The 72,089-nt window shown below is 46.1% G+C and overlaps 1 protein-coding gene across 1 annotated transcript; it reads right to left on the bottom strand.

Moving 5' to 3' along the window:
- Positions 1–17,515: 17,515 nt before the first annotated feature.
- On the bottom strand, positions 17,516–65,007 carry IGSF5 (immunoglobulin superfamily member 5). The gene is made up of 8 exons (XM_047099144.1): positions 64,950–65,007; positions 50,701–51,018; positions 44,833–45,132; positions 33,554–33,694; positions 30,313–30,337; positions 26,468–26,568; positions 24,967–25,040; positions 17,516–17,611 (listed from the first exon to the last, which is right to left on the bottom strand). Exons 1-8 carry the CDS (start codon positions 65,005–65,007, stop codon positions 17,516–17,518), a joined length of 1,113 nt encoding a protein of 370 aa, XP_046955100.1.
- Between the last annotated feature and the right edge of the window lie 7,082 nt (positions 65,008–72,089).

Here is a 72,089-nt window from a genome sequence, read left to right as displayed (position 1 = left end):
AAACTTATTTTCTAGTGACAGAGACAGGCAATTATTACCAAAGGAATGAGTCTGTAATATTGTTTCAAGTACTAGTAAATGCTACCAAGAATAATACAGCAGGTGAAGGAATAGAGGTGGAGGAGTAGGACGGGAGACAATTATAAATATGGCTGACAGACAAGTCCTGCCCATGGTGGGTGCCATGTTAGCATGACCTGATGAAATGAGGGAGCCAATCTGGTGAATATCTGGGGGAAAAGCAAAGATTCAAGAAAAAGGACACTGCAAGGATAAAGCTCTGAGACAGTGATGAGCTTGGTGTATTGTAGAAATTGCAAGAAGACCAGTGAGTTTGGAGCAAAATGAGAAGGAAGGAGCCTAGAAGAATTCAAGATCATAAAGCGTCAGTCATGTAGAGCCTTGTGGACCTGGATTTTTTTTTTTTTAGTGGATTTTTTTCTAAATGTGTTGAGAGGCTTTTAGAGGAGCAGGAGAATGGCATGATCTGATTTATATATGAAAATATCACTTTGGTTGTCTTGTGGAGAAGTGAATAGGAGAATATTGACAATGAGAACTGATGGTGCCTTCAACAGGGTGACAGTAATAGAGGCTGTATTAGTTTCCCATTGCTGCTGTGACAATCACACTTAGTATCACACTTACCTCACACTTACTATTTAATAGCATCTTAGTATCTAATAACATAACGTATGATTTTACGATTCTGCAGGTCAGAAGTCCAGAACAGTTTCACGATGCTAAAATCAAAGTGTTGGCAGGGTGGTGTTCCTCTTTGGAGGCTCCAGGGAAGAAAGTGTTTCCTGTTCCTTTGAGTTGTCAGAACCAGTTTCTTGTGGCTACAGAGCCAAGGTCCCTGTTTTCTTGCAGGCTGTGATATGAGGGCTATCCCAGTTTCCAGAAGATGCCACATTTCTAGGCTAATGGACTCTTTTCTTTATCTTCAAAGCCTGCAGCAGCACTTGACTCCTACTCATGTCACATCTCTCTGACCCACCTTTCTGTCTTCCTCTTCCACTTTTAAGGACCCATGTGACCCGGATAATCTAGGATAACCTCCCCCCTAAGTCTGTGACCAAATCTCATCGGCACAGCCCCTGTTGCCATGTAAAGTGACATCCCTAGGTTCTGGAGATTACAGAATGGACATCTTTGGGGGGGCCACTATTCTGCCAATCACAGAAGCAGTGACAATGACGGAATTCTAGATGTGTCTGAAGGATATTTCCAACAAGACACTGAATGACAGATGTGAAAAAGAAAACCAAAGCCACCTGGCCAGACTATATAGGTGGCATCATTTACTGACCCAGGGAGCAGTGAGGTTGGGGAGAAATCTAGTATTGGTATGTAGATTTGAGGAGTCTATTCAACAACCCAGTGAGATGCCAAGAATTGGATAACAAGTCCAGCCTTCATGGGGAGGTCAAGGGTGAATACAAAATGAGGAACTATCAGCTTACGTATGGTTTTTAAAGCCATAAGACTAAGTGAAATATGAAGCCACCTAGGGATAGATTATAGATTAAGAATCTAAAACTCAGTCCAGGAGCTCCTGGGTGACTCAGTCGGTTAGCCTCCGACTTCGGCTCAGGTCATGATCTCGCAGTTCGTGAGTTCAAGCCCCTAATCAGGCTCTGTGCTGACAGCTCAGAGCCTGGAGCCTGGAGCCTGCTTTGGATTCTGTGTCTCCCTCACTCTCTGCCCCTCCCCCACTTGCGCTCTGTCTCTCTTTCTCTCAAAAATAAATAAGCATTAAAAAAAAATTAAACAAAACTCAGTCCAGAGTGAACCAACATCTAGACATCACAGGAAGAAGAGAATCTTAAAGAACGAACAGAAAAACACAGAGGGAAAAGTTAATGAAAGGAGAAGTTAAGAATGGAGCTTCATGGAAACTGGATGGAGATTTCAAGGAGGAAGTGACCAAATGGCACCGATGGGTCATGGAGAGTGCCGAGTGTCCACTGGGTTTGACGAGATGGCAGTCATTGGTGGCCTTGATCAGCATGATCTTGGTGTAAAGGACAAAAGCTTGTTTGGAATTGGGAAGCAAGAGAGTGGGAACTGTGATTTGGAGAACTCTTAATGAAGACTGTTGCTATAAAGAACAGCAGATGAGGTGAGAAAGACCAGAGAGGGTGAGAAACCAAACAAGGACGATGCTCCGGTGCAGGGAATAGAGTGTGCTGGCTGATGGGAATGATTCAGGAGAGAAGGAAAAGCCAACAGTGCAGGGAGGCCACCTGACATGGCCAAAGGAGACAGGATCCAGGCACAATGGAGCAGCTAGTGCGGAAGAGCTATGTGAGGTTGTGTGACGAATTCAGAATGGGACCAGTTAGCACCACATGCTGCTGCTTGAAAGCAGGTGTGAAATAGCCAGAAATTTTACTGTAGTGAAGGCTGGAGTTTTGCCAAGCAATGTCAAGAGGGGCAAAGGAACTGTGTGTTGGCAATGGAGCGGTTAGTTATATTTAAGGACCAAGAACCTCAACCTGGGGGAAGGGGGGTGGGGGGAGGAGTAATGATAAGAGCAGAAGGAAGGCTCGTACATTGGCGGTCCCAATGCAGACCAAAGCATCATGGGAGAAGAAGGACTGCAGCAAATAAAGATAAGGAAGAAGTGGGAAGTCTAAGAGGAATATGTTTAGAATTTAAATTTTGGAGGTGTGAGAAATGATCAAAGCAGTGGGTGGGGAGTGGAGTAGAGAAAAAGGTGTGCACCATGAGGAAATGAAGGACCCGAGAAGACCGAATGTGGCGGTTTGACATGAGTGTTGTTATCCCAAGAATGCTGGAGCAGCGTTGAAGACAATGTTCTGCGTGCAATAGCTATAGCTGTTTGTATCAGGCTGATGTGAGCTTCCAGAACAAGGACAGATTAATTAGTACTTCTAGTAACCACCCTCCTTCCTCACACCCCAATTCTTGCCCCTGGGGTAATACAGTGAGATACAATTAGAGCTACATCAGATGTCCCCCTACACACACTGTGGTCCACAAATAAAAGCATAAATCTGGGTGGTTGTATAGGATGTCATAGCCCTCCTCCCCTTCTGCAAAAGGAAAATAAAACTTATCTCTTGTCTAAGAAAACCCAGAGTTGGACAGTAGTTGGTGTGGTAAAAACAGATTTTATTCAGACCTATTAAAATAGGGGAAAAGAGACTTCACTATAGACCAGGCTTAAAACTCTGATATGGCAAATGAAAATTATAGCCAAGGAGCAGGTGTGAGACAGTGGATAAAAAATTACTAAGAAGAGGGGCACCTAGGTGGTTCAGTCGGTTAAGTGTCCAACTTCAGCTTAGGTCATGATCTCACGGTTTGTGGGTTCAAGTCCCACAGCAGGCTCTGTGCTGACAGCTCAGAGCTTGGAGCCTGACTCAAATTCTATGCCTCCCTCTCTCTCTGCCCTTTCCCACTTCTCTCTCTGTCTCTCAAAAATAAATAAACATTTAAAAAAATTTTTTTTAATTACTAAGGGGTGCCTGGATGGCTCAGTCGGTTGAGCGGCCGACTTCGACTCAAGTCATGATCTCCCGGTTCATGGGTTCAAACCCTTCGTCGGGCTCTGTGCTGACAGCTCGGAGCCTGGGGCTCGCTTCAGATTCTGTGTCTCCCTCTCTCTCTGCCCCTCCCCTGCTCTCACTCTGTCTCTCTCTCTCAAAAAAATAATAATAATAAACATTAAAAAAACTTTAATAAAATGAAAATTACTAAGAGGAGACACCAGGGGTAAGGGGGACTCTGGCAAAATGGACTTAACAGGACTGTTGTTGAAAGCAGGCCAGGTGATCAGACCCCACATGGGCAGAGAGGGGAGGATGAGGAACTTGACCAGAAACCCAGGGTGGGGGCTGCTGGTTGAACTGACGTGGCAGTGTTCTTGCTAAAACCAGATCTTACAAGGAAGTACACAGCCGGTCTAGGAGAAGGTTCAGGAGCCTGACTAAAGTTTGGTCAAGCAAAGAATCTTTATCACTCTCTCTAGTGTAAATAAATTGTCCTTGGAAAGAATCCTGGCTTCTCACCCTTTGGAATGTAAATAAATTACTCTAAGAGGAAGAGATTAGTGTCTCCAGCTTCATAACCTAGGGAGGGCCCTGGGTCTCATCCCCACCTTGAACTGTAAACATACACTTCCAGGGAGGCGAATCTTTCCGGAAAGTTCTCCGTGTCTACTCACACTTCAACTTCCAAGGCTTATTTTTTTAGCCCAGGCCCCGAGTTTAATAAAATTTTCTCAGAACGTTCTCACTATGCAGAAACATAAATGTGTGTGTGTGTGTGTGTGTGTCTGTGTGTCTGTGTGTATATATATATATATTTTTTTTTTCTCTACAGTTCCCCAGATAAAAATAATGAAGGGGGTATCCAATTTTCAGTGAACAAGAAGCAACCAGAAGATGAGCTGGGGAGTGTAACAGGACAATCTGGTGTGATGGCTGATTGTACGTGTCACTGGACACCCCGATATTTGGTTAAACCTTTTTCCAGGTGTGTGTGAGGGGGTCTCAGGATGAGATTATCATGTGGATCAGCAGGCTGAGTAGAGTGCAGTGGCCTCTCCCACTAGGGTGGGCCATATCCAACCTGTTGAGGATTCAGATAGAATAAAAGGCAGAATAAGAAAGAGTCTTTTCTCTCTGCCTCACTGTTTTTAAAATGCGGCATTAGTGTTCTGCTTTCAGACTCAGATTCAGACAGGAGCTCACACAAATTGGCTGTCCTGGTTCTCACACCCTTGAACTTGGAATAGAACTACACCCCCCAGCTCCCTGTGTCTTCACTTGCCCATGACAGGTCTTGGACTCCTCCATAATCGTGTGAACCAGTTGCTTATAGTAAATATATATACAGTATATCCTATATACATTACAATATGACATAATAATATTTTCTATTATTAGAGGTGGGTTCTGTGTCTCTGGAAAACCCAGACTGATAGATATGGTAACAGCAGTTACCTGACAAGGCCAGAATTTTTGAGGAAAGCAGGAAGAAAATGGTGGGGAGAAGGCCATTCGCGGCAGAAAGGATGCCCAACCCCGTCCTGGCCCTGTGCTCCAGGGGGAATTGGAGAAGAAACAGCCAACACTCAAGAGGACTACAGTGTCCTTAGGGGAGACTACAGTGTCCCCCCCTCCTTGGGGGAGTGTCCTTCCCATTCTGAGAAAGAAGGAAACTTTCTGAGAAGAGCTTGAAGGTCCAGGAGACTTTGCTGGTGACAGACCAGACTGCAGAGGACATGGTGGAACGTTCTGAGGGGTGGCAGACCAAGTCCTCTCAAGAGATATAGAGAACCTTACGGGACACAAGTCAGGATGGGAAAAAGTCACCAAAAACCTGTTCTGGTGGAGACTGAGCCAAAGAGAGATGTACGTACAGACTGATGAGATTATTTCTGATAATCTTTCAGGAGAAAGTAGGTAAACAGCTCTCATTTCATCCTTGGGAAGGAAGGCTGGGGGAGGGGAGGTCTTGCCAGGGCTGCTGTGTCCTGTGCACCCCTCCCCCTTAAATGCTGCAGTGAGACTTGTGCCTGAGACGGACAGCATCCCCTGCAGAAATTGCTGACTGTGCACTCGGCCAGGACTGAGGGCCTCCTACCAGGAGGCCTGTTTCCATGCAAACTCAGCTCAAGTCACCAGCAACCAGCTTCTACCACCAAGAGAATGAGGGATGAGACCCAGCACTTTGGTCACATAATGGAAGATGATTCACGGTCAAAGCTCTCCAAAGAGAATCTGGCCATTCTAAAAGTCTCCCTCAGAAGGGACGCCTGGGTGGCTCAGTCCGTTAAGCGTCCAACTTCAGCTCAGGTCATGATCTCACGGTCAGTGGGTTCGAGCCCTGCATCGGGCTCTGTGCTGATGTCTCAGAGCCTGGAGCTGCTTCAGATTCTGTGTCTCCTTCTCTCTCTGCCCCTCCCCTGCTCACGCTCTGGCTCTCTCTCTCAAAAATAAATAAACATTAGAAAGAAATCTCCCTCGGAATGTCCTCAGTAACCCATCACGCATGGAATATGGAAGACCCAGCCAAGAATACGTCCTTCCTAGTGTTTCCTTCCCCACTCTGGGTTCTACCCTGCTTCTCACGGACACCTGTTCCTCACAGGACCACTGTCTGCTGCTTCAGCTTCTCTTGGGCTATCCTCTGACCCCTGGTAGTGTTTCTTCCTCTTTTGGTGATTTCTCTATCCTTCGCCCCCTTCCTCCCTCGCACAGTAAATCCACCACCTCACTGTTGCCTTCCCCCTCTTCCCTGGACTTACGCACGTCACATACCACGTCTTTATTCATTCCTCCAACATTACTAAGAGCCTGCCTTCCAACAACAACTCTTTCACGTTGCCCAAAATGTGTGCTCTTCTCCAGAAAACGGGCTCGGTGTACCGTTGGCCATAGCTCCATCTCTGAGTCGTCTCTGGGGCCCCAGGCTAGCCATGGATGCTCTCTTATCACTATCTCTTCCTAAACGTAAGCATCCTTGAACTCCATTTCTCCAAAAGAACTCATTACTGCAGGAAAACAGCAGCAAAATCTCGCAGCCACCCTTCCCTACACATGAGCACTAATAGTCACACTCACGACCTTGCCACTTGGTAATCAGGCTAATCACTTGCTTTCTTAAACGTTCATTTAACAGTTCACAGTTGACCTGACATTATTTAGTCTCTCCCCTCAGTGACGTTTTCTATATTTTAAGCTTTTAAGAAGGCACACATCACAGCTTTATATCACACAGTGTCATAGGCGGATAGATGTTAGCATTTTTATCTTGACGATGAAATAGAAAGTCAAGGGTATGTTGGTCCTGTCCTAAAACATGGCCAGCTGTAGCCAGTGCCCTCCACCCCTGCTGGCCATTGGTCTTTGAAGGGTAGAGTTGTGCGTTTTCCAGAAAACAGACCTAAAATTTGCATTTTGCAGGTTGAAATCACACCTGCCTTTGTTTGCCCTGAAAAGACACCTGAGTCTAAAGCACATCACCCTGGTAAATTTTTGAATGTGGTTAGCCCTATGGGTCTTCAGGAGAACTACTTCATCTCGATTACAATGGAAGAAAGGTCTCGTCAATACCCCCCAGGCTTCTTCCTTAATTTGTTTCCTTATAATCATCATGATCTAAGCACAGCTGCAACTCACTCAGCAATTTGCCAAGAAAGCAGGACTTAAATTATTCAAGTCTCGGTGTCTGGAGCTTGAGTCCCCCCCTCTACTCTTTCCTGATCTTCACTTGTTTGGTTATGGAGTCAGACAGGAAAAGGAAAGGGGAGAGGAAGCTGCTGAGGCCAATGCCCCCGGGGACTGGAATCCTGTCCCTCAGACACACTGTCACGGGTGTGGTAAAGAGTGCCCTGTGCACTCAGACTCACCCCACGCTTTGCAGGACCCCATCTCAGGCAGCCCCCTAACCCTCCCCTGTTTGCACTCCAGAGCCTTCTGTGGTGGTTGGAAGGGAGGGAGGGGGGTGTTAATGTCCCCACTCAGTGAGAAGGAGCAGGAATAAGCCTGCTGTCCTTGCAGGAGGACCCCCCCCATCCCCTGAGCCCTCAGTGTCACAGTCGCCAACTTTACTGGCTTTGTGCACATTGGGGATAACGTCCATACCCGCTGTCTTCCTCCTTCCCAGCCTCAGTCTCCCTACTCCCTAACTCCTGCTTCCTGGAATCACCTTCTTCAGAGTTGAACTAGAATTCTGTGCCTGCAAGTCAGGATATTGGGCAAGGAGGTAACTGGATATGAGCCAATTTTAACATTAAGTGACAATTTGGGACCCTCTGAAAATGTCCCTACTCCCTCCGAAAGTCCTGACCTGTACGTTGGCTGCAGTGTAGCCAGTCTTTGAAGAAATGCAAAGTACACAGACTGGAGAAGCAGAGAAGCTGTATCTCTCTTTCAGATGATGTAGCTCACGTGAGAACCCACGGCAGGTCCCCAGGGTACCATCGTGAGCATAGTCAGCCTTAGAACAGCACTTTGATGAAACCAATGACTCGAAAATTCTGTGTGGGCGGCAGTATCATTCTTTGCATCCTAAGGAACCTTGGAAAATCAATAAACGTTGATTGGCTGACTCTAGCTTCCATTGAAGACAGAAAAATAAAGGTTCTGAAGCAAATTTGGCCCTCCATCCACATGCTACTCCCATGGTCCCAGAGAAGCTATACCCCAGGGGGAACCAAGGGTTTGCCTTCGAAGTCAGATCATCCAATGTTGGTCAAGCTCTCTGTGGCTATTCATTTTTAATTTTTACATAACTCCCACTCACAGTATTTGCCGACTCACATGACAGAAAAGTATTTCATTGAAGTTTTCCTCTCTGTTTTCTTTTTTTTTTTTAATTTTTTTTTAGCATTTATTTATTTTTGAGACAGAGAGAGACAGAGCATGAACGGGGGAGGGTCAGAGAGAGAGGGAGACACAGAATCGGAAACAGGCTCCAGGCTCTGAGCTGTCAGCACAGAGCCCGACGCGGGGCTCGAACTCACGGACCGCGAGATCGTGACCTGAGCCGAAGTCAGACGCTTAACCCACTGAGCCACCCAGGCGCCCCTCCTCTCTGTTTTCTAAACCAACACAAATCATGTTAAAGCAACAAGTATTCAAATAACATTCCTTGAGGCTCCCGGGCGGTTCAGTCAGTTAAGCACTCGGCTTCAGCTCAGGTCATGATCTCATGGTTTGTGAGTTTGAGCCCCACCTCGGGCTCTGTGCTGATAGCTCAGAGCCTGGAACCTGCTTCAGATTCTGTGTCTCCCTCTCTCTCTGCCCCTCCCCTGCCCACGCTCTCTCTCTCTGTCTCTCTCTCAAACATTAAAAAAAAAGAAGAAACAAACAACACTCCTTGTGTATTACAACACACAAAAATATACTTTGGGAAAATGTCTATATTAAAATATTCATAGGGCTTAGGGATGAATTTCTATAACTCCAGGGGTCTTTTGGTTTGGGGAATTTGGGGCTTTACTTTTTGTTTTGGTCATTTGGTCATATGTATGTTTCCTGGCACATGAAAAGGTTGATCTAAAAAAGAGAAAGAAATTTTGGAATTAGAGGACTGCTTTGTTATTGATAAGCTTAGAGATACAAAATTCAAGATTTTTAATTATGGGATATCAGTGCTGGAATCTGCCTATATTTGCATAAATTATTTACATGAGAGAGTGCATTTGAATATCTTAATATCTTTGAATATCTGCTTCGGATTCTGTGTCTTCCCCTCTCTCTGCCCCTCCCCTGCTCACATTCTGTCTCTCTCTCAAAAATAAATACAATGGATTTTGGTGATTTATTTTTCCAGGAAGCTGTTGATAAGACAGCAAATGCAGTGGTCAATGGAACTCCATAGGAGGACACGTGAGACAGTCACATCCCTGCCTCCACGCTTAGAATTACCAGGAATGCAAGGGCACCCGGGTGGCTCAGTCAGTTGGGCGTCCGGCTTTGACTCAGGTCATGATCTCACAGCCTGTGAGTTCGAGCCCCCATGTCGGGCTCTGTGCTGACAGCTCGGAGCCTGGAGCCCGCTTCAGATTCTGTGTCTCCTCCTCTCTCTGCCCCTCCCCTGCTCATGCTCTGTCTCTCAGTAATAAATAAACGTTAAAAAAAAATTTTTTTTTAAAGAATTACCAGGAATGCAGCAGCTGTAACTCTCCAGCGACTCATGTGTCTCATGACAGCAACTCAGATACTCCAAACGGTGGCGCTGTTGCCGACGCCATTTTCCAAAATGGCAAATCATCCTCTGTGAAGCTTCCCATAGAATCCACTGCCATCTGCCCTCAATTTCCATGGCAATTGCGTTCATGGAAAACCCGGTACCTTAGATGCACGACAAACATATTTTATGTTTTTATTTATTGTGGGATATTTAGTGGAAAGTAAGCTCATATACACAGATCTATCACCATCTAGCATTTGAAAGGTTTTGCAGGCTTCTCCCAAGGAAACCTACCCTCAGCTGCCTGCCACCTGTCAATCATCAAGAATTTCAAGCACCCACCCACACTCCCACCTTCACCAATGGGATGAGGCTCATGTGAGTCAAGTGACATGCCCAAGGTCACACAGGCAGCAAGCTCTGTTGCCTCTTTCCAGCTCTTTCCCCTGTATCATGTTTCTGGGGGCCTCCAGACCTCCAAAAAGGCAAATCCAACTCTAAATGACCCACGGCCAAAAAAAAAAAATCATGGCGATTACCTTACTGGTGGGTCTTTCTGCAGCAGGTGGGTGCCATGCCCCTTGACTTGTGACACCAGGTGAACCAATGAGTGGAAATTGGCCACTAAGGTGCGTTAGTCCACGGACCTTGACAGCCTAGAGATTCTGAAAGCAATGTAAACAAAGTCAATTTTCATATCCCCTCTCTGCTTTTGGAATACATCATTCATTCTGCAAGTATTTATTGACCACATGGAATGTGCTGGTTGACGGAAGTGGTGCCCAGGCCACGAGGGGAACAGGGCAGACACGGAGCTGCCCACCTCCGCAGAATTTAATGGGAAAGTAGGCGTTCAGTAACTCGTTAATCATACAAACAATTACGTCATTAGGTAGCACAACGAAGTCTAAGGTGATGTGCAAACACAGTCGAGGCATGAACCCAATAGGCGGTAGGTTTGTTAGAGTTCCATCAAGGAAGCAAAATGCCCCACGTGACATAGAGTAAAGGATTCATTATAGGGACTCGACTTCACACCATCATAAGACATGCTGGGGAAGTAAATGCCCAGAGGGGAAGGTGAGAGGATCATGAGAGCCACCAGGCAGGGACTGTGAAGAGAAGCCAACGAGAAGTCCATAGCCAACTCCTGCCTCTGCATCCAGGATAGGCCTGTAGTCATCACCATCAGCAAGAAGAGTTGGGACAGCAGAGACACAAACTTGGACCTGGGAAGAAAAACTAGGACCCTGTCTTTCTCCCAGCTCTCCTAACCCCCATGACACAGGCGCCGTGGGGAAACCAGCTCCCTACCCCTCAGACTGCACACGCCCCATGCTCAGGACCCAGAGGGGCAGAAGGAGGTCATGGGGATGGGGGTGCCCGAGGGGCTGCAGTTCCAGAGAGTCAGCAAATCAGCCTCAGCACGTGTGAGCTTCAAGGGCATCTCAGGCATCATCCTTCTGAATGTGTGGCCACTGGGCCTTCACACCCACCTCCCAGATGTTGGGCACATTTCTCTGTGGCCAGCCCTCACCCAGAAGCATAGTGGGAAGAGTAGCTAGTTGACACAGTGGCTCCACCAAGGAAAATCCAAAGGATCAGCTGCAGTTGGACAAAGTGAAGAGGGAGGAAGTGAATGTTCCAAGCACGTGCAAAGGCCCTGGTGTGGGCAGCACCACAGACCCCTGTGGAATTTCCTGCACTCGGGCATGATTTGGAGAGAGTGGTGCATGGCCAGGGAGAGCTGGGGGTAGAGCCAGTCAGGCCTCATAGGCCATGGTGGGGTTTTAGATTTTATCCCAAGAGTGGTGGAGATCCAGGAGAAGTTGTGACCCAGAACAGAGAGTAGACAGAGAACCAGCTTGGGAATCAGAAAGACCTAGGGTCAGAGTCGCTGTGAACCGTATTATGTGACCTCACTTTGCTTGTCGGTACAATGGAGACAAAAGAACACAGCCAGATTAAGTAAGGGTTGAGCGAACCAACCCATGAAAGTGCCTATGCGCGCGAGACCACGCTTTCTGCAAAGGGCGACGTTATAGTTACTTCAGGCTACACGGGCCACACGGCTCCGTCCCCCTCAACTCTGCTTCTGTTGCCTACAAGTAGCCATAGACCATACGTAAACTTTGGCTGCATTCCAATAAAACTGTTCTTGTAGACACTGAAATTTATATTCCCTATAATTTGCACATTCAGTGAAATATTCTTCTTTTGATTTTTTTCAACCACTTAAAAATGGAAAAACCATTCTTAGTTTGTGGGCCACATAAATAAAAGCAGCAGACTGAACTCAACTCATGGGCTACAGTCTGCTGACTCCTGTGGCTGGCACAAAACAAATGTTTCTCCCCCTTCCTTGCTCCTTACACACACACACACACACACACACACACACACACACACACACACATGCACTTACATGCCACACACAAATACAGCACACACACATGCACAGGCAAGCACACACATGCACATACACACACACACACACACGCACACATGCACACCACACAACTGGGAAGAGGCAGAAGGTATGGGCACATTCTTGTGTCACCTCCTACTGCCAAGGTCCGAGCCTTCTGGCTAACTATATTTCACTTGATCTCATCCCATTTGCACTTTCTAAGGAAAAAATCTAGATCGACTATAATGCTTAAAATTAGTTTCTGATTTAGACAGTAATTTGCTATTATTTGAACTACCTCAGAGGTTATTAGCCATGAAATTGAAGCACGAGATTAGCAACTGTTCTCAAATTCAGTTACCCTATAAAATATCATGCATTCTTAAGGTTTCTGAGCAGAAATATATCAATACATTGTGCACTGTGTTTCCCCCATACTTTACTGGGATCATTCATTTTCTGCTTTGTCAACCCACTGTGATTACATGCTGGTCATGAACCTCTCTGTCTGAAGCCACTAGGCTGAATGGTAATCCTCACGAAACTTCCTGCGGGTGTGTGCGCTCCAAATCCCACTGTATGCTTAGAAAGAACACGTCTCATGCAACAAAGGAGGGGAGACAAATGTGGGGTTGCTTTCTGTTCAGGACCCCGCCCACTGCCTCCAAGACTGCATTTCATCCAGGTCCAGGGAGAGGAGGAAGGCCTGCTTGGGAAATGTTGGAAAGTGAGACTCACCCGAAGCCACAGCCCGAGGCGTGATTTACAGGCTGAACTAGGTAAGAATTAAATATTTACCATCTCCCCCGGTGCAGCGGGGACAGGGCTGCCTGCACGCACTCAGATGGGAACAGCTTCAGTCCGACAGCTGGGCCGTGTCAGGTGAGGACGGGGCAAGTGTGTGTGTGTGTGTGTGTGTGTGTGTGTGTGTGTGAGAGAGAGAGAGAGAGAGAGAGAGAGAGCATCTCTACAGAGATAAGTGCCACAAGGGACTTCAGGGACCACCATCCCATCTCTTTGTTCTACTGAGGTGTCACCGAAGCCATGACCTACTCAAGTTCAGTGCAGCGAAATTCCTTTTCCCCAAATGGTGTCCTCTTTCGGTATAAAGGGATGCATCCTTAAGAATGGAAAAAGTGGAATGCTACCAGGCCAAACGTCTTTCCCCGTGACTTTGCAAACATTCTCCATTCCTTGATTTCTGTTTCCTAAATGTTGCCAGATCCTCCTGGCTGGGTATCTTCTGCCTGCCTGCCCTCCATATCCATTTTCTGCCTTTCTGCATCCTGGACGGATGACATGGGTGGGCCCCACGGACCTCTGGCTCTGGTCGGGCTTGGTCAAGGGGAGGCATGAGCAAGAGAGTGAGGGAGTCTTGTCACCTCACTTCCCACTGCCAGGCTTCCAGGGCTTGGCAGCGACTGTTGGGAGCTCTCTCCATTCAAGTCTAACCCTTTGGACGATAACAGGTGCTCAGGCCCTCGGGTCCTGGCCCAGGCCAGCTAGACGCCCTGTCCGTCCCATTCTCCCCCACTCCCCCTGCCCTTCCTTACTGTCTCGCCTCTCCTCTACCTCCCTCATCTCTGCTCCGAGTTCCCAGGTGCTCCCCAGGGAGGACTATGCACCCTCTTTACGCAGGATGGAGTACTCTTCCCCAACAGTATCATAAGCACTGACGTGGCAGGGATAGGTTGTTGACACAGAATCTCCTATATGATTGGCAGCATCCATTCACCCTTTTGGTGATCAAACTCCCAGGATCTGGCAAGGCAACTTGAACATCTCTCACAGTTTCCAAGGTCAGGGTCACACAGAGCAAAGGAAGTGCTTCTATTCAAGTCTCTAATTACCTTTGATGTGTTGACATTACCACTTATACCCTACTCTTAAGGAAACTGTGTAAGGTCCTCGAGTTCAGGGGGCTGGCTTGGAATCTGACAGAGGAACCATGGTCAAAGACCCCTGGAAGGATGGACAGGTGTGGTTTCCCCAGCCAGGATTTTATGGCACACGCCTTTGAGAGGTATTTGTTTAAGTAAACCTGCAGCCTCATGGCCATTCATTAGCAGTAGCCGTGTCTGTCTTTCTGAGGAACACCCTTGGCCGTGACATTTAGCCATGATTGACCCCTCTCACCGCATCCCCCTGGGCATGCTTCAGCTCTCTGCGTTGCAGAAGTAAGAGATGAATTTACCACATCAGCAAAATACCATTTTCAGTTGAGAGCCGCCTTGGGGTTTACAGGTTCCTAAATAGAAACTAGCAAGCACACAGACATCACACTGACAGAAAACACCAATTGAGTGTTTGTGTAAAAGAGCCCATCCTGGACACATCAAGGTCATTTCCAAATAGCTAGCTCTAGGTCAGAACTATCCTATAGGATTTTCTGCAGCAGTGAAAAACTTCCACCTGCACTGTCCCATACAGTAGCCACTAGCCACGTGTGGCTATTGAACACTTGACATGTGGCTGGTGGGACTTAGAGAATGGATCTTCTATTTTATTTAATTCCAAATAACCTAAATGTGCATAGCCACTTGTGCTATGGTATTGGGCAGGACAGCTATAGACAGTTCTGTTCAAATAACTTATTCACCTCCTGTGCAATAAAAACTGGCTGGGGGTCCCTTTGAGGAACCTTACTTCTGGAATAAGCTACAGTAAGGAAATAGCTCATTAGTGACACAGAGAAAACTTCCCGAGGGACTGATAAATATTTTGAGGCAACAGGCACCAACGAAGTTGAAGCAGTTTCCATGAAAATCACTTGGCATTGCTCTCCAGAGTTCAGAACTTAAAGTTCAATTATATTTCCCATGCAACTCCCACTGATTCCTAAAACAACCACCAAAATGGAATTCTTATAGCAGGCAGATGGCAAATATTCATTACACTTCAATATATTGTCTTTCTCAATATTGCCCTGTTTGATCTCAATATTTACTCAATGCCTACAAGAACGCTAGCGCCTGTAAAGGTTACAAAAGGCATAAATGACATGACATTTGCCTTGTCTCAGGATCTGGGTTCTGTGAAGGTTTCGGGAGAGCAAACCATGAAGTAAAGAATACAGAGTTCACTCACTGAACAGCTCTGTCCAAAAGGTCTTCTGAAACTCTTGTCTTTCCCCTTGACTTGTACCCACTCAAGGATGATGATGGACGACAGAAACACACTGGCAGAGAGTTAAGAAGTTATAATGAATAAGAGTCTCATTTTGAAGCAGGTGAATTAGCAACTTTTTTCATAAAAAGTTATCTTGGGAAAGTGATCTAGCAATCGTCATGGGTTTTTGAAATTTTGCATTTTAGCTGTACTTCGAAGAGAAAGAGGCGGCCAATTCCCTCACTTTAGGGACACAGTGCTAGAAGAGATGGCATTTTCTTCAGGATCCTCTAGGCAGTGGTGATACTCAAAATATTGGACAACCAGTAAGGCATGAACAGCAGCCAATCAGAGCAGATACTGTATGAGTGCCAGTGAATCGGACATCTGCACCAGCAGATAGCTCTGGAATTAGTTGTTGATTCACATGAAAGCCTTCAGGGTAGAGGCTGAGTGTGATTTCAGATCACAAAAATATTTTATAAGTCATGGTGGTATATAGGTTTGTCCACCACTGATTGGATTAGCAGGCAGCAGTGTTAAGTGATAAGAAACGTCATCACAATAAATGTACATTGTTTACTTAGTAACTCCAAGGAATCACTAAAATCTTAACCCATTTTAAAAGTCAAATTCCACTTTAGCAAGTCCATGATTGGGCATGTCGTTAATTACTGAGCAGTTGCTAATTACTAACCATCACAGAAATTTGTACCAACTGGTGCAGGACTCAGCCACCTGTCCTGTCTCCAGGGTAAATATGAAGAGATGGGTAGGCAGTGAAATGTACTGACAATATCTACACGAAAAAGCAATATTTGGAAAAGACAAATTTTTTCTTAATAACAACATTCATATTAACTGCTTTTTTTCAAGTAGGCTTCATGCCCAGTGCAGAGCCCAACATGGGGCTTGAACTCACGACCCTGAGATCCAGACCTGAGTTGAGATCAAGAGTCGGACACTTAACCGACTGAGCCACCTGGGAGCCCCTCGTATTAACTTTTATGGGGCAAATGTACAGTAGTCAAAGACTAACATGAAAATGTGATTTTTTTAATTTTTTAATGTTTATTTTTTTTTTAATTTTTTTTTCAACGTTTTTATTTATTTTTGGGACAGAGAGAGACGGAGCATGAATTGGGGAGGGGCAGAGAGAGAGGGAGACACAGAATCGGAAACAGGCTCCAGGCTCTGAGCCATCAGCCCAGAGCCTGACGCGGGGCTTGAACTCACGGACCGCGAGATCGTGACCTGGCTGAAGTCGGACGCTTAACCGACTGCGCCACCCAGGCGCCCCAATGTTTATTTATTTTTGAGAGAGACGGAGACAGTGCGAGTGGGTTAGGGGCAGAGAGAGAGGGAGACACAGAATCCAAAGCAGGCTCCAGGCTCTGAGCTGTCAGCACAGAGCCCAACACGGGGCTCAAACTCACAAGCTGTGAGATCATGACCTGAGCCAAAGTCGAATGCTCAACCGACTGAGCCACCCAGGCGCCCTTTGATTTTTTTTTTTCCAGACATCTCATGTTGCTTTTTAGAAATGTTTGATTCCTAAACATCATGATTCCTTAAACTACCACCTGAATAGTAAGGAATTAAGAGAGGCAATACATGTTTTTTGGTGTTTTCTCTTTTATTTATTAAAGAATACATTACCCATTTCCAGTGTTTTCATGGCATTTGTGGTATGTAAGTTACATCCCCCACAAAGCAAAATCCACATCTAACTCATTGGAGAGGAAGCCTGATAAGGAGCAGACAAAAGTGAATGTCTTCATGGAAATATCCACAATGTGTACGTCGGCTTTGAACTTAATCTTTTCTTAACCTATGAGTTCTGATTTCCCAGGCAATCTTAGATTTCTGATTGATCCTAATATGTATGCTCTTTTTTTCACAAACAATGTACAATAATGTCCCACATATTAAACATACATAAATATTGTCTTCATATGATTACAATAACAAAAATATTTTAAAAGTCATGGTATGATATAGGCTTATCTGCCACTTATTAGAGAGCAAGAAGGAGTGTCCGGTGACGAGTAAATCACCACGATGGACTCGTAGCTTTTACTCAGCAACTTGGTGGAATTCACTAAGATCGTGAAACGTTTTGAAAACCAAATCCTATGCTGGAAGGTGGGGAAACGGACCCCTTCTTTCACGATAAAGTGTCCATTCCGATTACTCCAGCATCACTGCTTCCCGGTAACACTGGCGAAGCGGGAGCCCAGCCTTGGGACAGAGAGGAAGGACAACGCGGGCGTGATGCATGTTATCAGCCATGTGCAGAATGGAACCCGAGGGACGTCTTCGCTAGACCAAAGTTACATTCCTCACGGTCCTAGGACTGGCCACGTGAAAGGAAACCTGCGGGCGACCTGCTGGACCCCGCCACCGGCGGTCAGGTCCCTGGTGACAAGAGAAGAGGGTGGATTTAATCAGTGGAGATGGACGGAAAAGGCACACTTGAGAAGAAACCTCCACTCATCAGATAAGAAGAAACGAGGACCCAGAGAGGAAGCAAAAATGTTAACGCACATCCTTCCTTTATGTCAGTATTTCCACGCACGCCCGAAGTTTCCGAGCTCAGGGCCACATGAGCAACGCAGGTCAAAGAATCCAATATTCGTTTGTATGGAGGCAAAGTACCACAAAGATGTGCTGTTCTGGTTTGTTTTCTTTTCTTTTTTTTCAATCTTCCTACAGAAATTCTAACTTCCATATGAAAATATAAAATATTGCTAACCTTCGGGGGGGTACCCAGGTGGCTCAGTCTGTTGAGCATCCAACTCTTGATTTCAGCTCAGGTCACGATCCCAGGGTTGCAGGATCGAGCCCCACATCAGGCTCCACACAGAGCATGGAGCCTGCTTGGGATTCTCTCTCTCTCTGCCCCTCCTCCTTTCATGCTCTCTCTCAAAATAAAGACATTTAGATAGATAGATAGATAGATAGATAGATAGATAGATAGATTTCTAACCTTCTTTAATAACACACATTCTTTCTACAGGAGAGGGGCACAGATCGTTCGTCTGTCTCCTCGGGCAGCCAGGCTGCTGCCTCCTGCGAGAAATGCCATCTTTGCTGTTCTGTTCTCATTCGGAAGTGTGATCCCCGGCAAACCACACACTCTTCCAGAGGGACCAGTGCCTGCCTGACTATACTGCCCTACTAAAAAACACACAATATGTTTTCCTGCCAGTCCTGAGAGTGCCATCTCAGGTTCCAGGGTACCGCGGCCGCACTGCACATCCTAAATAATGCAACCGGGCACCATGCATTATTGACATTGCAACGGAATGTCAGTAAGTCTGCAGGATAGAATCACTCAGGCTCGTGGTCTGAACTTGGTGACTCCTGGTCATGCAGGGAAAACAGGAGGCTGACGGAGCCACCTCAGCAACGTGCTCTAGGAAGTGGGTTTCTGCAGTAAATATGCCCGACATTTTTGCAGTTGTTATTTGCCTTTTGTTTTCACGACTGGGCTGCACTAACGCCTGGCTGTTTTCTAAATTTATCAAGAGTTTGTTTCTGTTGATCTCAGGAGGGTGGTGATTCGCGGGGAAGAGTCGATCCACATTTCAAGTTGTTCAAGCGTTCACCCTTCAACAAACTGACAGACTCCGGAGAGAAAGGGACAGAGTTGCCCAAAATAAACAGAAAAATTGACTGACAGTGAGTGGAGGCCCGGAAAGAGGAGAGGAAAAGGAGGCCTCTTGGTTTTAACTATTGATCAAGATGCAAAACATTTGCAAACCCCATGACATCATATTAAAAAAAAATGGTGTTTGCCCTTCCCACTGGCTGTAATTGTCAGTAAGAATTTCTCATTTTACTTTTATTTATTTTTAATTTTTTAAATATTTATTTATTTTTCTGTGAGAGAGAGACACAGATCATGAGCCAGGGAGGGGCAGAGAGAGAGAAGGAGACACAGAATCCCAACAAAGCAGGCTCTGGGCTCCGAGCTGTCAGCACAGAGCCCGACGTGCGGCTCAAACCCACAAGCTGCGAGATCATGACATGAGCCGATGTTGGAAGCCCAGTGGACTGAGCCACCCAGGCGCCCCTCTAGTTTTATTTATTAGTTTCGTCCTAATGTGCTTCATGGGCAGTTATACCTAAGTTTATTGTACTTCACCAACATCAACTCCTTTCTAGAATATAAAGTCAGTATTATGTATCCTAACCGTAAATCCAGCCTGGATAGGAATCATCAGGGGAAAGAAGTGTCACGTTTTGGTGTCTGTAACTTCTGAAAATCACTCTCTTGTTTTCCTTTCTGACCTTTCCTACAATTTAATACATGCTCTTGGGGTCTCTGCAGCCTAAAATCCTGTTTTTTCTTTCATCCAGAGTGAATGCAGTATGCCTTCGGACCCACTTAAAACATAAGAGGTTTAAAAAAGCTTTCCCTTGAGGCGCCTGGGTGGCACAGTCGGTTAAGCGTCCGACTTCAGCCAGGTCACGATCTCGCGGTCCGGGAGTTCGAGCCCCGCGTCGGGCTCTGGGCTGATGGCTCAGAGCCTGGAGCCTGTTTCCGATTCTGTGTCTCCCTCTCTCTCTGCCCCTCGCCCGTTCATGCTCTGTCTCTCTCTGTCCCAAAAATAAATAAACGTTGAAAAAAAAAATTAAAAAAAAAAAAAAAAAAGCTTTCCCCTGGGGTGCCTGGGTGGCTCAGTCGGTTAAGCGTCCCACTCAGGTCATGATCTCATGGTTTGTGAGATCAAGCCCCACATCGGGGTCTGTGCCGACAGCAAGCAGCCTGCCTGGGATTCTTTCTCTCCATCTCTCTCTGCCCCTCCCCTGCTCACATGCTCACTTGCTCATGCTCTCTCTCTCAAAATGAATAAACATTAAGAAATAAGTTTACCCCAACTACAGTGCAGCCTAGATTGCAAAGTATCTCGGTATCCAGACCCTTCCGTCTAACGCTCCTCGCAGCACTGCCTAGCCACCTACTTGGTGGCACACTCGTGGAGTAGAAGTCATTCCCAGTGCACAGGTGTAAGAAAAACCCCAGCACTCAGCAGTGACTTGCCCTTAGAAACAGGCTGTACATGTCTTCCGTTTTCATGTGGGGCCACTAAAATACTGTCGTCAAAGCAGATCGCCTGGAGAACATGGTAAAAACACCCATTCTTTGGCCCCATCTCCCAGAGGTTCTGATCCAGAAAGGCTGGAAGAAGCTCAGGACTTTGCATTTTAACAAATACCCGAAGAGCTTCCGGTATAACGCTCCACTGAGAGCCACTGCTGAGCCAGCAAGGTACCAAGACACAGGAACTTACAGGTGCTGGCTGTGCCTCCAGGCTCAGCAAGCATTCCTTGGGATCCTGGATCCTGGAAACACATCCTCCCTTTCTGCCAGTTGCTGGTAGGAACAAGGACTGCCCCCATCTCTCAGCCTCTGGTGAAGAGTCCCGTGTTCAGGGCAGACCTTAGCAGGGCAGTGGGCTGACAGGTGGGGATGAGGCAGAGAGGGAGCCCCAGAAGAGCCAGCAGGTACCTTTTCCTGTGATTACAGCCCAGGGTCACCAATGGACCTGACTCATGCCAGCCTGTCCCTGAGCAGAGCCCTCACCCCTCCGAAGCTTTCTCGGGGCTGTCAGCACCGAAAGCATCTGGACACGATGAGAGATCCTAAAAAAGAGGTTCCCCATGACGTCTCAGGTTGATCTTCCCCAAGGCAGTGTGGGCCTCCTGTGTTTTGGACCTCAATCAGAAGGTATCGATGGGGCAAGAGTTATGGGGGCTGGTGCAGCCGCAAACGCCCCTCGTAAGTACTAAAACTCCAATTTCCTGCTCTAGTAACTGTTGGGCATAGAATGTAATTAAAATCATGCCTGTGCTGCACGACAAAGACGTGGCACGTGGAGGTTCACCACAACCTGGAGATCAGACACAGACGTGGACTCTGGGTGGAGCCGGAAGTTACGGTCTTGAAGGCGAGGAGAAGAGTGGCCCAAAGACGCTGCCTGCTCCTTGGGACACTTCTCTGGTCCCTGAGCCAGTGTGGGCACATGCAGGGCTCGGGGGCTGGACCCTCCTCTACTTATAGGAGATCCACATGACTCCAACAAGAGCACAGGCGCCCTCCACCCTCGGGAAAGGTCCGGGGTAACTGCTACCCGGTGTACGTAACCTGGGTGTCGTGAATGCCCTGGGACGCTAGCAAATAATCATCACAAAGTAGGCAAGTTGGTCACTGGAAATGTTCCACTGTCTCTCCCAGCAGCCCCTCATTTCCAGCTTGTTATAAGGTAGACAATTGCCTTTAGACTTCACCACCTAGACAACCGCCCTGTCTTGTCCAAAACTCAGACGCACTGAGGCTGCATCCCAAGTCCACTGAGCCAGGAGGTCCACAGGTGAGACCAAGAGTCTGGGCATCCCAAAGGCCACATCAATGATTCCTGAGTGCAGCCCCTGGCCCTTCAGGCTCCCTCCTCCTCAGATTGTGTTTGAACAGGATAATCTTGAAGGAAACCAAAGTGCCCAAGAGCAAAGTGGCAATCTGACATGGACTTATTTACTTTTCTTCAATGAACCCCAAACACAGTATTTTTATGGTGCGTCCTCCTTTATACCTGTCTAACAAATGTCTTGGGGTGATCAGGTTGTGATTATCTGCAAAGGGAGCGCATCTACACGCACACACACTCCTTGTATCACCTTGCTCGTGACAGCATACGGCTAAGCACTGAAGTCATTCTCCACATCAGTGCATAGCTTTTAATGAGCGCCCAGTAACGCTGTGCTAGACTGTGCATAGGCCTGGGCCACCAGTTAAGATCTGAAAATGCTGAGTTAACATAACACCAGCAGGTTGAGCAGACGAGAGAGCCAGCACGAAGAAGAGAACAAGGGCACGTACTCAACGGTTGCTGAGCTGCTGGCAAAACCAAGATCACCCCACTGTGAGACCTATTAATACAAAACAGGAGCCTCGGCTGGTGTTGTGCACACCATGCCTCCATGGATAGGATATGCATCTGCCCCAACGAGCTCCATGCAGAGGAACACCGGGAAGAGATTTTGGGCAGGCTGACTCCCAGCTGGACATGTCTCAGCTGAAGCTACGGGCTTTTGAGGAGCCGAGGCTGGTGCAGATTTTCTGCACAATCACGTAGTCTGTAGCCCACAATCCTAAACTCCAGCAAGCCAGCTTTACGGGCAGGAGTCCCACCGGAGCCCATGAGCATGGAAACACCCAACAGTGGCGCAGGTGGCTCTGTCACAGGCTGGAGTCACACTGAGGTCTCTGGAGAAGAGGCCGGGATGAAAGACAAATGAAAGAGCTCTGAGTAGCTCTCAGATGCCTCTTGGGCCTTTAGGGGTCACTACAGAACGTAGAGAGCCTATGAGAAAAGAAAGTGCAGATTGCACTGTCGTCTTTCAGTGAGGCCTAATGAGCTCTGACGAAGGTCTTCCTCGGGCTGCACAGCATGAACACGGACGCACGGACCTCGCAGGGCTACAGGCCTGGCCTGGGGAAGTTCTAAAAGGAACCTCTGTGCTGCAAGTCACCTTGACCTGTTTCTAGAAGCAGCGGTGTGGCCTCTTGGCAGCTCTCGAGTGGCCAGTTGACCACGTGCAGGAATATGTCCTCTTTGGGTCGAGGGCCCCTAGGCTCGGCCACTTGCTCCACCGTCTGCCTTCTTTCCTCCCTTCCCAAAGTGCTCATGGAAAGTGTACCCCACGGTACATCTTGCATCCGGGTTCTCCAAATGGACAACCTGCAGACAGTGCCTGGGCCTGCACCTGCAGAGGCACCCTCTGGTTACTGATCAAAGGGGGACTCTTCAAAACAGGGTTTGCCCTGAAGTTCCCCAACTCTAAACAGAAGAATCCAGCTATTTAAATAGCCTCTCGCCAGCTTCTAGTCCAGGCAAGAACAGCTCATCCTCCTTGTGTTCTGTTGGTTTCTTAAGGACCCTGATGCTCTGGGCCAAGATGCACCTTCCCCTAGAAAACTGACAGACACTTCAAGAAACACAGGTGTGTGTGACAGTCCCCCAGGGCCCAGCACCTCCAGGCCACTGTTCTTTTCCCACCAATAGATTATTTAGCTGATGACACGTTTAAGTAGCAGAAACTTCTCAAGTTTCTCTCCCCGCGTATTTTCAAAACACTTCAAACTCAAGAAGGATCCACTCTAAGCTCTGAAACGTCATTCTCCATTCCTGTATCCAAATGCATCTAGAGTTCTCCCTTGTCCTCATTTCTACTTCAGGGGGGGATCATCTACGTGACTTCTTCTGACTCCCCTCCCCACTTATCCCAATGCCCCCCACCCAACGCCAGACGTAAGCACTTTGGCTTGTCCAGTGGAAAGACACTGACAGTAAAAGGTAACCACAGAAATAAGGGCTGGAGTAAACGTGTTCTTGGACGACCATGCTTGGTTCTGAGTGAAGAGAACCCCTCCATCAGCCCATGGCCCCCACTCAGGTCCAGTCTTAGAGGGTTGATAGGCTCCTTCACAGCCTGGTGATTACTCTCTTGGGTCAGCCCTCCCCCCCCCGCCTTAGTCAAGAGATGGCCCCTGGAAAGGAAATCTGTTATGTCTCCACAAGCCACCGCACCCAGGGCCAGATTAAATGTATCAGAAGATCTATGTGCCAAAGAGAGCAGATTAGATGGGAAGAAATTTACCTCTCCATTTTCCCGACACTCACCCTAGGGAAATAGCCTGAACTTGTACCAGGAACTCAACTATTTGTCACGTAGGCCCATGTTCTTTCGTGCCACAGACACCCCCCCCCCATATGCCTTCCCACCTGGCTACCGCTCTTTTGAGACCATTTAGGTCTCTTAATACATGCATGAGCATCAATCAAACCTCACCTCCCCCCACCCACCCCCAAAGGCCCAAGAGGCACACATCACTGACAAGATGTATGGACTGAGCTGAATCTCAGCTGCGGAGAGGAATATCATGGCCTGGGGCTGCCCGGAAGCTCAAGTCAATATCTACACGTACAAAGAATGACGGGTCTAGGAAGGCACTCCCAGCAGCAGCGCCTCAGGCTGATAGAGACTCGCGGTCAGAATGCGGCCATGACCTCGGACCCTGAGTGCTTTCGGACCCTGAGTGTTTTCGGGATCCCAATCTGCCAGTGGGCCTTTTCCAAAAGCCAAAGGGGAGAACATTCATCCATATCGGGGACACCACTGCAGAGTCACATCGAAGTGTTTCTCATTTCAAGGTGCCTTTGTACAGGTCAATAAATGACCAGAAAATACATATTTTGCCTAATATGACTATGCCTATGCAAAGAATTGTATTTTCTGTGCAGGCACTCTAACTCATCTGTGACAACCACCACCGACTCTGTGTCAGAAAAGTAACATACTGTGTCATCACGGTTCCTGGGTGACTATGTTCTTTATGTGCGCTTTGAAGGATGGAGACCATCAGAGTTTGCCTAACAACCAACAATACCTACCACCTGTGCTCCCCCACTGGAGCTCCAGACCTGTACATACACCTGCACCCTCATGTAAGAGATACCCCAAGATCTATAAGCCCCCACCTACACTTCTGATCTTCCCCCCCAATACCCACTACGAAGGCCAAGAGATACTACATGTCCTGGCCCATTCCCTCCGTGTTGACAGGTTGACCAGTGAGCAAAGGCCATGTTCTTCCATCATGAGCATAAAACAGGCATGATTTTATAATCACCTACCACCAGGCAAGGGTTGTTAAAGGGGGGGAAAAAAAAGAGTCTCAAAATGGGTAAAATGGTCTGAATCACCTGATAAGGTTGCCTACTGCTGTGTTGTTCCTGAACACTGGATTCAGAGGACACTGGAGCAAAAGAAGCAAGTTCTGAAACAGAAGAAGGATTTTAGAGTGATAAATGACAAAACCCAAATAACACGTTCTCACAATTCTGATTTAGAAGGAAACGCATTTGTTTTTATATAGTAACCCTGGCATAAAGTAATCTTTAACCATAAACAGATTGTTTTTAGAGTTAACCCTGAGGTTACATACTTTGCAACTCCTACCTTTCTAATGAAATAAAAATATGGCAAACTCACAATCAAGCTCTTCCTTGACTCATTAGTCTCATCCTGAGACAAGGTGAATCCATAGCTGTAATGCTGACCAAGGTAAATAAACACAGGGCAAAAGAGGGGAAAAAAAGATAGGTTTGGTTTGGGCTATGATTTTGGTCAAGCTACACGATTAATTGCTCAAAACACTAAGAAATAAATATTCTCCTACAGGAAATTTTTAGGCTGTGACCCGATTATGAAAGGAAACAGTCAAGGGGTACATGGGAGGCTCAGTCGGTTAAGTGACCAACTCTTGATTTCAGCTCAGGTCATGATCTCACGGTTCATGAGATCGAGCCCCAAGTCAGGCTCCGTGCTGACAGTGTGGGACTCTCTCTCTCCCTGTCTCTCTGTCTGCACCTCGTGCGCACTCTCTCTCAAAATAAATAAATAAACTTAAAAAAAAAAAAAGGAACCAGTCGTGCTTCATGGAATTTTTAAAAGTCTTAAGTGAGCCATTTTGAATAGATATGTGAGGTGGCCATGGCAAAGTGGGAGAGATGGGACATGAGCACAGCCCCAATCTTAGTGAAAACAATTTTGGGGGGAGCCTGTCAGTAAGAACTGATTAATGAAACATCTTTCCATGGAATTTGATTTTCCAGGCAACTTAGAAGGGCCAGGTCTCCCCCTCCAACCCATTTGTACTCCCTTCCCCTCTCATCTGCCTTCTGGAAGATCCCTGCTGCTAACCAGTGCCCAAGCCTTCCAAGATGCCCTCACTAGGACTGTGTCCTATAAAGGTAAGACATTCAGGTGCCACAAAGACTTTTCAAAGCTAGGTTTTGTTTTCAACATTCTCCCACTCCCTCTAAAGCTCAATAGGAATGGATTTCTTGCTGAGTCTCACCTTTATTTGAAGTTTTGGGGAAGTGACCCTCAATGTCTTAAAATGCCTCCTCACATACTTTACTAAAGGTAGAAGGCTATATCCAAAGAGAACATAAAAACAGAAAGTTTATTTTAAAGTCCTTAAACTGTCATCCCACTTTGCTTTAACCTTTGGACAAATAGGTAGACTGTTGACCTACTAGAATATTGCCAGTTCTGAAATTTCTCCTTCTTCTGAAAATTACTCAAAGAACAATGCCCAGGAATGGCTAAGTCCTCTGGCTTCCGCAGCTGGTGCTGGGCTGGCCAGCCCCTCCTCCACACGCCCCTTCGGGTATTCCCACGGCCCCACCGACCACTCACGTGCCGTCCGTGGCTCATCTGAACGGTAGCCCAGGTTTTCACTGCCACTTTCTAGGTTTGTCTCAAAAGTTTCTTTGTTTGTCTTCACACTTGCAGATTTCCTGGAATCAGGCCATTTTTAAAAGCCGAATGTTAATCAGTAGTGGATGTTTGGTTCACGCTGCTCCACCTAGGGCATCCTCGCCCACTGAACTTACCACCGCAAAGGAAAGACACTCATCGCCACCAGCACAGCTATGCAAGTGGTCTGCCTGCCCACACTCCCACTGAGGTGGGGAGAGACGGAACCTTATCACGAGAGCCCTGTGGGCACCATTCCCCAGTCAATACAGTCCACCCCCAGAAACCAGTGACCCAACAAAGCAGAGTTGGCCAACGACAACCCACTGAGCCACCCCCAGGCGCCCCTTTATAAAGTTGTATCAGGACAGAGCCCCACCTGTCCACTTCCATGTTATTTATGGCTGCCTGCATGTTACAACAACAGAACTGAGTGTGACAGACAGTGTGGCCCACAACACCAAAAATATTTACTATCTGGCCCTTTAAAGAAAAGGTATGCCAATCTCCAAAATAAAGTAAAAATTGGTGCAGCTTCCCAGGGGAGGAAAGCTTGGCAATGGGTATCCAAAGACTTAAAAATATTCATGCTCGACCATTAAGAATGTATTATAGGGAAATGGCCAAAGATATGGGCAAAGATTTACTTAAAAGAATGTTCATTCATGAACGCTTTATAACAGCAAAAGCTGCCAACAGTCCACGTGCCCCACCCTAGGGGACTGTAAAATAAATGACAATCCATCTCTAAAATGAAATTCCATGCCACCTATAAAAGTTATTACAGATGAGAACTCTCACGCACCGCATGTAAAAGTATAAACAGGTGCACCTACTTCAGAAAACTGGATGATGACAGAATCGTCTACCCTGCCTACCCTGCAGCCCAGCGTTCACCAGTAGACACACACCCAACTGAATACAAAACAGGAATGAGGACTTATGAACATGTCACCAAAGATACATGCTAAATTGCTTAGTGCCACAGTATTTATAATGACCCCAACCTGAAAACTATCCAAATGCCCATTTAAAGGGAAAAGGAGAAGATAAATGGCATATATACCCAGTGTGTGGTACCGTAACATAATCAACCATCCACATCTTCTCTGAACAACACGGACCAATCTCACAGGGTGAAAACCAAAATCAATGAGTGCACATGACATGATTCCATTTACACAAAGTTCATATGAATCTGATCTCTGGGGATGTGGGGATGGAGGTCAGAAGACGTGACATTTGAGGAAGAGGCAGCAATGTGGGGGGGCAGGGAGGTTGGGGCGCTAGGGGTGTTCTAGTTCTGCATGGCCCCACTCAAGGCCCATATGCCTTATGAAAGGTAATCAAGCGATGCACCCGCGAGTTGTGAACTTTTCTGTACTCACACTTCAGTAAGATATATTTATTAAGCAAATGAAGCAAAAATGTGGCCAGCAAGTATTTGTCAACGGAAATAATCTTCAGAAGAGTTTCAAGAGAGAAGAGCAACTTATGAAGTAAGGTTTATTATGGTCCAAATTTTACAAAATGCATGTGTGTGTGTATCGACGTGAACGCATCGATGCGTGCATATACATCGAAGTGAGCATATACATACTCAGGTGACAATACCTACTTCTGAACAATAGAATTAGGGGTGATTTCAAAATCATTTCTTAAAATGATATGTTTGGGGGCACCTGGGTGGCTCGGTCGGTTGAGCGGCTGACTTCAGCTCAGGTCATGATCTCGCAATCCGTGAGCTTGAGCCCCACGTCGGGCTCTGTGCTGACCGCTCAGAGCCTGAAGCCTATTTTGGATTCTGTGTCTCCCTGTCTCTGACCCTCCCGTGTTCATGCTCTGTCTCTCTCTGTCTCAAAAATAAACGTTAAAAAAAAATCTTTTTTAATAAATAAATAAATAAACAAACAAACAAAACGATACGTTTGGGGCACTTGGGCTGAGCGTCGCTCAAGTCGGTTGGGCGTCCAACTTCAGCTCAGGTCATGATCTCTCGGTTCGTGAGTTCGAGCCCCACATCGGGCTTGCTGCCGTCAAGCCTGTTAGCGCACAGCCCATTCCAGAACCTCTGTATCCCTCTCTCTGCCCCTCTCCCACTTGCGCTCTCCCAAAAATAAATAAATATATTTTTTTAAACTGTATTTTTAATTTTTTCTATAATAAACATGCATTGATTCTAGAGGAAGAAGTATGTTATTTTACTGCAGAAGACGTCTGAAAGCAGCTGGAGCCAGCACAGCTGGCACAGTGCAGGGAAAGCAGCTAGGATATGGGGGTCCCAGTGAGTCTCCCCGTCTTTGCTCCCCAGACCTAATGCACTCAGATCTAAGTGCGAGAGCTGCACAGGGGCAAGGTCCAGGCTCTGAGCAGGATGGCCTCGCTCACATCCTGACCGTCCACTCTCCAGATGGGAGACCCAGGGCACACTACCTAACCTCTCTGTACCCCTCAGTTTCCTCCTCTACAAAATGAAGAAACGGCCCATAAAATCATCATGAGCATCCGGCGAGAAAACGGGCTCCACTGCGTGTAGAACAGCACCTGGCACGTGTGTTCGGCACTTGGCATAAACCAGCTGTTGTCATCACTATTGCCATATTGTTGCTGCTGCTGTCAGTAGTTCTTATTCTCTACCCGTGCCCCCAAATCGCTGCTGACCAGTGTCCTATGTTTTGAAATCAGCTAATATCCCAGAGAACACAAGTGAAAGATGTTATGAAGTCAATAACGGTCCACGGAAGAATCCAGGCTGCCATCAGGCTGAGAAATACCAGAATAATTATTAGAGTGAGTCTGCCTTCCTCTCCTCTTGCCCTAAGTCAGCCCCCAAAGGAGGTGTCATTTCAGATTGCTGCTTTGTGGTGTCCTGAGAGAGACCGCAGCTGCCTCTCCCAATACCGCGTTATCACCGGGGAGTGACCGGGGTCAAAGGGAAAACAGCTCATGTCTGTTACACAATGATTACACACATCTTCATTCACCGCGTGTAGCCTAAAGGTATTTTTAAACCACAGCCTATCAAAAACGAAAATTATCTAATAAAATAGTGAAAATTAGACACAGTTTGGCTATAACACCTCCACCAAAATCACTGCTGTCTAAAAATCCCTCCCCTTAGCGCATTTATACTTGTATAAATATTGCAGACATTTAAACTAGTTATTGTATTACTGTAGGTCCTTGACACGGCTACCTTCAAAGTGCTTGCGGCTACTTCTGGACGGCCATGGGATCGTCAGGAATTTTTCTATCCCCTCCCCTATCAGTGGTACAAGCAGTAAATGCTACCTAATTTGTCTGTCTGGTCAGTTTCATGTGCCTGAAGCCATCCAGCTGGCCCCACTGTTCTCCACCGCCCCAGAAACTGCAGCAGGATTTCTGCATGGTTCTTTAATATCCTTGAAATGTTCCTTGAGTCCCTTGCATTGACTAAAAACAGGAGGGCCAACAGTCACGGTGCAGGCGCCTAGTGTCCTCTTGTGGAAAGAGTTGTAAATGCCAGACACCAGGTAGAAAATCTCCTTTTTCCTAAGTGAGCCAGGGCAAGTCAAACTTAGGCAGTAACCAGCCCCTATTTTATTCTATGATTAATTTTGCCATATGAGTTTGTGTTCGGCGTATGTGTTTTTCAGAGTCGTCCACTTTCAGTACTTAATTTTGAGTAACATAATCCTGAAACACCACAGTTGTGTGTGTGTTAGTGGTGGTAGAGTTGGTGTTGTTTGGTTGTTTTTCATTTGCTTGTCTTTGTTTTCAGGAAAGTGATGTGATTTCAAACTTACCTTATTTCACTTTGATAACTAGATTCTGGGGGGAAAAAAAGGAACAAAATCACATATCACAAAATCACAAAATAAAATATCATGAGTTTTTATAGACACCCCCCCCCGCCGATTAAATACATTGCTGAGTATCTGTGACCCATTATGTATTATTAAGTTCCCCCGCACCGAATTACCAAATGACTTTCAAGCATAAAGGAAGTAGAATTCACTATTAACTATCATAAACATAAATAATTCCTAGGTACCTGTAGTATAGTAGGTACCTAATAAGTATTTAGTGAATATTGAATTTGACTAGCAAGACTACAAAGACTCCGTTCACCAGGGAGAGGCATTCTGCATTCCCAGTCCCTAGTGTCATTCATTCAGTACTTACTGTGTGCCAGCACTTATCTCATTTAATCATTACAACCCAAGAGATAGGTATTAGTGTCATCATATTATTAACAAACTAGACACTATCATGTTGTATTATCATACTTTAACAAATAAGGAATTACATTGCTTAAGCACTGTATTTACTTAATTCTAGAATTCATTTTCAATCAACATGTACCAATGGTATCGATTCATAGAGGTGGATCCCCTTCCCCGCCAACCCTGAGCTGTCATTAAATTGCTGATGTTTTTAATCAAAGGATTCTTGGACTGGAGGGGACATAGAACTTGAAAGTAGAGAGAAACAGAGTCACGCTCCAGTCTCCAATCATCTGTCTCAAAAGCCAGTGTTCTTTGCAACTCTGCTGTCCTGTCTAGGCCTTCTATTCATCAAGCTTTACAGGGGCACCCGGGTAGCTCAGTCGGTTACACGTCCAACTTCGGCTCAGGTCATGATCTCAAGGTTTGTAAGTTCAGGCCCTGCATCAGGCTCTGTGCTAACAACTCAAAGCGTAAAGCCTGATTTGGATTCTGTGTCTCCCTCTCTCTTTCTACCCCTTCCCCACTCACACTCTTGTCTCTCTCTCCCAAAAATAAACATTTATAAAAAAATGTAAAAAAAAAAGCTTTACTGAGATCTAAAATATATTCATTTTCCTTATTTTTAGAGAATATTCCCACTTACTTACTTAATATTCCCAGTCGTAATATTATCTGCCAATTCACACCCCAAATTGGACTTCAGAAGCAATCTTATTTGAATTGAAAGAGAGACACAGAATGTCACTATTGTTTCCTTAAGGAATGGGCTGCAGGAGATGGGCTCTTGGCTTCTTTGCTCTATTAGCAGAAACAATCCCAAGGCCTTCAGGCCACACTTAGTGGGGTCCTCAGCTCTCTTCAGTCGGTCCCCAGTTAACCAGTCAGACCATTGAGAATTCTCCAGGCATCAGCAAAGCAAAGTGCCAGAAAATACTTCTGAAAACAACTTGATGTTGCCATTTTTAAGGATGGAAATATTGTCATGGGGGAAACCCAGGCCTTCACTGCATCCTTTCCATTTATGTCAAGGTGAAATGTAGTGTCCATTGTGAGTCCCACCCAATGGGGGTGGGCTTTGTAAGGTCGCCACAGGCCCTGCTCACAACACTTACCTGGACCTGTTAAGACGCAGGGGAATAAACACAGCTCACTCTTACATGAGCTTTTCATCTCAAAGTAAAGGATAAAATCTAAAGTGGAGGGGCAGCTGGGTGGCTCAGTCGGTTTAGTGTCCAACTTCAGCCCAGGTCATGATCTCACGGTTTGCGGGTTCAAGCCCCACATTGTGCTGTCAGCACACTGTCTCTCTCAAAAAATAAAACACAGTAAAAAAAATTTTTTTAATCTAGAATGGAAACAGTTTCATGTAGCAATTTATTTTGTCCTCATGACCGATCTATAGGATGGCACTTATCCCCATCTTGTAAATGAGAATGCTAAAAATCAGACAGTCCCCCCGGTGCACATCTTACCTGGGCCACCAACCATCACAACCTTCCTACTAGGCTATTATGGAACAGGCAAAAAACAGCTTAGGAGAAGCAGGAATCCAAATAAATAGAATGCTCCTTCAACGACACCACAGTAGCTAATGTGGAAAATAGTATTCTGAAGGCACTGCACAATCCTAGTCACGTCTAAATTAAAATTTAAGTTATCCAATCGTTTTCATCTAAAATCCAGTGTATTTTACTTGAGTAATCCATCTGTGGCATATAGGGTAACTCCCAAGTTAAAGCAAATTGCCATCAAATCTGGGCCAACAGAGGCTTACTACTTTTCATGTTCTGTTTCCTAGGGAATAAAGTTGTATCACAGAATTAATTCCCAATCCTGAACCAAATCCATGCAGGGGCTGAGGCTAGGCAATTAGCTTAGATATGGCTTAACTATGCACTTTGCATAGACTATCTAAGAGAGATAGTCCATGTAAGATAATTAACACAGTGCCTGGGTCACCCACAAAAAAGGGCTCATCAAATGGCAATTATTACTAATGACATTTTAAATGCAATTAAACTGACACATAGCCTAATATCAGAAGTCTGATTGTAAGAAAAATAATTTAAGTGTAGAGAATATTCAAATAGGTGTAGGTGAGGTTTTCCGAGACAAAGAAAGGTAAGGCTGTACACACACATTCAGCACTTGGAAAGTCCCAAGCCTTCTACATGACAAAGATCCTTTGGTTTCTGAAGTCACGAATGGCTGAACCTCACGACAAGCCCCCCCCCAATGTTGGTGAGCCCACCCCATTGTGAAGCCTGACCCCCAAATGAGGCCACTGCTTTCATATATCTTGGAGTCCTCGAAAGACTTCATTCAGAAGAAATGTGTGATTATTAAGTTTATTTGTACTATTTTTATTGGCAGACCTTCTTTTTCTTCCCACCACTATATCAACATTCACCTCCAAATGCAATTTGGAATTACACAAAATAGGAAATAATCTTTTCATGTGCTCAGATAGGTAGATACTATTCTAGATAAAAGCACAGCATCTAAGTGGCAGATTACAATGTCCTTCTATCCTCGCAAATAAGCACAGAACTCAAATAGTCAGCGTCTTTGCTGAGAAAGGTACTGTCTCTTCACCCTCTCAAAAGTGTGCAGATCTCAGTCTTTCTGGGAGTGGTTACAGCAAGCCCCAAAGGAATGTATTCCTTCTTCATAAAATCCTTTCCTTCTCTGAAGCCCGCTTCCAAATAAAGGGCACTCCAAAGGCCAATGCATCTTACAAAAGAGCTAATGACCGACAAGTGTTTGTACCAAACGTTCAAATATATACACAAATCTATATAAACAAAAAAAAAATTACCTTTTATCTCTCTCCCGGAGACACAACAGCAGCAGATTATTATAATCAGAACAATGATCAGGATCAAAAGCAATGAAAATGATACTGCAAGCAGAATTATGGCCCAGGTAGGCAATGATGTACCTGCTTTATCAATACTGCCTATAAAGTTGAGAGGAGAAAAAAAAATTTATTTAGTGATGCTTGCTACCGTCTAGGGTTCGTAATCACTATTTCTGCCGCCCTGTAAGTTAGATTCTGTTTTCCGATAATATTATAACCATTTAGCCACTACAGCTGGGTGTCATAGGTCAACTTCTCTTCAGTGTGCTCAGATATTCAATACTCTACAGGATCTTCCATTACAATACTTACTGCTGCCAATGAGCACCTGCTGAGTAACACGGTCCCAGTATTTGTCAGTTAGCGCCTCTATTGTTCTTAGAGGTAGAGTAGGCAACACAGGAAGACCGCTCCCAAGTGGGAGGAGTGATTACCTCACCCCAACATCCTTTATTTCGCCAAGGAATACTTACTAGGCAGCTACTACCAGACAAGACTGCAAGACCAGCATTTGGTTCTCCCTTCCACATTCCCACCCATCAAGGGTCCAGAGCCCAGAGAAAACGAGGCCAAACTGAAGAAGAGTCACGTCTAAGGGATTGTACTGCAAGGGCCTTCAGCCCCAGCCCACCCACACCCCGCCCACAGACTTCATTCCTCATCTGCTCATTGCTGTTTTCCATGGCTCTTTGGGAGGCACCGCCCTTAATGTCTGCTTTGCCCTCTTGTTGCATCCAGTAGTCACGGATTTGGGAAAGGGAACAGACAGGCAAGGTAGTGCCTGCAGAGAGTGAAAGGGAAGAGGTGAGAAGGGAAGAGAGAAGAAAAAGCCACTTTGATGTAGTACAGCGCTGTCTTAGCCAGAACTGTCCAACATGCTTCACACAGTTCTCTAAATTCAAATTAAATTAACCAGAATTATATACAATTAAATACTCAGCACCTCAGTCACACTAGCCACATTTCAAGTGCTCAGTTTCCACAGGTGCAGAACATGGTCCTCACCACAGGAAGTCCCATTGGACAGCACCGTGCAGCCGTGGGTTAGAAGAACCATACCCACGTTCCGAAGAGAGCCCTTATCCGGCCGGCATTGCACTTGCCCCCCGAACCACATTGAGGTCAACCCGCATTTAAGTTGATCCGTTCCAATGCGAATTGCTCTTCAGTAAAGTCTGTCACTCAACCCTGAGTGCTTGGTTGGATTCTGATTGTAAATGAATGCTATTGTATTGAATGCAAGTCATTAGAAAAATATTAAAACGATAGACTTCCTATGAAGGAAGAGAGGGTTTGTTTTTAAATGAAGAGACTAAGAGCACCTGGGTGGCTCAGTTGGTTGAGTGTCCAACTTCAGCTCAGGTCATGGTCTCATGGTCCATGAATTTGAGCCCCTTGTCAGGCTCTGTGCTGACAGCTCAGAGCCTGGAGCCTGATTCCGATTCTGTGTCTCCCTCTGTCTCTGCCCCTCTGCCACTCATGTTCTGCCTCTCTCAAAAACTAAATAAACATTTAAAAAAATTAAATCAACAGATTTCTAGCACTTTGGAACCAGAGGTTATAGTGGGAAAACAGTTCTTGGGTGTTCTTAGAGTTTTCCATGAAAATTGACCTTGAAATCATAATTTGCTAATCCTGTGTCAAAGTTAAATGCTCAGACAACCTTACAGGAATGGTTAGAGATGATCACTAATGCCCTAGTTTCTACAATCATCAACCACCTGGATTCTGACTCATGGACAAGAAAGGATTCCACTGCAAAATAACAAATGGACTGATCTCGAAGCACATGCTAAAATTCAGAGAACTCTGTACTTTGAAGAATTACATAATATAAAAAGGTACTTGTTTTCTGCTCTCTGTGCAAAGCCTCTCCGCATTACCTGTGATGGTTTTTTAAATTTCCTTTTTTTTATACATCTCCCATTCATTGCCACCATAAATGTTTGTGAAATTGGCAGCTTTCACCTTCAGTTCTTCTTACACATTTGCTACTATCTAAACTAAACTTAGTCTCCTCAAGGTCGAGGACTATGTCTTATTTTTCTTATACCCCAAGCACCTGGTACATATTGGGCACATTGGATGGATGGATGGATGGATGGATGGAAAGAAGGAAGGAAGGGAGGGAGAGAGGGAGAGAGGGAGGGAGGGAGGGAGGGAGGGAGGGAGGAAGGAAGGGTGGAAGGAAGGAAGGAAGGAAGGAAGGAAGGAAGGAAGGAAGGGTGGAAGGAAGGGTGGAAGGAAGGAAGGAAGGAAGGAAGGGTGGAAGGAAGGGTGGAAGGAAGGGTGGAAGGAAGGGTGGAAGGAAGGAAGGAAGGAAGGAAGGAAGGAAGGAAGGAAGGGTGGAAGGAAGGGTGGAAGGAAGGGTGGAAGGAAGGGTGGAAGGAAGGAAGGGTGGAAGGGTGGAAGGAAGGGTGGAAGGAAGGGTGGAAGGAAGGAAGGAAGGGTGGAAGGAAGGGTGGAAGGAAGGGTGGAAGGAAGGGTGGAAGGAAGGGTGAAGGAAGGGTGAAAGGAAGGGTGGAAGGAAGGAAGGAAGGAAGGAAGGAAGGAAGGAAGGAAGGGTGGAAGGAAGGGTGGAAGGAAGGGTGGAAGGAAGGGTGGAAGGAAGGGTGGAAGGGTGGAAGGGTGGAAGGAAGGGTGGAAGGAAGGGTGGAAGGAAGGAAGGGTGGAAGGAAGGGTGGAAGGAAGGGTGGAAGGAAGGGTGGAAGGAAGGGTGGAAGGAAGGAAGGAAGGAAGGAAGGAAGGAAGGAAGGAAGGGTGGAAGGAAGGGTGGAAGGAAGGGTGGAAGGAAGGGTGGAAGGAAGGAAGGAAGGAAGGAAGGAAGGAAGGAAGGAAGGGTGGAAGGAAGGAAGGGTGGAAGGAAGGGTGGAAGGAAGGGTGGAAGGAAGGGTGGAAGGAAGGAAGGAAGGAAGGGTGGAAGGAAGGGTGGAAGGAAGGGTGGAAGGAAGGAAGGAAGGAAGGAAGGAAGGAAGGGTGGAAGGAAGGAAGGGTGGAAGGAAGGAAGGAAGGAAGGGTGGAAGGAAGGGTGGAAGGAAGGGTGGAAGGAAGGAAGGAAGGAAGGAAGGAAGGAAGGAAGGAAGGGTGGAAGGAAGGAAGGAAGGAAGGAAGGAAGGAAGGAAGGAAGGAAGGGTGGAAGGAAGGGTGGAAGGAAGGGTGGAAGGAAGGAAGGGTGGAAGGAAGGAAGGGTGGAAGGAAGGGTGGAAGGAAGGGTGGAAGGAAGGGTGGAAGGAAGGGTGGAAGGAAGGAAGGAAGGAAGGAAGGAAGGAAGGAAGGAAGGAAGGAAGGGTGGAAGGGTGGAAGGAAGGGTGGAAGGAAGGGTGGAAGGAAGGGTGGAAGATGTATCTCCACATGACCCATCATTTTTCTGAGATGAATTGAGACAGATAGGGATAGAAAAGAATTCCCCAGAAAAGGCAGAGTTGGTAGGGGCAGAATTCTACCCTTCTCATACCACCCCTCCTCAGCCCCAGAATTGGAGCTTTAAAACAATCCAGGGTCTTCCCATCCAGAGAGTAATACAGATTGTCCACCTGCTGCACCGAGAGCAAAATCCCAAGCATCACCTGGAATGCTCGTTGCACATCAAATGCAGAGGCTGCCTCCAGTGGTGCCAAGTCAGGGGGTCTGCAATGGCACCCAGGTGATTCTGATACAGGTGGTTGGTGACCCACACTTTGAAAATACCAAAATGCAAACACTTCCCAAGCAACCTGCCACACAACAGCTTATGGATGTGATAAAAATAAAAATAATAACAGTAATAAGTCCAAATCCACATTTATGATCATCGCAATCTGGAGTTTAAACTCAGAGCACCATAAGGAAACTTTGCAACTGACAACGAGCTTTGGGCTTCATGTCAGTGCATCCAGCGAAATCTCATGGCCGCTGTTTACTTGTGTTCTACCGGCCACTGGCTCACTCGTCCACAGTTCCTGCTCCCTTCCCCCCCAGGCTGGTCAGAGACTCGGGATGCATGTCAAAGTGCTGAGAACACTGTAGGGTACAACACACACGTTCGAGATTGCTGACGTCATTCTAAATCAGTGTGATGAACTGTTTACGAATTGAAGTTTGCAAATACTAGCTTTCTTAAGGGAGCCAGCTGGGGTTAAACATTAAGATCTGGCTCAATATTCAAGAGATGGCGGGGGGGGGGGGCACCTGGGTGGCTCAGTCAGTCAAGCGCCCAACTCTTGATCTCAACTCAGGTCTTGATCTCAGGGTCGTTAGTTCAAGCCCCACGTTCAAGCTCCATGTCTGGCCCGGAGCCTATTTGAAACATTCAAGAGATAGGCTTGAAATTCACACTGGTGAAGTCAACACACATTTGCTGACTTGCCCCAAACATTCCCTATCAGGGCATTTTCCTCCCCTACTGGAGAAAATGACCAGTCTGCCAAGCTTCTGTCAACCAAGTCTTGACCGTGACAACCTTTCCTCTGATCTAGCACAGAAATAGCTGCCTATCCCTCAGGAAGGACTTATTTAAAGGAAGGGAAGGGCTACCCTGCTGGGTACTGTGATCTCACTCTCTTATCTCTTAATTTAACCACCGCACTCAGCAAAGTGTTGCCTGCACTCACCTAAAAGCCCCAAACTCTCACCAAAACAGCGACTGGTAACAGGAGGCACACGGCTCGTTCTTTTGCTTCTTATATGCTGTGACCACCCTCCACTGGGGGTCAAATCTCCCCTGGGGTTTCACACCGAGGGAAGACTTTCGCTCTCCCTCTAGTCCAGTGGGGCCCCCCAGACAGTATGGTGTATGCGCCACAAGGGGGGGGGGGGTAATTTGGTACTGGAGCTACACAGAAGAACTTTTCCTATTTGAATAACAATTTTTAATTTATCATATATGACATACATATGAATGCACACAGGCATATATATCATAGACGTCTTAGTGTGATGCTTTTTAAATGGTACATTTACAGTGGATTGGAAGAAAAGTAAATAATGGTCATCTACTGATGGAAAGCATGAGAGCGGGCAGAAAGCACAGAATCTTGGTATGACCTTGTCCATAATCCTCCATTGTACAGATAAGACACGTGGAACAAAGACACTCAGTGAACGCTGGACAACAGAAAACCAGAACAGGCTCGGTTCTGTTTCTCAGAACAGGAGAAAACCCGGTGCTGTGACTCTTGTCTATTTGTGTTGTGTGTCCAATTTGGAAGAATCCTTCTGGGAAGCTGCAGCCCAGGTCTTAGGGGAAATGGGGAGTCCAGGTAGGTGCTGGACCCTGACGTATGTCCAAGCAAAGGATGTGGATGTAATCGGTTCAAGGTGAATGACAGAGTTGCTGGAAAGGATGCACATGTGCACCTCGTGACCAAGGAAGACAATGTCCAAGTTGAGCACTGCTTGCCTTCGGCCCTACGTTCCCTCACACAACTGTGTACGTCACGGCCACAATCCTGAATTTCCTGTGCACCTTTACTCTCAGCTTCAAGGCTGTCCTTTACCCATCTGCGCAGAAAAGGAAGACAGTTCTTCCCAGATGCTCTCACAGAAATGCGCTGGGTTTTAAAAGGGCCTATAGAATTTCTCGAAACCAATTGGATCGATACAAAATGTCACCAGCGGCATGTGAAAAGGTGCTCCTCTGCTGACTGGAAGGGACACAGGAGATCTCTGAATCAATGAGACAAGTGATAAAAGCCGCCCCCCTCTCCTGCCCTTGGGCTCTGCAGCAGGGACTGTCCCGAGCACTTTAGACGTTTTAACCTGCTTACTTCTGACACCAATAACAATTGTGTGAGGTAGATATTATTATCATCTCTGTTTTACAGATGAGAAAATTGAGGCACAGAGAGGTTAAGTAACTCGCCTGAAGTCACACAGCAGGCAAGCTGGGAATCTGAGCCCAGGCTCTCTGGTGTCCACGTCTGTGTGGATAACAGCACTAATGAAGCTGGCTCAGGAGGCAAGGCCTTCAAGATTTCCCTGTGCAGGAGCCCCCAGTTCTGACTGCCCAGTGAACTGGGGCTTTCTCAAAAATGTCCATTTCCAGGCCCCGCACAAACCAATTACGTCAGAACCTTTGGGATGGGCCCTGAGCGTTCACCATGTGCGTCAAAGCTCCTGGAGGCTAACAGGCAGCCGGGAAAGAGAACTTCTGCTCTATGCTTCTGCTTCTCATTTAACAGGCAAGAAGACTAAGCTCCGAAGTCAGTGACTTGCTCAGAATCACATAGCGGGAGCCAGAGCTGTGACCCAGGACTGCCACTCCCGGGCCGTCGAAATCACCACTCCCCACAAAACTAAGATTATAACCAGGAATCACTGCACTCTACCGGGTGCTCCCCTGTCCCAACAATGTTGCTTTGTTGGAACGCTTCACTGGCCTGCACACCAAGCAAGAAAACAGAGGAAAGCAGGCAGCTGGGCGCACAGGGGGCTGAGAGCGCTTATCTGAAGGGGGGTTGTGCGAGGCGCTCTCACTTTCGGCCATCCGAGTGTCTGCAATGCGGTGTTGCTTCTGGAATCAAGAAAATCGATCTTTAAAAAAAAAAAAAATTAGCAGTACCCTTTTCAGGATGCTTCATCTTTCAGGAGTCAGTGAGTGTTTTATTTGGCTTGAACTGATTACAGGCTTCCTAAACGGCCATTGTCATCCTTGCCACGACTTACAGGGACTATTCCAGAAGTGAAGACTTCTTGCACTTTTAGGAGGAAATGGGTGGCAGGACTGATGCTTATCGATTCCTGAAGAAGCCTGCACAGCCCAGGCTTGCTGCTTCTGGGCTCTCCGGACCGCTGGCTGTGTTTCTGGAAGCCTCCCACGCACCAGCAGCCCGCGCTGTAATGAGGTCTTCAGCTACTAAAACTTGCATAAAATATACAACACGCAGCCAGCCGCCAGCTGCTCTGGATCTTGATGAATAATTTAGAAACAAATTACCCTTTTCCAAATGAGTCCCATAAAGTAAGACTCATTGCCAGGCGCCCACTGGGCTTCCCTTTGAGGCTGCGGGGACCCCAGCTGCCGTAACTAAGGCCTAACTCCCCCAGTCCCAGTTTACGAGGCCCCCAGCTGAATTAAACCTGATCAACGGAAATTAAGTGCTCCTTACCCTTCCCTACAAAAGAAAAGCTTTGCAGGCAAGCGAATCTCTAAAATCCATTTCTCCGGGGCATGATCCATCAGACCAGAGCTCTGTTGCAGTGTTACCTTGTTAAGATGTGCAGTTTCAACAGTCGATTTCATTGCATTTGGGGCTAATGGAACTTTCTTTTTTTTTTTAATCCTCCCTTTCAAAGCCTGGACTGTACTTTATCATATTTAAATAGCTTCAAAGCAAGCTGGACTGGCTCCTTGGAGAAATGGCTGATTCCAGGTAGAAGAGGTGAAATGCATAGGGACTTCAGAACATCATCTTACTAGGCTGACTGCTCAAAAACTAAGGGCCATGTCAAAAAGGACACTGGACCAGCTGGAAGGGATTCCCACTAGCCAAATATGGAGCAACCTGAACATCAAAATGAATAATGACAGGAGCAGATAATAGTGTATTGGATAAAAAGGAGTCCATACTAAAACTGTTTAAAAAAAAAAGAAAGAAAAGGAAAAGGAAAAAAAGGCAAAAGAAGTCTCTTCTTTACAGAAGACCACCAACTAACAAATATAGAAAAATTATGGAGCCAGAAAATCATTCTTTTACAACCACCATAGAAGCAACAGATTTAGGCAATGACTTATTGATGAACACAAAAGCTATGAGGTGAAAGACTGCCAGGAAATGAGACATTCATACAGTATACACTGATTATGTATTAATTATAAAGGAGAAAGGTATCATTACAACAGAGAAACCATTAACCAAATGACCAAATTCATTACCAATGATAGAGAAAATCGGCATCATGTGCCTACATGACAATACCCATGGCTTGCCAAGAATATTTAGCCCCAAATCAAAATAGGTTTATATCAGGAAAGACAGAAAAGGTGAGGGAGCCATTCAAGAGTAAGGGAAGGAAACAATACACCTGACAGCCAAAGGCAATGCATGGTCTTTGACTGGATACTGGTTTGGAGAAGAAAATCACTATAAAGGATACTTGGGGAAATGTGAATATGGGCTGTATATTATATAATAGTATTGTGTCAGCATTATATTTCGTGATGGCTGACGACATCATGTGTGGTTAAGTAGAATGCCTTTGTTCTCATGATACACATGCCAAGGTATTTAGGTATTTATTTAACAGAAGCTCTCAAATGGCTCAGCAAAAGAAAAAGCTGAGAGAGGGGCAAACAGGACAAAATGTTAACATTTGTTGTATCTAGGCAAAGGCACACAGGTATTCATTGTACTGGTCTTGCAATTTTTCTAAAGGTTTTAGTCGTTCAAAATAATAAACTGGAGACAGAAAAGCAAGCTGGGTTTGAATTCTCGTTTTATCTTCTTACGTCGTCTTAGCAGAGAATAAGCCAAACTCCCTTGAATTTAATAAGCTAAAATAAATTAATCTTGACTTAAAACCAAAGAAACGCAGATTTCGGTGTCCTTTGCCCTCAAAAGCATTGATAGGCACCAGATCCAGGTCAGAGATCTGCCAGCCCTGGATCTCCTTTCCCACTGGCAACAACCAGCTGGCACTGATAGAGCTGTTCCGTGCGGATGGAGCATGATGTCTGGTTCCCAATGGGCCCCTCCACTCCATCTTCTACCTGACACATGTATTCACTTATGCTTTCGTTTCTGTTGTCTGCCTGGTCTCTGGGAGCATCTGAATCAGAGACAAGAGGCAAAGTTTTAGCAATGGTGGGACAAGCTTGTGCTCGTTGCACCAAGGACTAATCCCCACAGTGCAAAGCACAGAACTGTTGGTACGGACCACAGGTTAGTCTCTGACTGGCTTTTTATAGGTTCACGGAGACATCGTCTGTGATGATGGGTTGACTTGTGTCCCCCTAAAATTCATGTGTTAAAGTACTAACCCCCAGTATTCCCAGAAAGTAACCTTATTTGAAAACAGAGTATTGCAGATGCAATTTAGTTAAGATGAGGTTATACTCGATAGGATGGGTCCCATAATCCAATATGAGTGGTGTCCTTATAAAAAAGGGAAATTTAGGGGCACCCAGGTGGCTCAGTTGGTTGAGCACCCAGCTTTTGGTTTTGGCTCAGGTCATGATGTCATAGTTCATGGGTTCAAGCTCTGCATCAGAATCTGTGCTGACGGTGTGGAGCCTGCTAGGAATTCTCTCTCTCTCTCTTTCTCCCCCCGCCCCCGCCCCTCCCCCACCTCTCTCTCTCCCTGTCTCACTCTCTTTCTCAAAATAAATAAATTTTTAAAAGATTTTAAAGGGGAAATTTGGACACAGACCAGCACACAGAGAGAGTATCCTGTGAAGATGACAACAGAAGTCAGGCTGCTACTTCTACAAGCCAAGAAACACCAAAGACCACCAGCAAATACCAGAAGCTAAGAGAGAGGCCCAGAGATCATTCCCTTATGGTTCCTGGAGAGAACCAGGCCTACCAACACCTTGATCTCAGACACTCAGCCTCCAGAGCTGTGACATAACATATTTCTCTGGTATAAGCCACCCACTTTGTGGAACACTGTTATGGAAGCCAGAGGACACTCCCCCATCCCCCCACGTGGCTGCCCACATGCCCACACAAGTGAAACGCAGAGCTGACAGGTGAGCAGATTCTGGAGACAGACCAGCAGGGCCATCTCTGCCATTTACTAGTTCTGCGGACACGGGCAAATTCCAAACCATACTATTTCCCTGTCACCTCGCCTCTGCAACAGAAGTAATAACAGGGTCCACTCATAGACCTGCTGTGCATGTTAATTCAGTTAACATCTGAGAAGCACTTAAAACAGAGCCTTTACTTGGCAAATGCTGTGTTTCTTCTTCCTCCTCTTCCTCCTCTTGCTCCTTCTCTTCCTCCACTTGCTCCTCCTCTTCTCCTTCTCCTTCTTCCTCTTCTTCATCATCAATCTTTCTCTGGCTATAACTTTGTTCTGAACTTTGGAAGATCTCAAGTAAAGGTGTTTTTGTAGTGGGAAACTCTTTGGACCAAGAGAGAACCCCTACCTGGCTTCTAGGTCCTGCTCTGCCCCAGCCAGAGCACAGCACCTCTCTAGGCCTCCCTTTCAGTCCTCTTTTGCAAAATGAAAGACTGAGAGTTGATCTCCAGTCCTGGCCCCACGTTTTCTTCTTGTTCCAGGCTGACAGAGTTCAAGCAGGCTCTGCAGCCCTGTAGGCTGTGTGGTTAGAGTTTTTGGCATGCCAAGGACCCTACAGTAGGTTCTCTTGGGAATCTAAACTCTAAATTTATGTCATTTAGTTGAGTTTTTAGCTATATTTTTTAAAATATAAGACGTGGTACCTTCAAATACACTGTGGATTTGTTGGGAGAAAGAAAGAAAGAAAGAAAGAAAGAAAGAAAGAAAGAAAGAAAGAAAGAAAGAAAGAAAGAAAGAAAGAAAGAAAGAAAGAAAGAAAACAAAGAAAAGAGAGAGAGAGAGAGAAAGAAAGAAAGAAAGAAAGAAAGAGAAAGAAAGAAAGAAAGAAAGAAAGAAAGAAAGAAAGAAAGAAAGAAAGAAAGAAAGAAAGAAACCATATGCTACTGAGATTGGAAGGAATCCAAGAGGGCCTGCACACCCTCCTCAAATATTAGAAGAGCTTGCCCCATACTGGCCAAGAGAATGGGATCAAACTGGAACAACAGATAAAAGCTACAGAGAAACACTGACTTCAAGTGTTTATCCCTGAACCTGATGTGTTTTATGATAATTGTCAAGGTTCTTAATGGTTTCCATAAGGAAGTCAAAAATAAAAACACTTGGGGTGCCTGGGTGGCTCAGTTGGTTAAGCCTCTGACTTCGGCTCAGGTCATGATCTCACAGTTCGTGGGTTCAAGCCCCACGTCGGGCGCTGTGCTGACAGCTCAGAGCCTGGAGCCTGTTTCGGATTCTGTGTCTCCCTCTCTCTCTGCCCCTCCCCTACTCACGCTCTGTCTCTCTCTCTCTCTTTCAAAAATAAACATTAAAAAAAAAAGAGACACTTGAAGATAAAATTTAAAAGCAAGTGGAATTGCAGCATCATTAAGCTGACACTAATTTGTCTCCATCACCATCCCTACCTAAAATCAAGGTCACCATACAATTCTCCTAGGCATTATTGACTGAGAGCACCCCATATGAAATATAAGCATGCAACAATATTTTTATTTTATATAAAGCAAAAGGTCTTCACTTACCCAGAGGAGGCTGAACCACAGTAAGATTCACAGTTACAGACTTGTGGGCATGCAGCCCTTTCATGGTGGCCACACAAGTCAAAGTCCCGTTGCCCTGTGGTGTGAGAGTCAGGACGCTCACTGCACTTTGGGGATTGTTGGGCTCCGGAACGGAATGATAGCTCGAGTGGCTCACGGGAACGCCGATATCCCAGGAAATACCTGGGGGCGGGATCCAGCCCCATGCGTGGCAAGTCACATTACAAGGTTCATCCTCCGCGACTACAAGGTTGCCTCCGGGAATGAGCAACGCCCCCATAACTAAAGAAGAAAAGAGAAATGTTCCAACGGGGTGACCACACCTCTGTTGGTTCCAGGTTGTCTTTAATTTTCCCCTTGGATCGCATTTCACGAGAGCCATCTTCCCGAGGCCAAACTGGCTGTGTCTGTATCGAGAACCTTAACTCAGGTTTGACCTGTGTCTTTATTTAGACCTGCCAGGTTCATGGAAGAAGGGGAGGTTGCTCACCAGAGAACATATAATTCCAGAGGAAATGAACAAAAATCAGGATCCAGGAGAATATGAATTCTATGGGAAAGAGAGGGCAAGTGTGCCTGCCAGAGTAGGTTACTCAGTCACTCAAGTGAAGTTGCAAAGCTGTCCTGGGCTCTCCTGGGAGCAAAAGCAAAAAGGGAAAAACCTTTATACATTCTTTGCATTGTCAGGAGAACGTATCTCGGTCGGGGTCATGGGAAGCAAGTTGCTCCTGGCCTTTGGTCGGTCAGATTCATTTCATTTTATTTTGGGGGTCATACATTTCTAAACAGAACTTCCTATAGTATTTCCTTAAAATGTTTTTCCAGTTGCAAATGAATTCAAAATCAAATCTAATATAATTATAACAATAATTGCCCAAAATTATGTACCAGAATATAATAGATAAATTAAAAACCTTACGGTTTTTATCAATGGCCTACCTGCATATGTCAATGTTCACACTATAAACAACCTATATGAAAATAGGACTTGTGGGGCGCCTGGGTGGCGCAGTCGGTTGGGTGTCTGACTTCAGCCAGGTCACGATCTCGCGGTCCGTGAGTTCGAGCCCCGCGTCAGGCTCTGGGCTGACGGCTCGGAGCCTGGAGCCTGTTTCCGATTCTGTGTCTCCCTCTCTCTCTGCCCCTCCCCCATTCATGCTCTGTCTCTCTCTGTCCCAAAAATAAATAAACGTTGAAAAAAAAAATTAAAAAAAAAAAAGAAAGAAAATAGGACTTGTGTGTGCTAATATTAATAAAATAACCTGAGGATTGGCTCCAGTAAAGACACAGCCTTAGTGAAACATCCAAGCGTCCAAATTAAAATATCCTCCCTGTTGTATAATATAATGGGAAGAACACTGGACTAAGAATCAAAAACTCAGTCTTGGGGCACCTGAGTGGCTCAGTCAGTTAAGCAGCCAACTTTGGTTCAGGTCATGATCTCAAGGTCCATGAGTTTGAGCCCTGCATCAGGCTCTGTGCTGACAGCTCGGAGCTGGGAGCCTGCTTCAGATTCTGTGTGTGTCTCTCTCTGCCCCCCCCCCACTTGCACTCTCCCTCTCTCTCAAAATAAAATAAATAAACATTAAAAAAAAAACCAAAACCCTCAGTTCTCAAATTGCCCTCACTTGGGCAATCACTCTCTGTTTTTAAAGGTCAGATGAAACAATCTGACTAGATCAGTGGTTTTCAAATGTTTTTGTTTCAGTACTCTTAAAAATCACTGAGGACTCCAAAGACATTTTGTTTATGTTCTATCAATATTTACCATACTTGAGCAGCACCCGGGTGGTTCAGTCAATTAAGAATCTGACTCTTGATTTTGGCTCAGGTCATGCTCTCATGGTTCCTGAGTTCAAGGCCCACATCAGGTCTGTGCTGACAGCATGGAGCCTGCTTGGGATTCTTTCTTTCTTTCTCTCTCTCTCTCTCTCTCTCTCTCTCCCCCTCTCTCTGCCCCTCCCCTGCTTGTACACTCACTCTTTCCCTCTCTCAAAATAAATAAATAAACTTTAAAAAATATTTACCATACTTGAAATTAGAATATTTATTTTTAAAGATATTTAAAATAACAATGACAAATCACTACATGTCACCGTGGATTACCATATTATGATGAAAAACACCTGTGTTTTTAACCCAATATAAATTATTGAGAAGAATATCATTGTTTTAGATTTCTGCAAATCTCTTTAACGTCTAGCTGGATTCTCATATCTGGTTCTGCATTCAAGCTGTTGCAATATATTCAATAAATGGCTTTACTGGAGTATATTTTTAAAACTGACTTCACATGGAGGTACCTGGATGGCTCAGTTGGTTAAGCCTCCGACTTCAGCTCAGGTCATGATCTCACGGTCCGTGAGTTCGAGCCCCGCGTTGGGCTCTGTGCTGACGGCTCAGAGCCTGGAGCTGCTTTGGATTCTGTGCCTCCCTCTCTCTCTGCCCCCACCCCTGCTCACTCTCTGCCTCTCAAAAGTGAATAAACGTTTTAAAAAAAATTTTTTTAACAAATAAATAAATCTGACCTCCCATGGATATATAGGTGAAACAGTGAGAAGGTTTTTCTTTTTTTTTTTTTTTTTTTAATTTTTTTTTCAACGTTTATTTATTTTTGGGACAGAGAGAGAGCATGAACGGGGGAGGGGCAGAGAGAGAGGGAGACACAAGGTTTTTCAAATAATCACATATGTTCCTTGATATTGTACCAACACTTGGCAAGCAGTGATTTCTTACAGGGTAGTTGCACTGTGGAAACTGAAACTATATAAAGGAACTCTCATTCTCTTTGACATACAAACCCATTGCTCTATCTGGCGCTTTAACTGACCTTTCACTTTTGCATGACTTTGTATCATTATACATCAGTTATTGGGAAAGACATCCTGTGGGCACAAGTGAAACGAGCGTAGGCAAGGCAATTCACATGTTAGTATTATAATGGAAGCAGTCGTGACCTTAAGGACCCTGAAAGTTCTAGGGGATGCCCAACAGTTCCCAAACTAGATGGGACTGGGTCAGCTTTGAAAGCTCTTCTTACTCTAAAATGTTAAATTTCCAACCATTCCTTTCCTCGATAGTCTCTCGGAGTAAAGCCTGTTTGCTAATGCAGGGATTACTGTAAATGCAACAATGCGAGGGAAATGGATTTGTTCCTTACATGTAAAGGGTTTTGTACTTATTCCTTCTTCTCCACTCACTGTTTCATTTGGTGGAGAGGTTTAAGATGACAGAAACTGGAAGGAGCGGTATTGCCTCAATTAATAAGGGACGATCTTGAACTCAAGTCTACTGGCCCTCGAAATACAAGGGGTCTAGAATTTGGTGTGTGATTTAATGGGCAGACTTGGCAATGGATGGACAAATGCAACAACCGGAAGCATTTCCTTTTTCTACACATATTTGTGATTCAACTTTTCCCACTGGCTTTCACAAAGCTTATCGCATAGTGCAATGAACACTCTATACAAAGGTGATGACTGTAGCATTCACACAGATCTAAGATGACTCTAGAGGGAGCTATGTAAGCTCTCTTTTTCTTGCTGATACATGATCTGGAAAAAATAAATCTTCAGCTAAACCATTTTAAAAATAACATGGATGTTTCCTCTTTCTTCAAGATTCTTTTCCCTTGAAAGAGATCTTGTTGCTCAGAGAACATTTGTTCCTCTGGGAACAAAGAGCCATTCAGACCACTGGAACCCAGGTAATACGACCAAATTCGGTGCCCGGTCTATGGGTTCCTTCCACATGACCTTGGGAAAGAATTTATCATCCCAAATGCTTAATCTTCCATGTGTATCAAAACTAAAAGCTACGGTAATTGCCAACCGACAAAAATGCATGTTTAGGCACAGACAACTTTATAGATGTGGAGCTTTGAGCAAAGCTGCTATAAAAACACATGGATCTATGAATTTGATGTGCCATGAACATATCAATTAAGTCATGCCTTTGGCCCTGTGTCCTTGAGCCAGGTGTCCCCCTCCTCTTTCATTTCCCCCCTTGGCCTAGCATCCCCAAACCTTCGAAGCACAGAAGGGCACCTCAACACGGAGTCATCTGTACAGGCTTTGCTCTTTCTCCATCTCCCCTCCCAATTCAAACCTGAACTTGTCTCCCTCACAGCACCTGGCAGCATCTCCAGGCCACTCATGTTATCCCTGCATGTGCATGGTCTACTCTTCCCGGGAGGTCCTTGAGGACAGGACTCTGTCTTCTTCTATCCATCTTTGAGTGCACTTCCAGATGCCCAACACAATGGTGTGCTCCTATCGGGGATGCGATTGGCTATACGGAGATGGCCATGACCCAAGTGCTGTTGTAAAGACTTTATTGGACCTACGCAGTTGATCCCACAACAACCCTCTGATGAGGAAACTAGGGCACAGAGTCATTAAATAATGGCCAAGGTCACACAGTTAGCAAGTGGTACAGCTGGAATCTGAACCTAGCATTCAGGCTCCCAAGCCTGCATTATGAACCACTAGCCCACGCTGGCTCCCAGCTCCATGTGCGATAAATTGAATCAAACAGGACTTTGGGGTCTTCAAGCCATCGTCAGTCACTGCTTCGTCTGACCCCCACAGTACACCTGTGAGGTGGGGTGGGGGAGCCTTATCCTTCTTTTAAAGATGAAGAAGTCGGGCCACCTCAGGAGTCACTAAGTTGGTAACTGATGACAGCGAACCCAGAACTCGTGTCTTTGATTCCATTTTTCCTGTGTTCTTTCCCTTATGCCACAAATCATTATGGTAAGAATCTGGTCATGCAAACTAAGCCAATAATCCAGGTAGTCTCATAAAAATCACTATTTTGAAAATATCATTAAGCCGTATAAAATTAAAGACACATAAAAGTAAAGGGACAACATTTTGGCTAAGTAAAAAAAAAAAAAAAAAAAAGCAAGTAGAAATAGGTAGACCTGCATTCCTACCAAATGTTATCAAACTGGATTTGATGCAACATTAACACAGATCAAATGTTTGGAAATTTCTCCTAGACAAGCCAATAAATAGACATAAGAAAAAATTTCAAAATACGACGTGGTTTTCTTAAGAAACGCTGCCACAGAAATCAGGAGCTCAACTAGCTCCAATGCATCTACAAATACCATATAATTGCATTTTAAGAATTGCAAAGTGATTAAACTTTGATAAAGATGTTCTGAATTCTTGTAAAGCATCCTTTTATTTTTCTTTTCACTACATACCATGATTTAGAGCACCTCAAAATTACCTCTGAAAATGAAAAATAAACTATCCCTTGTGATAAATTTCGCTTACTCTTTTCCCTAAAATGTTTGGTATAGTTAGTGAACACCCACCTTTGACTACAAGAACCGCTGGGGGCAGGAAAGAGTAAAGGATTGGGAGAACTCAACTGGAAAGAGGAAAAGGGTAAAAAAATCATGATTCAAAGTGCATACGTGACATAAGGCGAGGAAAGAGCAGCACGTATATAAAACACCAGAGAAACGGCAGTGATGGGCAACTATTCCTAAATCAAAGAGCAGTGGCCACAACCGGCCTGGGAGAATCCGGGGTATATGTCCACAAAAGCTCTCGGTGGGATAGCGATGGGAAAGTGATAAGACCTGTCTTTAAGAGTCTTAGTGAAAGAAAAGAGAAAGGAAAGAAGAGATGAGGTAGGGGAAACAGGAAGAAGGGCAGGAAGAGATTCGGTGAAGAACTGGGGTAAGAAACAACAAACAGCAAAACAACAGGCATTCATACTTCCAGGCCTAACACGCTGAGGGCAGACCCTGGATGCATGCAGGGTCCTCCTGTGCCCCTGGCATCCAACCCAGCCGCCTCCACCTGCTCCGCTCAGAGCCACCTGTGCACCCACCTTGCACTGAAAGGAAAGCGGATGCATCACGGTCACTGTTCTGGAGGCTGCACTTGATGTGCCCCGCGTCACGGAGCTGCACATCATGGATTATCATCTCAGAGATGGAGTTGCCGCCCTCTTCGTAGCTCGCAGAGGTAAAGCGGTCGTTGGTGATGATGGGCTCCGAGGGCGTGATGCTCAGAACCACCGTGCCATTCAGAGCCCACATGATGAGCCTCCAGCCCTGTGAGACCGTGCAGTTGAAGCGAGCCTCCGAGCCCTCCAGCACCGTTGCGTTCTTGGGACCCTCTATGATTTGATAGCTGGATCCAGAGGCTGGAAGGCAACCGGTGTTTCAAGGCGGTAAGTGAAGAAATCTGTGGAAGCCTGAGGCAGGGGTTAACCCTTCCGTATTCACCAGCCGTGGCCTCTGGATGGCCAGTGGCTCAGACCCCGTGTCTTCCTGGTCCCAACACCATGTCTCCCCAGTGGGCAGGAAGCCACCCATCCCTCCTTTCCATCCGCTCCCTCCACATCTCAGAGCACCTCCCAGCAAGACTGCCCCTCTACCTCCAGAGCCATGTTACCTTGATCCCAGCCTGGCCCCGAGAGCTCCCGGGTCTATTTGAGACAAGTTTTCACCTTCCCCATGAAACGGGAGTTATCCTCCAAGGAAGTTGGGCAGGGTCTTTGATTTCCACCCCTGTGGAAATCCCAGGGCTCAGAGGGGAAGGTGGAAAACAGTCTCTCTTCATGAAGAGAATGGGGACCCCAGCATGCTGAGATCATAGCCCACTGCATGCCCCTGCACCCTTAGAGCCCCCAGATGGGATCCTTAGGACAGTGTCGAGGGCTGGAGGATAAACAAGGTTGAGAGAGAAGGAATCCAGATGGAGAGAGACAAACGTTGCATCTGAGTACACGGTCGTGGAGTAATAGGTAAGCCAGTCGCCGAGTATCAAGAGAACCGTACCATCATTGATTCCATGCCTCTCCTCTTAAGGACCAGAAGAGACACGGGTGGGGAAATACAAAGAGGCAAAACAGGCAGAAGGATAGGGGAGTGGGTTCCCGTAATGATGAGAACGATCAAGCAATGCGTCTGGCAGGCTGGTAAAAAAAATCCCACCATATCTAGTGTTGGGTTCAAAACTCCAGCAGACAGGCAGGTGGCTCAAAAGCAGAAGCCCATGGACTGTCAGGTGGGGCTCCTGGCTCACGGGGCAAATTATCTCAACTTCTCCATGTCCCACTCGCCTCAGCCACAGAACAAGGGCACTGGTACCACAGTGGATTGTTTCAAAAACCAAATATGACAGTCTATGTCAAGCCCTAAATGTGACCCTCAAACACTCAGTAAACATTCATGAGCATATAACCTGCAAGAAGGAATGTGTTGATTTTGTAAGACAAGCCAAGAGTGGTGTAGATTTGAGTAGAATTGTTTCTTTCACACTTTCCACAACATTCAACCCTTGGCTCCCCAGATGCACCATAATGCCGGTTTTACCTGGAGTGACAACTTGTTTTTCTTTTTTAAGTTCATGTATTTATTTCGAGAGGCAGAGAGAGAGTAAATGCGAGTGGAGAAGGGCAGAGAGAGAAGGAGACAGACAATCCCAAGCAGGCTCTGTCCTATCAGCGCAGAGCCCGATGCAGGGCTCAATCTCATGAACCTAAGATCATGACCTGAGCCAAAATCAAGAGTCAGATGCTTAACCAACTGAGCCACCCCGGTGACCCTGGAGTGACAATTTCTAACTGGTCTTCCACACAGTGGACCTCAAGGGCTCTCCAGCTCACATGAAAGGAATCATGATAACAGGGGATGAAGCATGTTCGGCACTGGAAGAACTCAAGAAAAATCTTTTGTCCGTTTAGGACAGATGTTCTAATCGCCTTAGAGGAGCCAACTGGCAGCCAGGGTTTTTAAGAGCTTCCCATGTTTGTAACAATAATTCGATATAGGGAGGACAGCAGCCCGCACCCGGCCTGAGGAAGGGGAGGAGGGAGGATGAGGAGGGTTAGCAGCCTGTGCCCGGCCTGAGGACCAGGACGAGGAAGAGGAGGGCTGGGAACCCTTGCATTGAAACATAATCATCAGGAGAAGAGCCTAGATGGCGGAACAGCATGGAAGTTTTTTGTGTGTCGCATCCATGAAATACAGCCAGACCAACAGTAGACCATCCTACACACCTAGAAAACTGACTGGAGGATTAATACAACAATCTGCACAACCTGAACCACAGAACTCAGCAGGGACGTGGCGCGGAGAGGTGAACGTGGGGAGAGAGAAGCCGGCAGCGGGCAGGAAGCCGCCTTTGCAGGCAGGGAGAGGACAGAGACTGGGAGGGGAAGGGGGGCAGAGAATATGGAAAAAGCACCCCTCCCCAAAAGCAGCTGGAGAGAAAGTGGAAAATTGGAAACGGCCGCAGGGACTAAACTAAAAAGGGAGAAAGGAGAAGGGAGAGGGTTTAAATTCCATTAAGACTGTAAACAAGGGGAGCACAGAGTCTGCAACTCCGCAGCTCCATACCTGGAGGTGCTCTGGTGGGAAAGGTGAATCCCCAGGAACAGAGTGGGGTCCGGGAGGTTCTCGGGCCACACGGGGAAAAGCGGTTCCACTGCTGGAAGGACATTTGGTGGAGACCGTTGAAGCCACCTGGTCCCAGCAGACCCCAGAAAACGGCCACATTCGCTGGTGCCGGAACAAGGTTGTTAAGGGTAAAGCCTGGTGCCAGATGTGTGTTGTGATCTTCCATAATCCCTGAAATGCTGCTGCTACACTGTCTCGTGAACTTTTTCTGGGACGGGCGGGCACCTGGCCGCAGTCTCGGGGCACCAGCAACAACAGGGTCCAGCGGGCGTTCCTGGCTGCAGCCGACATTCGGCCGTGGCTCGCTTGGCCATGGCTCCGTGAGACCCTCCCGCAGAGGGGCGGAGCGGGTCAAAGCCGAGGTCCTTCGGAAGTAAGGGGCCGGGGAAAACAGCCGCATCTGGGACAAAACCCCGGAGAGAGGTACTGCCTGGGACCTGGTCACAGAGAGTGGAAAAGCAGGGAGTGGACGAGAGCTGAAGCCAGAGGACGGGTGCGCGATTGCTGATGGGGAGAACAGACCGGGTAGCTGGCTGCCGCCATTTTTACCACTGCCGCGCAGGCGCATATGCACCTACGAGCCCCGCAACACTCCACCCCAGTGAGCTGAGCAGCGCCATCTAGTGGAGAGCGGAGCTGTTGCACAGAGCCCCGCCCAACTGGGGCCAACCTCTCTCTTCAAGAACACAAGTCTCACCGCCTACTTAGTTTATGGGCTATAAAGCACTAGGTAGTCTGACTTCTAGGGGAAAATGAAGTAATTTCAGTCCTATTTCAATCTGTTAGCAGGTCTATCTATTCAATTTTCTTTTTTTTTCTTTTCTTTTCTTTTACACTATTCTTTTTCTTGAATAGAGAAAGAGAAAATTTTCATTTTTATTTTCAATTTTTATTAAAAATATTTTTCTTTAACTGTTTTACTATATTTTTTATTTTTGTGTAAATTTTTTCAAATTCTCTCTTACTTCCATCATTCCATTTTAGTCTACTTCAGTGTATTCACCTTTTCAAATTTTCAAACGATTTCCTTGTTTTCTTTTTTCTTTTTCTTTTTCCTCTTTTTCATTTATTTCCTTTTTCTTGAATGCAGAAAGTGAAAAACTTCATTTTTACTTTCAATTTCTGTGAAAAATATTTTTATTTAATTTTTCTACTATATTTTTTGCTTTTATGTAAACTTTTTCAAATTCTATTTTACTTCCATCATTTTATTTTAGTCTACTACAGTGTATTCACTTTTTCAAATTTTCCAGCGAGTTCTTTTTTTCTCTCTTCTCTTTTTCATTTCTTTTCTTTTTCTTGAATACAGAAAAAGAAAAAATTCATTATTTTCAATGTTTATTTAAAATATTTTTCTTTAATTTTTTCCTACTATATTCTTTACTTTTGTGTAAATTTTTTCCAATTCTATTTTACCCCCATCATCTCATTTTAGCCCACTTCAGTGTATTCATTTTTTCAAATTCTCAAATGATTTCCTTTTTTTTCTTCCGCCCCCCCCCCCTTTTTTTCTCTAATCTGTCAAACCACTTTCAACACCCAAACCAAAACACACCTAGGATCTAGCATCATCTATTTGTGTGTGTGTGTGTGTGTGTGTGTGTGTGTGTGTCTGTGTGTCTGTGTGTGTTTCATTTTAATATTTTTTTAACTTTAATTTTTTTAATTTCAATTTTTCTACCTCATTAATTCCTTTTCTCCCTTCAAAATGACAAAACAAAGGAATTCACCCCAAAAGAAAGAGCACGAAGAAACGACAGCCAGGGATTTAACCAACACAGGTAAAAGCAAGATGTCTAAACCAGAATTTAGAATCATGATAATAAGAATACTAGCTGGAGTTGAAAATAGATTAGAATCCCTTTCTGCAGAGATAAAAGAAATAAAAAATAGCCAGAATGAAATGAAAAATGCTATAACTGAGCTGCAATCACGGATGGATGCAGCGGCGGCAAGGACGGATGAGGCAGAACAGAGAATCAGCAATATGGAGGACAAACTTATAGAGAATAACGAAGCCGAGAAAAAGAGGGAGATTAAGGCAAAAGAGCACGATTTAAGAATTAGAGAAATCAGGGGCGCCTGGGTGGCGCAGTCGGTTAAGCGTCCGACTTCAGCCAGGTCACGATCTCACAGTCCGTGAGTTCGAGCCCCGCGTCAGGCTCTGGGCTGATGGCTCGGAGCCTGGAGCCTGTTTCCAATTCTGTGTCTCCCTCTCTCTCTGCCCCTCCCCTGTTCATGCTCTGTCTCTCTCTGTCCCAAAAATAAATAAACGTTGAAAAAAAAAAAATTAAAAAAAAAAAAAAAAAAGAATTAGAGAAATCAGTACTCATGAAAAAGGAACAACATGAGAATAATAGGGGTCCCAGAAGAGGAAGAGAGAGAAATAGGGGTAGAAGGGTTATGTGAGCAAATCATAGCAGAAAACTCTCCTAACCTGGGGAAAGACACAGACATCAAAATCCAGGAAGTACCGAGGACCCCCATTAGATTCAACAAAAACCGACTATCAACAAGGCATATCAGAGTCAAATTCACAAAATATTCAGGCAAGGAGAGAATCATGAAAACAGCAAGGGAAAAAGAGTCCCTAACCTACAAGGGAAGACAGAACAGGTTTGCAGCAGACCTATCCACAGAAACTTGGCAGGCCAGAAAGGAGTGGTGGGATATATTCAGTGTGCTGAATCAGAAAAATAGGCAGCCAAGAATTCTTTATCCAGCAAGGCTGTCATTCAAAATAGAAGGAGAGATAAAAAGTTTCCCAGACAAACAAAAACTAAAGGAGTTTGTGACCACTAAAAAGCCCTGCAAGAAATTTTAAGGGGGACTCTCTGAGGGGAGAAAAGATGAAAAAATAAATAAATAAATAATATATATATATATTATATATATATTATATTATATTATATTATATATTATATATATTATGTTATATATTATATATAATTTATAATATATATAATATATATAACATATATATTATATATAATTTATAATATATATAATATATATAATATATATAACATATATATTATATATAATTTATAATATATATAATATATATAATATATATAATATATATAATATAATTTATAATATATATAATATATATATAATATATAATTTATAATATATATATAAATCTCAAAAGCAACAAAGATTAGAAAGGACCAGAGAAAACACCAGAAACTCCAACTCTACAAGCATGATAATGGCAATAAATTCATATCTTTCAGTACTCACTCTAAACATCAATGGACTCAATGCTCCAATCAAAAGACATAGGGTAACAGAATGGATAAGAAAACAAGATCCATCTATATGCTGTTTACAAGAGACCCAGTGTAGACCTAAAGACACCTTCAGACTGAAAGTAAGGGGATGGAGAACCATCTATCATGCTAATGGTCAACAAAAGAAAGCCAGGGTAACCATACTTATAGCAGACAATCTAGAATTTAAAATAAAGACTGTATCAAGAGATGCAGAAGGGCATTATATCATAATCAAGGGGTCTATCCACCAAGAAGACCTAACAATTGTCAACATTTATGAGCCAATGTGACAGCACCCAAATATATAAATCAATTAATCACAAACATACAGAAACTCATTGATAGTAATACCATCATAGTAGGAGACTTCAACACCCCACTCACAACAATGGACAGATCATCTCATCAAAAAATCAACAAGGAAGCAACAGCTTTGAAGGACACACTGGACCAGAAGGACTTAACAGATATATTCAGAACATTTCATCCTAAAGCAGCAGAATATACATTCTTCTCCAGTGCATATGGAACGTTATCCAGAATAGACCATATACTGGGACACAAATCAGCACTAAGTAAGTACAAAAAGATCAAGTTCACACCATGCATATTTTCAGACCACAATGCTATGAAATTCAAAATCAACCACAAGAAAAAATTTGGAAAAGTAACAAATAGCTGGAGACTGAAGAACATCCTACTAAAGAATGAATGGGCTAACCAAGAAGTTAAAGAGGAAATTAAAAAGTATATGGATGTCAATGAATGCAAGTCAATGAAAATGATAACACCACAACCCAAAACCTCTGGGACGCAGCAAAGGCAGTCATAAGACGAAAGTATATAGCAATCCAGGCCTTCCTAAAGAAGGAAGAAAGGTCTCAGATACACAAGTTAACCTTATACCTTAAAGGCCTGGAAAAAGAACACCAAATAAAACCTAAAAACAGCAGAAGACAGGAAATAATAAAGATTAGAGCAGAAATTAATGCTATCAAAACCAAAAAAACAATAGAACAGATCAATGAAACCAGAAGCTGGTTCTTTGAAAGAATTAACAAAATTGATAAACCACTAGCTAGTTTTATCCAAAAGAAAAAGGAAAGGACTCAAATAAATAAAATCAAGAATGAAAGAGGAGAGATCACAACCAACACAACAGAAATAAAAACAATAAGAAGACAAGATTATGAGCAAGTATATGCCAATAAAAAGGTAATCTGGAAGAAATGGACAAATTCCTAGAAACATATATACTACCAACACCTGAAACAGGAAGAAATAGAAAATTTGAACAGACCCACAACCAGTAAGGAAATCGAATTAGTAATCAAAAATATGCCAAAAAGCAAGAGTCCAGGGCCAGATGGCTTTCCAGGGGAATTCTACCAAACATTTAAGGAAGAGTTAACACCTATTCTCTTGAAGCTGTTCCAAAAAATAGAAATGGAAGGAAAACTTCCAAACTCTTTCTATGAAGTCAGCATTACCTTGATTCCAAAACCAGACAGAGACCCCACTAAAAAGGACAACTATAGACCAATTTCCCTGATGAACATGGATGAAAAAACCTCAACAAGATATTAGCCAACCGGATCCAACAATACATTAAAAAAATTATTCACCACGACCAAGCGGGATTTATACCTGGGATGCAGGGTTGGTTCAATATCCGCAAAACAATTAACGTGATTCATCACATCAATAAAAGAAAGTATGAGAACCACATGATCCTCTCAATAGATGCAGAGAAAGCATTTGGCAAAATACAGCATCTTTCTTGATAAAAACTCTCAAGAAAGTCGGGATAGAAGGAGCATACCTCGAGATCATTAAAGCCATATGTGAATGACCCAACGCTAATATCATCCTCAATGGGGAAAAACTGAGAGCTTTCACCCTAAGGTCAGGAACAAGACAGGCATGTCCACTATCACCACTGCTATTCAACGTAGTTTTGGAAGTCTTAGCCTCTGCAATCGGACAACACAAAGAAATAAAAGGCAACCAAATAGTCAAGGGGGAAGTCAAACTTTCACTCTTCGCAGATGACATGATACTCTATGTGGAAACCCAAAAGATTCCACCAAAAAACTGCTAGAATTGATTCATGAATTCAGCAAAGTTGCAGAACATAAAATCAACGCACAGAAATCGGTTGCATTCTTATACACCAACAATGAAGCGACAGAAAGAGAAATCAAGGAATCAATACCATTTACAGTTGCACAAAAAAACAAAATACCTGGGAATAAATCTAACCAAAGAGGTGAAAAACCTATACACTGAAAACTATAGAAAGCTTATGAAAGAAATTGAAGAAGATATAAAGAAATGGTAAAACATTCCGTGCTCCTGCATAGGAAGATCAAATATTGTTAAAATGTCGATACTACCCAAAGCAATCTATATATTCAACGCAATCCCTATCAAAGTAACACCAGCATTCTTCACAGAGCTAGAACAAATAATCCTAAAATTTGTATGGAACCACAAAAGACCCCGAATAGCCAAAGCGATGTTGAAAAAGAAAAACAAAGCAGGAGGCATCACAATCCCAGACTTCAAGCTGTACTACAAAGCTGTAATCATCAAGACAGGATGGTACTGGCACAAGAACAGACACTCAGATCAATGGAACAGAATAGAGAACCCAGAAATGGGCCCAGAAATGGCCAATCTTTGACACAGCAGGAAAGAATATCCAATGGAATAAAGAAAGTCTCTTCAGCAAGTGGTCCTGAGAAAACTGGACAGCAACATGCAGAAGAATGAACCTGGACCACTTTTTTACACCATACACAAAAATTAACTCAAAATGGATGAAAGACCTCAATGTAAGACAGGAAGCCATCAAAATCCTCAAGGAGAAAGCAGGCAAAAACCTGCTTGATCTTGGTCGCAGCAACTTCTTACTCAACACGTATCCGGACACAAGGGAAACAAAAGGAAAAATGAACTACTGGGACCTCATCAAAATAAAAAGCTTCTGCACAGTGAAGGAAACAATCAGCAAAACTAAAAGGCAACCGACAGAATGGGTGAAGATATTTGCAAAGTATATATCAGATAAAGGGTTAGTATCCAAAATCTCTAAAGAACTTCTCAAACTCAACACCCAAAAAACAAACAATCCAGTGAAAAAATGGGCAAAAGACATGAATAGACACTTCTCCAAAGAAGACATCCAGATGGCCAACCGACACATGAAAAAATGCTCAACATCACTCATCATCAGGGAAATACAAATCAAAACCACAATGAGATACCACCTCACACCTGTCAGAGTGGCTGACATTAACAATTAGGGCAACAACAGATGTTGGCGAGGACGCAGATAAAGAGGATCTCTTTTGCATTGTTGGTGGGAATGCAAGCTGGTTCAGCCATGCTGGAAAACAGTATGGAGGTTCCTCAAAAAACTAAAAACAGAACTACCCTATGACCCAGCAATTGCACTACTAGGCATTTATCCAAGCGATACAGGTGTGCTGTTTCGAAGGGACACATGCATCCCCATGTTTATAGCAGTGCTATTGACAATAGCCAAAGCATGGAAAGAGCCCAAATGTTCATCAATGGATGAATGGATAAAGGAGATGTGGTATATATATATGATGGAGTATTACTTGGCAATCAAAAAGAAGGAAATCTTGCCATTTGCAACTACGTGGATGGAACTGGAGGGTATTATGCTAAGTGAAATTAGTCACAGAAAGACCAAAATCATTTGACTTCACTCATATGAGGACTTTAAGAGACAAAACAGATGAACATAAGGGAAGGGAAACAAAAATAATATAAAAACATGGAGGGGGACAAAACAGAAGAGACTCCTAAATATGGAGAACAAACTGAGGGTACCAGAGGGGTTGTGGGAGGGGAGATGGGCTAAATGGGGGAGGGGCATTAAGGAATCTACTCCTGAAATCATTGTTGCACTGTATGCCAACTAATTTGGATGTAAGTTTAAAAAATAAAAAATAAAAGAAGTTAATAAAATAATAATAATAATAACTCAACATAGAACTTGCACGGCAAAGGGTAGTCTTCCAAATCCTTCATGCCCCTCTTTTCACTTCTGGTTTTTTAAATGAATAAATGAAGGTAAGCAATATCCCAGGACTTGCCATCACAGTGATGAGCTGGAACCCACACTCACACCTTCCCACTCTTGCCCACTCTTTCCCCCTCTGATCTCCCTCAGAGTTTATAGCAAACAGACCCCTAAGCAGACCAGACCCTGTGGTTTCTCCTCAGCCCTGCCCGCCACACCAGTAAGACTGCAACGGGTTCCTCCTACCTTATGCAGCTGTAGGATTCCTGTGGGTCCACCAGGCAGCCTGCCATATAGCCTGAGTGCCCCCAAATCATTGCAGCCACCTCTCCTTCCAACTTCATATGGTCAAGTTGTAAGACAGGACACGGCAGACACATTAACGCATCACCTGAGTACCCAGAATGCACGGTCTGCCGCAGGGACAGGTTAATGGGAGAGCAAGAACTATTGCACAGCCCCGGAGGCAAGCAGGACCAGGGGGCAAGGCAGCCAGGGTCAAGGTCAAGAAAAGGGTCCTGAAAAGAGACCTACAGGCTCCAAAGAGGCAGAACTGAGGGAAGATCGCAATTAGCTAAGACTATTCCTGTGTTTGGATAAACATGATGGTTATTCTTTCCTTTGTCTCTGGGCATGGTGGGAAAAGAGAGAAAGTGGGACTCTAAATAACAACTCCTATTGGCCATCCTCCCTTATCCCCGGGGCAGGCCTCTCTAATCCAAGGATCCCTTTGATCTGGGATTTTAGAAAAAGAAAAAAGCCTGAGGAAGAGAAGTCAAAAATGATCCCCCAGGGAGAGTCACGGCCTCTGTGCCGACTTGGCTCTTTCCACGAGCCCTGAACTGCACCTTCAGAAGGACAGAAGGAAGGAAACAACCAAATCTACACCCCGAGGAAAGAGACGAGCTCTCCCCGCTCCACAGGGAGACCACAGCACGCTCCCCCCACTCCTGATGCAGAACGGTGGGAGTTAAATGGACAGAGCCCAGTGGCTCAGGTGTGGGGAGCGCCAAGGTGGCTGAGACCCAAGCCCGCCCTGCCAGGAGCGCCATCTAAGTGCCTCCCACAGAACACGCAGACCCATCTGAAACCATGGCTCCCTCACTGCCTAGTGCGAGGTAGAGAGATTATTTCACTCTGGAACACTGTTTGCTCCGAGCCACCAGACTGCACCTGTGACCAAGAAAATGTGCAGGTCACATACCTTACTTTCCAGGTGGGAGGTGAGAGGGAGGAAGAACAAATGGAAACTCTTGCTGGAGTTTGAACCTGACCTCTAATAAATTAAACAGGAGGCTCCAAATCGTCAGCACTACATTCCCCGGACAGCACGTCCCCAGCGGTCTTGGCTACCGCCATAGGTAAACTCGCCTTCAGCCCTGCCTCCTGACTCAGAAGCTGTACCCTGATAATGCGAGGTCCTGGAGCCCCTTTCCTCTCCCTGAATCCTATCAGCTGCGGGTTGTGTAACCCTTCCCTGCACAGAACAAATACGAGAAAATTGACAGTAAGGCCTTTCACCAAACACAAATCCTCCTCTTCCCTCTGTTCCCCTTTCACTCTGTAGAGCGAACAGGTAAATCAGGGCAGAGCCACAAGAAAGATCAGTGTCCGCCCCCCCCCCCACCTCCCAGACACTTCCCCTGGGCCACCAGCTGTGGTGGCCAGCCAACTCGGGAGTTTGTCCATTTGCAAGATTCTTATTCACACTCACACTCTCCAGTTCCCACGTCGGCAGCCCTCCTCCCTCTGCTTCCTCTCCTGCCAGGATCCTACTCTACCAGGCACCTCCGTGAATGATTGGCTGGCTGCCAGCCGGGACCAGACATCTCGTCCACTCACTGCATCCTCCTGTCTGCAAAACGGAAATCACCCAACAGTAGCACTTTCGTGCCTCCTCCCGGCCCTCCATAAATGGACCCCAAACATGCATCCTACCGGCTTTCTGCGAAGGTTCTTTTCTCAGCTCCCTGGGGGAGCAGCTGGATGTCTCCCCGATGGGAGGTCGGAGGCCAGACCCCTCTGTTCTCCCCCTGTCCTCCCGCCTCCCTCACTGCACCTGCAGACCCCTCGCCTTCCCCTGCCTCTTACTGAACACTGCAAAGAAACGGTGAAGCAGACCATTAAAATCAAAAGGGAGAAAGGGAAATGCAGGGGATCTGGCAGCAGAGAAATGCTTTGGTGAGGCAGCTGAGAAAATGGGAGTCAGGACAGTCAGAAGGGAACTGAGAAACAAGGGGGGGGGGCGGTCCTGAGGCACCTGCAGAGTCCCACTGATGATGGCAGGAAGCTCGAGTGTCACCGCTGTGCCACCACCACCCAGAACTGCTGTTCCCACGGCAGCCAGCACACCAGCATAAGACACCCCTACCGCCCACCTCCACACTCAGACTTAGTTTAAATATTTTAAACATGTACATTTTGGATAAAGACCAGATACCCTTAACATTATCCTCTTAAGACTTCACTTAGTCTCCCATCAACTTCCTTTGGCCCCAAACTTCACCTTCCAGCCACCAGACTACCCTAAATTTATCAAACTCGCCAACTCTTTCTGGCCCCAGGGCCTTTGCATGGGCAGTGATCAGTCTGGCGTGCCAGTCTTGGCTTTCAAATCTTTGAGGCAATTGTCACAATGGCAACTTCATATTGATTTTTCTACCAATAAGTGCCTAATTCCCCTGCGAGGCTCTAAGCGCTTTGTTAGCAGGGACTATGCCTGGTTTTTTCATTGCCACATCACAATGCCTACAACTAAATGGCACATAACAGGCCCTCAGTCAATATTCACTGAGCGAATAAATAAGGGTGTTGAGTTCTAAATAATCCATTGCACTGGGGCAAGATAGAGAGGAGAGGACTGGCAGGAACGCTTTGACTGTGCATGGAGGTTGCTCTCAGCTATTCAAAGTCTACAAATGAAGGTGTCTCTACCCCCAGACTTTCCAAGATGAAGCATCCGAGGTGCTCAGTGCATAGCAATGGACCCCATCCCCCAGGGGGCATTTGAATGAGCCCATAACACTCTCCCCTCCTGGAACAGCCATCTCCAGGCCTCCACCAAAGCCTCCCCTTTGTTCCAAACACAACTTCACGGAAAATGTCCCAGAAAAACCATAGACCCCACAACACATCAGCTCCCCGCTAAACCGCCAGAAGAGATTTTTGCAACCATGGCTGAAATAGCCACGTTGGAGGCTTATCCCTCAAATGAGTGCTGAGCATGGTTTGCCAGCCCCTGGACAAGTCCTCAAGCTCTACGCAACAGGGCTGGTGTTTTCCTCTCCACAAACCAGGGCTTATCAAGCGCCTACTAAACACCTCACACTGCGCACTATGAGTCGAGGGTTTCTGAACATCTTTGCCCTCAAATACGCGTTAACACCACAGCCTGGGCCCCTGGGCTTAATGTCTCAACATACTCCAAACCAAAACTTACAAAAGAGTCCTAATTGCCTGTAACACACTCTGAGAGTCCCTATGTTATTTCATTCTTTTCCGTTTTTCAATAAATATCAAATATTGGGGGAGGGGTATCAGAATGACCAAAAGGGAGGCGTTCACGGGAGGTTCTTGGTCTCACTGTTAATACACGAAGGTGTTCAGTTTGTGAAAATTCATCAAGCCGTACCTCTGTGACTTGTGAGCTTTTCTACATGTTCATCATTCTTCAGTACAATGCCTTGAAATCACTGCACAAGAAATACAGGATGGCTGCCCTCTAAGAAGTCTAGGCAAGACATAATCAAAAGAAAGCTGGGGGAACCAACTCCAGTCACCCCAAGGACCCCGCAGTCTCAAGCTCCACCTCCTGCAAAGCAGAGTGTGATCGGAAGACCCTGGCCTGAGACCCCCTGGAGTCCCTTTCGACTGACCCCCTGGCGGCGATCCAGGATGAGGAGAAGCTGATGGGAGAGACAGCGGTGGGCCCTTCCCCTGTCAGTAAATGGGAGCTGGGATTATTACCCAGAAAACGGCAAGGTCAGGAGGGCTTCAGGGAGGAGGTGATGTCTGAATTGGGCCTTCCTTGAAGGCCAGATAGAAATGGAAGAAGAGAAAAGCAGGCAGAGGACAGGACAATGACTTACAGGGAGGAATGGAAGGGCAAACGCTCACAGCAGAGACGACCCAGTGGAAGGACCGGTAGGAAATTCAGTCAAGAGAGCAGGAAGTGCACCCAAGGAAAGAGACCCTTCTGTGGAAAGAGGAAGCAGTGAGAAAGGCCCAAGGAAGAAGCTTCTGACAGCCACGTATCCAGGAAGCTTCCTCTGGGTTCCCTCCTGCCCACTTCCAGCGGACGCCCAGGAACATTCCACCAAGCTCAGGAGACCCCTACCTGCCAGCCCAGCCAGGATGACCAGCACGGTCGAGATGCCTTTCCACCTGCCCTCCATCACCACGCGTCTTCTTCACCCTGGGGAAACAAAGCAGCCGGGTAACCATCTGTCACTGACGAGCGTTTGGCATCCCAAGTACGCGGAGCCCCTACCGGCTCATGGGTGTCCGCGGAGGGACGGTCGGTGGCACCAGCCTCACCCCAAACCTGCTGGATCAGAAGCTCCAGGGGCGAGCACACAAATCTGTCCAAACAATTAAACAGTGAACCAATTCTGGCCCAGGCTCAAGTTGGAGAATCCCTGCATTAAACGACCTTGCTCCCCAGTCCAGGTATAAGTTATGGAAGGCAGACGGTACAGCCTTACTGCTGACTGACTCTCCAGGATGTAGGGGTGAGGGCTTGCTGCTTTTCATTTCAATCATGATGTTTTAATCACTGAGGGGAAAAAAAAAATCCTCCCCGTAACAAGTTCACGTTACCAAAAGGGAAAACAGGTGGAATAGAACATAAGCTTATTAGAAGGTGCCAAAAGGTAAAAATACAGAGAGAACAGGGGGACGTCTGCAAGGGGTCGTGTGCGTGCATGGGGTGGCCGGCTGTAATTACAAACAGGCAAGTCACAGAAAGTCTCCCGAGAAGGTGTTCTGTGAACAGTGAAGGAGGTGAGGTGACAGCCACGTGGATATCTGCAAAGGAGCTTTCCAGGCACAGGGGCAGCAGGTGCAAAGGCCCCGGGGTGGGACCATGCCCGGCATGTTTGAGAGGCACTGGCGTTGGGGTGGAGTCAAGGGTGAGGGAGAGGGGGAGAGGTCGGAGCTAGGAGAGGTCAGGGTAGACTGAGCCCTAGGCAGCTCATGGGGAACCTGTCGTGTGCACCTCTTGGCCCTTCCTTCCAATCCCTTTGTTCTTGGGTAAACCTCTTGCTCACCCCTCCATCCCTACGTGTTCTCTTTTTATTTTTATTTTTTCCTTCTTCCCTGTGGTAGGCCCATGCAACACAGTCACCAGCAACGTGTGGTCCCACGGGAGCATGTAAGGTAACTCACCCACTGAACGTGTGGGGAACTGCCCGCAAAAACAATGGTCCCTTGGCTCAGCAAAAGGTCTCTTTCTTTCACAGTCTTCAACACCACCACCGTGTGGAGCACAGCTCCCTAACCAGGGATGGTTTTCACTTTGGCTTTGGCGTTCACACGGATGTCACAGCCCCATCAACTGGGGAGGGGGGTGGGGGGGACCCTCCCTCTGAAATGTGGGGCACCAGGTGTCATCAGAGACCCCCCCTCCCCACGGCTGTGGGATTTTGTAATTGGCTGACACCTGTCCAGGGCTCCCGTCCCCTTTCCTCTCCTACAGCCGAAAGAGGCCGACCCCACAGCAACACAAAAGCACAAACACAGGAAGTGAAGCAGGCACAAGTAACCACCACACCTCACGTCTGCGGAACCCATTTCACGCTGAAGCAGTGATCCTGGCTATTCGGGGCTCACGAGAAGGAACGCGGGTTTCCACCCCTCTGTTTCTCTGATGTGTTGGGAAAGCAAAACCCAGCATGCGTGCTAAACCATAACCACTTGCGTGCATGGCACAGCGCAAGGTTCAACGTCTGTGCCGCTGTGGGGACCCCGGCTCCCGCGGGGTCTAAAACACACCCCACAGAGCTCCACAAATAGGCCCGGGCGGCAAGCTGTGCAGCAGCCCTACCCAGGCCGGACTGAAACCCCAGCCCTCCCAGACGGACTCCAGGTCCCCAATTATGAAGTGCCAATAAATCATTTACTAATTTGCAAGGTTCGATGCACACCGCTCTGACAAGTCGGTGGCTAGACCGGTCGTCTAGAAGGCTACACCCTAGCTGAGGATGCGGGAGACACTGAGCCCTCATAGAGAAGATTACGCATCTCACCGAAGGCCATAAATGCCAAGCTTGGACCCAGTGTTTATCGAAATTGCAGCCGAAGTTTAAGGTCCATTAGGAAATACCGATAGCCGTGCTGAGTCAGGCCGAGTCTGAGTGCTGTGTTTTCTAAAGCCTCTGTTCGGCCTCCGTCCCTCACACGCCGTTCTGACTTCTTCTCTGTAAGAGCGGTGACTCTGTTTCCCCAGAGCCCAGCAGAATCCCCTGGACGGGCAGGGCAGGAGCGCCCAGTGAGGTCCAGGGAACCCCGGGGCAGGATTGCTGCAGGAGTGGATTTGTGCCGGGCTGGTATTTGAAGGATGTGTGCAGAAAGGAGCTGTCCCTTCGCTTTAATTCAATGAGGACCTATTGCCAGGTAATTTGCAAGTTAACATCTCTGTGGGATAGTTGGACAGACCCCGGAGATTTCACTTCCCATTCATTTTGTTATGGAAGACTTGAAGTACCTACTTCTGGTTGAAAACCTGCAAAGTCTTCTTAAAGTCTTAAGTCTTGTTAAATTGTACTAAACACAGGACACCCGGGTGGCTCAGTCTGTGGAGCAAATGACTTCAGTTCCGGCCATGATCTCACAGGTTCATGGGTTCCAGCCCATGTCGGGCTCTGCACTGACAGAGCTAGGCCTGCTTGGGATTCTCTCTCTGTCCCTCTCTCTCTGTTCCTCCCCTACTTGCGCTTTCTCTCTCTCTCTCAAACTAAATAACTTAAAAAAAAAAAACTGTACTGGTGCGCCTGTGGGGCTCAGTCCGTGAAGCATCCGACTTCGGCTCAGGTCATGATCTCACGGCTCATGGGTTCGAGCCCTGCGTTGGGCTCAGTGCTGACAGCTCAAGCCTGGAGCCTGTTTCCGATTCTGTGTCTCCCTCTCTCTCTCTGCCTCTCCCCCACTCTCACTGTCTCTCTTTCAAAAATAAACATTAAAAAAAGGCTTTTTTATTTGTACTAAACAGGAGTTAACCGCCAACCACTCCCTTACTGCCCTGACAAGGCAAAAACCACATGGAAGGTTTGTGAGGGGCCACCACACTGATCTCAGGAAAGGAAACTGCCGCGTTTCATTATCTCACTCAGTTACCCCCACACGCAAGCCCTTGTTTCTGGGTCCCTGGAAAGAGCTTTGCCAAGGTGCCTGCCACACTTCTTGCTACAGGCAGCAGCATGAAGCCAAGACCCAAAAAGAAAGCTGGGTGCTGGTCAGGGTGAGCGAGAATTCGTCACAGCAAAATCCACGCAAGGGGCTCGCTGCAAACGTCTGTGCCTAAATACACATAAAGGCTGCACTCGGACAAGCCCACATCCTGCACCCCTACATCCGGAGGGGCTGTCCTGCCTGCAGGAATGAGGCCCCCGTGAGGGCTTCCGGAGACTTCCGTGAGGCTCTCCTTCCCACAGGAGGAGAAACGGCATTTACAAGTGCGGGGAATGACCCATGGGGCCACGGTGACTTTCCAGCCCTGGAATCCTGACCCCCCCAAATCCCAGCTGGCTCTCAGCTCTCGCCACCCCCAGACAGCGGTGTGCTATGACAGAGGCTCTCGCTCCATCAGAAGTCATCTTGAATTCCTGAACTCCCCGAACAGCCTACTTTCTTAATGTTTAACTGGGTGGAAGTTGGGAAACAAAGAGTGTGTGTTTGGTCCTGGGACACTTTCCCGGAGAAAGCGACCCGCCCCTCGGCCCGAGACAGGTGTCTGTGGACCTGCTGGACAGACGCCCACCGCTGGCTGGAGCTGGCTCACCTCAGGCAGGAAGTTCTCCTCTTCCGGCGTCACAGAAGGTTCTCTGATCCCGGAGGCATCTGGGCCTCCGTCCTCCCTCCACGCAAACGCAGGAACAAACCTGTGTGGCCGCCGAGAATTTCCACCCGGGTTGCCGGTTAGCAGGAAGTTCCTCTTGAAATGGCCCTGTCACGTCACAGGCCAGGCTGTAAACACAGAGGTGGCCCCTGCCTGCCACTGGCCCCTCGCTCCCGGAAGGTGTGCATGCCCCAGAGTGACATTTTCCCTGCTAATCATTAGCCAGCCCCAAACAGCAAGCCAGGCCGCCCAGCGGGGCCTGAGAAGGTCACGGCCTCCGGGGCCACCACTCCTTCCCCTCGGCCCTCTGCCCTGACTCCTCTTCTGGGCCTCTCTCTCTCTCTCTCTCTCACTCTCTCTGTCTCTCTCAGTCCCACAGAGCCAAGCCCTTGGGGGCTGAAGGTCCTCTTACCCAGGCTGGGGGCCCTTCCTGCCCGAGGACGCCGGCCTGGACAACCTTGTTGATCTCTGGCGTCAGCACGGGCCTGGGGCTGGCCGAGCCGGTTCCTTCTCCGGCCAAGAACCTCCACACCCACAAGAAGACTCTTCGGTGAAAGAAAAGTAGTCCTGAGGGTGAAACCTTCTGGAATGTGGCCGCACTTTCCCGAGGAGCATTTGTAGGAAAACTGCTAAGAGGTTTCTTTGGCCCTCCCACGCCCACACCCAGCCAGCACTCAGCCTGAACAAAGGAACTTGGCTTCTTAGAGCCCGTGGAAAATTCTGGAAGAGACCACCACCTGGCACCCACCACACGGCAGCACCACGTGGAACTGTTTGCTCTCATGCCGTTCTCTCTCAGCACCTGCCTAGTCTCCCCCACTGCGTTTTAAAATTTTTTTTAAGGTTTATTTATTTTTGAGACAGAGTGCAAGCAGGGGCGGGGCGGGGGGGGGTGGGGAGGTTGGTTAGGGAGAGAGATGGGGACCCAGAATCCCAAGCAGGCTCCGAGCTGTCAGCACAGAGCCCAACGTGGGGCATGAACCCACAAACCGTGAGATTGTGACCAGAGCCAAAGTCAGTGGCTTAACCGACTGAGCCACCCAGGTGCCCCTCACCCACTGCATTTTAATCTTGTCAGGGGACTCAGAGCCAAGGGCGTCTGAACAGAATAGACACCAACAGAGGGTGTGGATCACGCACTTAGCGTGAGACCCTGAAACAAATAAATAGGGGGAAACGGTTCTCCCCAGTGGAACAGGATCAGAATACACCACCCCCAAAAGATGCCAGTTTGGCATAGAGATTTATTTTAGGCTGAAAATAGTTGAGATTTAAAAGATTAAAAAAAAAAGCCTTCTTAGAGATTCCCTTTTCTGACTAAAAGCATTAACTACTGGGGAATACGGCTGCCATAAATTCCTTTATAGGGTGGGTCCACTAATGAAGCCTACTGGAGATCCCTTCTTCAGGGGGAGTTTCCGACTCTGAATGAGAATAACGTCAAAAGACCACTCATCACCTGTATAGATAAACATTATCACAAACCTTCTCCTCTCTTGTCTCTTCTACTGAAAATCTATTTGTCCTTCCAAAAAAACCCTATTTGTTTTTCCCATAAGAAGCCTTTCTCCCCCCCCCCCCTTTACTCTCCCCTTCTAAATCAGGTATATATAAGTATTCATTCCAACCACTTGGTTCCTATATGCATACAGATTACACCTTTATCCTGCTAACCTGGCTTCACAGGTCCCAGGCACTGTACCTGAGAGGGCAAAAAAAAGGTTTGTTTTCCTCCTCCCCTACAAGGCCCTGTGCTGGTCAGAAAAAAACGGTGAGCGAAACAGATTCCAGGAGTTAACAACACGTGAGTCAAATAATCTCTCAAATATACACAAGGTTGTGGCATCTTATTTATGAGCTATGTCCCTGAAGGCCAAGCATAATTCAAAACTCAAATAATTCCCAAACAATGAGCCACTGAAATGAACACCCAAGGCCAGTGTGGCTGATTTTTATCCCTGATACACTTTTCCTCATTTTCTCGGCTTCAGCACGAGTCATTTAGAATATCAGTCAGCACCCGGGCTCAGTGCTGACAGCTCAGAGCCTGGAGCCTGCTTCAGATTCCGTGTCTCCCTCTCTGTCTTCCCCTCCCCCGCTTGTGCTCTCTGTCTCTCAAAAATGATTAAGTGTAAAAAAAAAAAAAAAAGAAGAAGAAGAATATCAGTCAGCACTAGGAGTCCCAAGCACTGACCTTCAGAGCACAGCTCAGCCTCAGCATAACTACTGGAGACTATTGTTAGAGCTTCTAGAAATTTTGAGTTATGATAACAATGAGAGTGTAGGGGAGGGGAAAGATTTGTTCCTATACCCTCCTTGGTTTGGTGGGTAGGGCCTGAAAATTAAACTGACAAAAGACAGATTGACAAGAGAAAACAAGAGAACAGCAAGATATCAAGAGTTTATTAATGCATACAGGTGGGGGAAACTCGGTGCTGAGTACTCAAAGGAGTCTTAACAAGACAATAAACTTGAAGAGAAGTGACAAGGCAGAGGAAAAGAAGTCCAGGCTTTTAAGTGTGGCAAACTGTGGGCAGGTGAAGACAGGGGGGGAGACGAAAAGGAAGGTAAGGGTTGTATCGGGTCAGGTTTGTTATAACCATTCTGAGAAGAGCCCCCAGTGACGAAGATGGTGTTTGCCCTTCCTGATACCCGCGGGAGGAGGCAAAGTTTGGGGTCTGCTGTTTCTCAGTTATCTTCAGCTTACGATAATTCTTATGACAACCTGGCCCATTCCGGGGTGCTATATTCTGATCCCCTACAAGTGCCATATGACGTGCGTACGTAACAACAGTAACCACCTCGGAGGTGCCCCCACAGATGCAGGGGCCGGCACTGCAGACCCTGGGCCTGGGCACTTCTGTCTACCAGCTACCCAGCCTGGAAACCCTGTATCCAAATCACTGGAAATGCAACTCTGAGACTGTGTGGTCTCGAGGGACTTTTTTTTTTTTTTTTGGACTTTGGGAGGTTTTCATTATTTCAAAGTTTGAGCATAAAGACAGATGTACTAATATTTTTAGCCTATGCTATTTTAAATTTTTTTAATGTTTATTTATTTTTAGGAGACAGAGAGACAGAGTGTAAGCAGGGGAAGGACAGAGAGAGAGGGAGACACAGAATCTGAAGCAGGCTCCGGGCTCTGAGCCATCAGCACAGACCCTGCAGGGCTGGAACCCACAAAGTGCGGGATCATGACCTGAGCCGAAATCCGACGCCCAACCAACTGAGCCACCCAGGCGCCCCTAGCCTATGCTATTTTAAAATCACAAAGTTCAAATCTACCTGAAACATACTCACACTAAAATTCAAATTGTGGTAAAGACCCCCAAAAAAGCTTTGTTGAAGGTGCAGGGGTTGGGAGGGGGTTTCCCTGAGGAAAGGCATTTGAGCTCAGGTGTGGGGTGGGCATGTTAGGACCAC

Source organism: Lynx rufus, unplaced genomic scaffold (genome assembly GCF_022079265.1).
Source record: "Lynx rufus isolate CCGP_SWC_20201006 ecotype Redwood Valley unplaced genomic scaffold, mLynRuf1.p SCAF_5, whole genome shotgun sequence".
Classification (NCBI taxonomy): Eukaryota; Metazoa; Chordata; class Mammalia; order Carnivora; family Felidae; genus Lynx; species Lynx rufus.
The sequence above is the reverse complement of the archived record's forward strand: the minus strand, read 5'-3'. Positions and strand labels throughout refer to the sequence as shown.

Excerpts from the sequence above, each read along its gene's own strand:
- IGSF5 (XM_047099144.1), bottom strand. The coding sequence starts at position 65,007 with ATGGAGGGCAGGTGGAAAGGCATCTCGACCGTGCTGGTCATCCTGGCT. Across the intron at positions 45,133-50,700 it reads CGCTTTCCTTTCAGTGCAAG|TTATGGGGGCGTTGCTCATT; the intron begins GTGGGTGCACAG and ends TTTCTTCTTTAG. Across the intron at positions 17,612-24,966 it reads GCAGTAGGCAACCTTATCAG|GGACCTGACCGCCGGTGGCG; the intron begins GTGATTCAGACC and ends TCTTGTCACCAG.